The 65,246-nt window shown below is 46.0% G+C and overlaps 1 protein-coding gene across 2 annotated transcripts; it reads right to left on the bottom strand.

The window, feature by feature from the left end:
• Window positions 1–10,592: 10,592 nt before the first annotated feature.
• FOXK1 (forkhead box K1) lies at window positions 10,593–60,459 on the bottom strand. 2 transcript variants are annotated; one of them, XM_067306693.1, is made up of 9 exons: window positions 60,080–60,459; window positions 32,818–33,015; window positions 22,104–22,260; window positions 20,700–20,846; window positions 18,724–18,917; window positions 17,504–17,670; window positions 16,518–16,799; window positions 13,979–14,206; window positions 10,593–11,611 (listed from the first exon to the last, which is right to left on the bottom strand). In XM_067306693.1, the coding sequence occupies exons 1-9, from the start codon at window positions 60,457–60,459 to the stop codon at window positions 11,391–11,393; spliced, it is 1,974 nt and encodes a 657-aa protein (XP_067162794.1). In that variant the 3' UTR covers window positions 10,593–11,390. The 2 variants fall into 2 exon arrangements, with proteins under 2 accessions (XP_067162794.1, XP_067162795.1); XM_067306694.1 differs by having other exon boundaries at window positions 13,979–14,203.
• Window positions 60,460–65,246: the final 4,787 nt, after the last annotated feature.

Here is a 65,246-nt window from a genome sequence, read left to right as displayed (position 1 = left end):
CAGACTCAGAGACCAAGGTGCCCAAACGCACACTTCCCTTCTCCATGATTCAGTGAAGATAATGAAGGGGGAAAATCCTTAAACATGGTGTCTCCTCACCTGCTATCTGCATGTACGATAGGAAAACCCCGAGACCAGCCATGCTATGTCGCAGAAGACACTGCCCAGCGCAGCCATGCAGACCCGAGTCCTCCCTCGCCGCAGCACCGCTGGACCCACGGAGGGTCACCAGCCTCGTCACCGACACGGCGACGCAACTCCGGCCACCCTCCAAAAATCCGGGATTGCAAGAAAAACCTGCTCCCTTGCTGCGAGTGAAACAGTCAGCTCCGCGGTTATTGACTTTGCATCCCCATGAAGGGGCAGACCTCATCTGGCGCTGGCCAAAAGCCTCAAACGCGAGCAGTTCGCAACGAGAATGTGGCAGGCTCGACATCAGATGCAGAAATCTTAAACCCGCTGCAATACGATACGATAGTGGTGGTGTGCAGGTCAGCCACTCAAAAGGAGCAAGCAATTTCAGGGCATCTTCTCTTTCATATATAATTTTATTTCTGGTTATAGAAACAAATGCTAAGAGGAGAAGCAACACTCCCCAACCACATACATCAAATTAAGGTAACAGAACAGAACAGTTAAAATAAATGAAAAAAAAAAAGTAGAAATTTAAAACTTTGTTATAGCTTTAAAATATTAACGTTCTTGATACATTAGAAATCACATTCAGATCTCAAATTACTTAAAAAAAATGTATGGCTCCATATTTAAAAACAAAACAAAACAAAAAAACACTGTATCCCATTTGATACATGACAATGCAGGTCCTGCTCCGTGGACGCTGGTATCTCCCTTCTCCTCCGGTGAGCAGCAGCCTCCTCGGCACTACCAGGGCCCGTCCCACCCCGCTCGGGAGCCACACGTTCGGTGCGTGTCCTCAAGCATCTCACGGGGCAGCGCTGCGCCACGGCCAGAGAAAGAGGCCGAAATTCTCACCCATCGCCCCAGACGGAGCCTTCTCCCTTGGGATACACACCTGCTTTTTAAAAAGCACTGATTACGAACACAAGTCACAAAAAAATACTTTTGATATCAGCTGTAAAAAAAAAAAAAAAAAGGAAAGAAAAAAATCTGGCTGGAGGTGTCTTGTACAGGCAAAACCAGGAACTGAAATGCAAGCATGGCTTTAGGTCTCCCCCTCCCCTCCCTCCCCCCCATAAGATTCCTTAAATTAAGTGCCAAATCTATGTGAAAGGGGAAACGTTCCCCTCGAGATCTCTGTAGCAAAAACAGTCAAAGTTCTGTCAAACCATTGAGGTATTCCAGGGCCGCGTCGCACTGCTGCCTTCCCCGAAGGACCCGGCGGGAATGCGTCCACAGACAACCGGGGGGAGACACTTTTTTTTTTTTTTAAAGCAAATATTCCAAATCTGATCAGAACTTCCAGCTTTATCATCCATTGCTTGCATACGTGTTTTGAGTTATCTCTAAGCAGCCTTTAACAGTCCTTTGGAGAGCCGCAGGCATCAGTCAGCTGCTCCTCTCCGGCGCGCGGCGGCTGGCGAGCAGGCTGGGCGCTGCCGCTTTCATCACGGCGTGAACGGCATGCCCGGGTCCCAAGACGATACGCTGTCTCAGATGAATTCTGAATTTTAGAAATCATTCCATTTTTTAAACCATTCTGTTTTTCCATGGTTCACTGTTCTCCATACCAGTATATTTAAGTAAAACTTATACATTCTCTGTTTTTTTCATTAAAAGAAGATCTTACAAACAACGGTACTCTGGCTCCCTACACTTCAAGACCATTTGAGGGGGAAAGAGATATAGGGAGTTTAGGTTCACAGCAATTCACTTGCTACGGAGCCAGCTTGCCTACTTAGCAGCCTGTCCACATCCGAAGAGCGGCATATAAATCAGAACATCAGCATGTTCTGCACCAGACTTTTAGCAGCAAGGTAATGAAACAGAAGGAAACCTCATTTTTCCTGCTTGATTTAAATCTAATGGGTTTTTTTTTTCAGCTAACAGACATTTCTCCTCAACATTGCCCTTACCTCTAAGGAAGGGTCTGCTTTGGACTGCTTTAAACAGAACTGAGTGGGGCCGAAGTGAGACTGAACGGTCTAGATCACGAATAAGGTGCCAAGGTTAGGGCCAGGACGCTGGCTCCGAAGGGCGTTTGCTTAACTCGGTGGCAGACATGAAGCAGTAGTCAAATAGCAGGGGAAGTCTGGTTTTCACAAGGGCTTTTTTGTGCTGAGGAGGAAAGCTGTTTCCTTTCACCGGTCCTATTATGGTTACTGCCCTTATCACCAGCCTTGTCCTCCCTTAGGTATCAGACCCAACCACCAGATAGTCAGCAGAAACCTAGGAAAAGCATTCACTCCGGTCCTTACAGAGAAATACATTTCGACTTTTTTAAGAGAGCTTTTAGGATTAAGAAGCCAAGTATAATCTGCTTTTATGAATAAATCTCAGAAGGCCCAAGTGGGTCAAAATGCATGCTTATACAAATGCAGTAATCTGCATGGAGTTAAACCAGGCCTGAAATTTGACTGACTAGGTAAAATTTACTCTCTGTGAATGGGAACATTAGAAAAGCGCTTATATATTTGTTTTTAAAGGGATATCTACACCTCAGGCCCCATAAAGAGAGACAGAAGTATCATAAAAGGAACACAATCTCACCACAGAGGAAAAGACACTATTTCATAGCGCCCCAGCGTTCGCTTACCCACCTGACAGACAGACAGGGAGCAATTCCTCGGCCTTAGAGCATCCTCATGGACCCTCAATTAATTTGTGTTAGAAATAAGGTCCCATTACTTACAGAGCGGAATCTGTAAAGAGCTTCCAGATACTGCATCTAGAGATAATTTGAGACTAGCAAGGATTCCAGCTTTCGTTAGTGCCATTTTGGGGGTTTCCTTGCCAGCAGGACAGCACGGGTTGGGGCTGCTGAACGCACGGCACTGCCAGAAGCAGGGCTCCTACGCAAGGAGGATGCAAGCACCAAACGGGCTCTTGTGCTCTGAGAGAGGAATGAAAGCAATCGCTGAAGTAAAGCTGCTTCTGCAGGCTGCCCACATTTCTTACAAAAATAGGTACATCATTCTTTTAGATTCAGTGCCTGGTGTGGGAATTTACCAACATACTGTATAAAAAGTCTGTGTAAAGTACCATTTAAGAGAAAGAAATAGTCATGGACCATTTATATATCTATATTTACACACACTCACACACACGCACGCACACATTAATAAATATAAAATTTATGCTTACACAGATCTAATTTAATATTCTCTGAAAAAAATATTTAAAAGGTTTCTTCCTTAGCTGCCACCCATGAATCGTCAATGGTTTCTTCTACGTTGAGAGCGAAGGGGTAGGCTTGGCACAACTACCCCCAGGCTCTGAAACTAAAGTGACATATAAGGAGAGGACCAGCCATATATTCTGAAGGGTTTTAATTTAGGGTCGGTAAATTGAAAAGGTATCAAAAGAATTTTCAGAAGATTTCATAAATACAAAGGTTAAAAGTCAAGTTGATTAAAATTTTGGAATTTAAATATAGTGCTCCAAGAAAAGCTAGTATTTTTCAAAATGTCTTGCTCAGTCCAAAGTAAAATGTTCATTGCCGTATTACTGCTCCGTGAAAGACCGAATCTAAGAGAGAAAGCCCACCCTCGCAGCTAGATGTTTTCCACTTTTGATTACTACATATGTATATATACACATCTGCGTGAACAAGCTCATACTCTGTCCTGCGTATAATGCACCTAGCAAAGACAACGTCTGGTGATCTAACTAGTTACAGTCAAATTGCCACTAGACAGCTGCATATAGCGAGACGCTCCAACACCAAGTCACAGCTGCGTTTTCATCAGATACAGACCAAAATGCCAGAAAGCATCACGTCCCAATCTCATCAGTTCTAGCGCTCCAGATGACCTTGTAGTGTAACTATATTCTGCAGCATGACAACTGGCTCCACAGCAAGCTACACTTTACAGCAGTAGTGTATGCTATAGAAATAGCAGCTTTGAAATATTTTTTTCATCCAGAAGAAAACAAAAAGTTACAAAACTGAAAAATCTGTTCTTTACTTGCAACCTAACACAGCTTCTCACCAGATACAGACCTTCAAGCAATGGCATTAAGTTAGGACCTAGATTAAAAGGACTCTGGAATGGATAGAAACAACTACAAACAGAGGAAAGAAATTGTGAAAGGAGAGCAGGAACAAGAGCTATCTGAGAGGCTGGTTGACATAGAAAGACAGATTATTTGCTGCAGGGTGACATCTGCAAACGCAAAAGCTCAATGTACTGTAATGACAAAACTAGGAAGCTAGTCGTGTTCCTTTTAGAGGTTCATTCTTAATGCCCAAGTCCAGCTTACTAGCAGCAGGACTAAAAACAACCCATCAGATTTTGGATCAAGATAGAAGTTCAAAGTAAAGCCCCACATTGAATTGAAACTATCGTTTGCTAAGGTAAAGCACAAGACATTTATAGAAGTGATCAGCACCCCTCAAGCACTGCTTCCTGTTCAAAATGCTAGAAGACCCCATTTGGCACTCTTTCTTGGAAGAGAAGGACGAGCTGGTTGCATATGTACAAATGCAACACAGAATATTTACAGGTCATTTTGCTACTCCATTTCTCATACTATACTCAGAGCAGTTGAACATGAGTCAGCAGCGTGTCCTTGCAGCAAAGGAGACCAACCATGTACTGGGCTGTACTTTCAGAAGTGTAGCCAGCAGGTCAAGGAAAGTGATTTGTCTTCCACTCCATTCAGCATTTGTGAGACCATATCTGGAATGTGTGACCAGTTTTGGGTTCCCCAGTACAAGACATACACTGACATTCTGGAGCAACTCCAGCTGATGCCTTGGGGGCTTGAGCACACTGAATTCAAGGAGAGACAGAGAACCAGGTTGGTTTGGACTTGAGAAAAGAAGGCAAAGGTGGAAATCTTACTGGTGTCTTCAACTACCTAATAGGAGGGGGCAGAGAAGGCAGAGGTGCACAGTGACAGGACAAGAGGCAATGGACACGTGTTGCAGCACACAAAGTGCTTTTTAGATATACAGAAAGTGTTTTCACCATGTGGGTGGCCAAACACTGGAACTGGGACCAGAAGAGTTGTGGAACCTCCATCTTTGGAGATATTCAAAACTCAACTGGACAAGGCCATGGACAACCTGATCTGGTTGGATCTGCTTTGGGCAGGAGGCTGTAGCAGAGACTTCCAGAAGTCCCTTCCAACCTGAGTTATTCCATGATTCTAGACACCTACAACTGGCCAAAAGCAGAGGCACAACAGAGAGCTAGAAGATTTCATCTTACCTAGTATTGCAGTTTTATGTAATTTATGTTCATCACAGTGAAACTGTGATTTATGAGACATAGTTTAAACCTGAGAAACAAAGAGGGGAACAACCATCTAGTAAGGATTAAATCCTTAAATGCAATAATCTTGAAGAAATGCTTCCGATCCTCAAGTGAAAGGTACAGAAGTTTAACTATTGCTAGATTAGTTCCTTGTCATCCCAGACCCATACGCCTAGGTGCAGTAGGGAAACTCTTCTCCTTTCACTCTGCATTCTGACATTCATCCACACACTGACATGTGTTAAGGCAATACCAAATAGTTCATTGAGAAACCCCCTTGCTAATATGGAGGAAAAGCTCCAACTCCAATTTAATGCCTCCAGCAGGCAGTGAATAATGTTCCACATCACACTACACGAAAGCTCAGGTTAGCTGCTCTCACTTGCTTACGTATTGGTCCCCAGCCTTTTGTGCTTCAAATTTTATTTTACTGCCAGCTTTTCCCTACTGAAAAAGGGGAAAAAGCGTGGATGTTGACTCTGAATAGCAGTTGCAAGTCGGTAACAAGTGCTCTGACAAGGCAGATGTCTGAGGCACATGTGAAACCAAGTTAAAGAAACAAAACCCAAAAAACCTACTTGTGTACAGCCTACTACCTAATGCTAATTCAGCCATTAACATCTTTACTAATGATGCTTAATATCAACAAGCAAGAGGCCTGACAGACAAGAGTTTTCCCCCTCCCCAGGAAAAACAGAGGCAGATCATAGCATTGATTTTAGAAGCGCTGTAAAGGCCTCAGGTGTCGTTTAACTATTTCTTCCTTCCCATAAAGCTTTAACATGGCTCTGTGAAAGCACTTGCTTGAACAAGCTGTGCCCAACAGTTCAACATTTCTAAAACATATAACGAAAACTAAAAATAAGGTAGCCAAATTGACCCCTTTCAACCTGCTCTGGAGCCCCACATATCCCACACATTTTCATCCTTGAATCCTCTTTCAGCATAGCCGTGGGCAGGACTTAATGCAAGGTGCTGCTCCTGCCAGTGAATACAGATGACTGGATGTGCTACAAGGGACAGCATTAATGCTGGGGGGGGGGGGGGGAGTGAGGGAGAAAGGAAGAAAGAGAGGAGATGAAAAGAATATATGAGCTAATCATGAACTTCATTTCTGTGCTCAGTACTGTGCTGTGTTATCACTAAATCAGACCACACTGATCTCACTGTAAAAAGCTCCCTGTATCAAAAGAGTCAAGGTCAAGACAAAACAGTAACTAAGTAATTCTGGTAGAATAAAACCAAGAAAAACTGCATTCAGCTTTTGCAAATTGAGGCAACAGAAGTTGCTATAAACTGACTGCAATCAAAATGAAATTAATCTGCCATTGCCTAAGATGAGAAAAATAACAAAAAGAAACACACAAAAAAATTCAACTTGTTTTAAAAATCCAGTTTTTAAGTTTTCACAGGCCCAATTTATAGCAGATCAAATACTTGACATGCCATGACCTTTGTTATCCACAGAGCAGAAGATGATAGCGTAAGATGATCCCCCTCAAGCCTGCATCAATTAATATAACCGAGGACATGAGATGCAACTCTTTAGGCAAGAGAGTCTTAGATGACCAAATTTAGATTAAACCAAGTACTCCAAAGAACCATTAAGACAGCATTTTCTTTCTAGTTGAAAGCCTCATTCTACATACCATCACCTCCTGTGATGTTCCTCTCCTTTCACTGTTCTCTGTAGTGCTCAAAACTGAAAGCCTGGAGAATCAGGACTGATACCTGGTATGAGAAGAGTTGTGCCACTAGGAAGAAACAAAATGGAAACAGACTTCAAAAAGTTTCAAATTGGAGACTTCATTTAGGACTTTCAACTCAGCACAAAATTTAGTGGTTCCAATTTCCAGTTAGAAATGGAAACTGGAAAGACAGCTACAATTTATTTATTTATTTATTTATTTATTTTTTAAAAAAGTGATTCCAAGGGTTTCTCTGGGGAAAGACATTGTATTTCTTGCATGTAAAAACAGCTAACACAGAGTCACTATTCTGTGACTGGAACACTGATGAAGAGGGAAATCAGGTTAGAGTACGCTGGAATGAAGGAGCATTTGAAGGCAGCAAAGAAAGAAACAGCTACTTGTTTTTCAAAATGACCCTTGAGTTGCACTGGACTTAATCTGAGGAAATCAAGTCAAGTAACAGAAACGCATGAGTCATGGTCAGCTGAAATGATACAGCTTGGAAAAGCAAAAGCAGAAATCCAGAGTCTCCTGTTTGAATCCTGGACACAGACAGCAACCAGTCAAATACTTTCTTTTGATTAAAGAGGGCCTGCCTACTCTTTTGGGCATACTGACTGCAACCTTCAAGGAGAAAAGGATTAGTAAAATGACAGCCATTTCTAAATGAAGAGCCAATAAAATTCTGGAAACTTCTAGCCTCATCCTTCCACCCACAAAACTGCTATTTAAATTTGTCCGTACACTGAATTTCAACAAGTGTCTGATCCAACTAATATAGACTTGCTTTTTCTTTTTTCCTTTTTTTTTCCCCACCTCTCTTCATGGTAGTAAACTGATCAACTTCTTGAAAAATATCAAAAATACAGGAAACAGGACAGATTTTATTGGTGTATTTATATTCTCCTGTATTTTAAAGGTCTGAAAAAGCCTCTAAAAGAGGATTCTGAAAGGTATCTAAGCAAAATGATCTCCAGAGATCCTAAATTATTCCATGATACAAAAATAAGCGAGACAGCTCTAAGCTGTTCCTCTCATTTCTGTAACTTGCCGCTTTCTGAGCTGACGTTCTGCGGGAAGGCCATCACTAGCAGCTACGGGGGGTCCTTCTCCTTCTGCTTTCCGAAGCACGCTGCCTTCTGCACTGGGCGCTGTGTTAGAAGAATTAATCTGGAGGCCTGAAATGAGATGTACCAGATGAGGACCACATTTCTCCATAGCCCTCTAGAGGATTTTTAGCAAGAACCGTTACTTTGCCTAATATCAGGCAACGCTGTACCTAGATAAAAAATCTTTTCGAGTGGCATCGCGCTTCCTATCATAGAGGGAGAATGTGCCAGACTGACAGAGCAGAAGTCTAACAGGATGAACTGACAGCTCCAGGTACCCAAGCAGAATGGGTAAACGGGTTAAATATACTTGCTTATCGTTAACTCGCAATTTAAGCACCAGGCATTGTTAGCCACAAGAGGGAGACTGAAAAAGTATTATTCTGTTCTAAACGCTGAGGAGGCAAACGTATACACTCAAGCTGTGGATGGGCTTTTAGGAGGTATCTATAAAGCAGCAACTAGTTTCTGAAAACATCACGAGTCAGCTGATGTATTTCTACGGTGATGTATTAGTTTACAGAAGTTCAGGGCCTGCCTAATTATTTAGACTTTTTGAAAGAAAAAAAATGCAGGGGTGGGAGGGACCCCAAAAACCCCACTTTGGCAGCTTCACGTCCTGAACAGCATTCTGTTGGTTGCTCATCTTGCGCTGACTCACCTAACATACAGGAAAACCAAGTAATCTTCTCTTTCAGTAAAGCTCGATAACCTCAGGGTCGTTTCAGAGGCATCTAAAACAGCATTCACCCAAAATCACTGGTTCGTCATAGATAAACTATGCTGCACTCTCACTCACATATGTTTTCTTGAAGTCCGTTTTAATAGAATTCTGGTTTTGAAAAGGCTTCAGAAGAGGCAGAACTAATCCATGCGCTTTTTCACTCTGCCGCACCTAGACTTCCTAGGAGAAAAGGGAACCTGCAGGCTGGCCTGCTTCAATGATGCTGCGGTCGGTAACAATCCTCATTCACAAAATCATTTCAAAGTACTAAAATCCCATCTAATAACTTGTCACTAACGGCACACACCTAAATTACAAGGACTAGCTGTAGATAAATGAACCGTCCTGAATACTTTGTGTGCCTCTAACAGTGGAGTTTAACCGCAAATCACGAGCCCAAGAAATTCTTTCCTTCTTTCAGAAATATTTCTCACAAAACAGTTGACTTGAAAATAAAACATTCCTGGGTTTTATCCAAGTGGCGGGACTCGCCTATTCAATAGAATTTGGCAAAGAGAAAGGAAACATAGAACGGAACAAGTGATACCAGCTGTTACCTCTTGGATCTCCTTCCCTCTCCCCAAATTCTAGCAGGCATTAAACTGTTGTGCTTTACTCCCCGATTCCCATGGACGTGCTGTCAGCATCATTCACTGCAGTTTGGGGAAATCTTTTCACCACGGTTATACGGCAGGTTTGCTTCTCTCTGCTCTGGAATAGTACTGTCAGTCTGGACAACAAGACAATAACCCCACAATAAATCAGTACAGGCAGAGGGGGAACCTACAGAAGACATCTCCTCCATGCTAAGTCTCTTTTGCCATTACCAAAGCCATAAAGTTTTCCAAATTAAAAGATATCTGCTGTGTAGCCAGAAGACAAGTTAGCCAAAGGGATCAAACGTGTAAAACCGAATGGGTGACCTGGAGGCTAAGGAGAGGCTGATTTCTTTGCCAGTCACACGGCATGTCACGCACACCCACTGCTCCACATGCTTCAAGTGACTCAAATCTGCTCGACTTGTAAGAGGTACTGCACATACAGAGCCTGGAATATAGCTGAAGTAAAAGCCTCCTCCTACTGGCCAACCAAACATACGTTACCAGGAGTGAGGGGAGAGGGAGTCGGGGAATGAAAGAAAACCCCAAACAGGTTTTCCAAACTGAACTTGAAGATGCCCAAATGACTTTTCCCTCACAGAATATAAAAGGCCTCTTCATCCTCGGTTTCTACGTACTTACAAAATTTGTATTAAATACTGTCCGTGCACTCCGCTGCCTCTCACCCCAGCACTTAACCTCCCTCTCAGTAGCGTAACACTGGAGCCTGGCTGCTACCCCCGTGGCAGAGGGTCAGAGACAACCCTGGCCTTCTGACCACTGCCCAGACAGTTTTCAAGACAGGGGACCATGCTTCTAGCAGGGATGAAAGCAGACCACTTTAGTGCAGAAGACCGACTGGTATTTTCTTAGGTTCGCAGAGACAATGTCTTCAATCTCCAAAGCTAGTTTTGAACAAACCCTAGTTAGTGCTCCAGCACGGAACGTGAGCACAAAGAAAATCAAATGCACCCAGAACGTTTCAGAGACGCCCATCCCCACGTGACCCTCAGTCATCAAGATACTTTGGCTGTTGTCCAGAGCAAGTGATGAATAATGGTAAGAAAACATTGAAGGTACAAAACCCTTTGTTTTTAATTTCTTTTCAGGAACCAAACTAATACAGTTCCTCGGTTATCTTATTCTCCCTCAGAGGGAACGGAGAGAAATTGCATTCAGAAATCCAGGTGGTTGAGCTGTGCAACTCTTCCTCCTGAATCCCCACATAAATAAACATTCATTCATATTCAGAATTTTTCTATTAAAAAAAAAAATCATTCTGCCTTTTTCTTTAAGCTTGGTACCATGTTTCTTTAATGCTGTTGTTGTGAGATACTGCACCCATCTTTCAGCATTTGATTGCCTTAGGTGGCCCTTTTAAATGGTCCTATGTTTCAAAGCTCTGAGAAGCAGAGTATTAAGGCATAGAAAATGAGGAGTTTTCTTTCCAGGGAGCAGACTGTATCTGTGTTACATTCCTTTAGATGCTGAACTGCAAATCTCATCCCCTTGGAGCCAAAAGGGGAAAAGACAGTTTAAAAAAAAAAATCCCAGCAGTCATACAATCAGTTGTCTGTATATTTTTTTGAATCTTAAAAAAAAAAAAAAGGGAGGAAAAATATCCCATAGGTAAAGACAGAACAGAGTTCCAGGTATGGGTTCTTGGGAGGGTTTTTTCATTCTTTTTGGCACCTTGTGATTCTAACAGCTGTTGACCTCCCATTTAAAAAAATCTGACTTTAAAAAGAGCTTTTTATTCTCTATGTTTCAAGCTGTTACAGTTGTGGTTTGTTTTCTTGAAAGCTGCTTTAGGGGCTGCTGCCATCCCATGCCCACCCCGCACCATGCCAGCTCCTCCCACCGGTTCTTCATTCACTGGTTGCCTGTCCTTGTGGCATTGCAGATGTGATGACACCAGTTTGGGCTGGGACTGCTCCGCTGGGCTCTTCTATCCGGGGTCTTTTGACTTCGGGTTCACTGGAAGAGGCTGCTGCTGTCTCTTCGGTCCCCGTCTCGCATACCCGGCTGACTACAACAGGAGTGGACGAGCTGGCCTGTGCTGCAAGAAGCTGCAATGGATTTGTAAGAGCTGGGAAGTGGGACAAGAGAGAGAGTGAGAGAGAGAAAAGCGCATTAATGTGACAAAGTACCCCAAATGTTTGCCATTCCAGAAAACAAGAAAACAAAACCACAGGCAAATGTGATAACTGGCGCATATTCAAGGGTTGCTCTCAAATCCATTTTGTAAGGCTTGCTAGCCTTGTCTCTCTCTCCCCAGGTCATTTCAGCTTTGTACAAGTTTACCAAACTGGCAATACCCCTTTCATGGGAGAACCTTCTTTCCATCCGTTATCAAAGAAGGCATTGCCAGCTAAGCACTCATCGCCACATGGGGAGGATCAATCCTCTGCTAAAGTTACAGCACAACTTTTCTTCAGGAGGTAGTTCTCTGACCACCTAAAGTCAAAACCTCTTGCAAGCTACTACATCTGCCTGCTGCACCTTTGATTTAGAGGGACCACTTTAGCCTCTCCGAGGCTGCCAGTAAGAAAGCCAAGGGGGCAGAGCTTGCACAGTAAGAACACCAGCCTTCTGGGAAACTAGATTACAGTCCAAACACCAACTGTATTGACATCTCGCTTGTAAAAGGGCAGGAAGGTTTAACAACTTTTGATTTGTCTGGAGTAAGTGTTCCCATCAGAACTGGGATTAGAACTCAGGAATTTTTGGCTCCCAACCTTGTATTCCAGTACCGACAAAATCTCTCACCCTCCCATTAATAAAAGTGGTGAGAAAAGAAGTTAGTTTAAGTAGTGACCCTGTGTAAAAATGTCTACAATTCCTAGTTCCAGACGGAGAATGTGCTTACACACTGGCTTTGGCACACAGCGCTACTTGGAAAACAAAACACATGCAGTTTTTGGACTCCGCATCAGTAGGAGAGGCAGCCAAAGGGGACTCAGGAGACAGCACATCCTCTGCCCTCCAGACTGATTTGCAAGGGATGGAATGACAGAACATTGATGGTGTGTTCACTGTTAAGTGCATCAAAAAAAGGAGCCCTAGGATAAATAAACAAAGGAAACAGAACAAAGGCCTTCACAGCCCAGCAACTTCCACCAAGGCATGGGAAGGAGGCTGTACAGTATCAAGAGGATGAACGAAAAAAACCAAGGCACAGATGAGGGCAGTCACCAGTTACAATTCAGCAACCGACAGAGAACCTAAACCAAACAGTTGAAGAGACGTGAACTCCATACAGCCAAAAAGTCGAGAGACCCAGGCTTCATTTTGTCTACTAGAAAATTCACTACCACTTACTAAAAACTTAGATGTTAGCAAAATACTTCCAATTTGATGAAAGAGCGCTAAACAAATTTTAGTGATATTAGCATATCATAGCATGAATGTAAAATAAAAAAAAATCTTCTGATTTCAGATTAGACAAACAGTACTGTGAGGCAGCAGCAACTCCACCTATCTGATCTTATTTAATAGTATCTCAGTTGCACAAAAGCCTTATCACTATTATTTCTCCATTGCTTTAAGAAGATCCTTGCAATTCAAGAACAAAGCAGGCAAACCTAGGACTAGACCAGGAGGAAAATCCTGTAGAAGCACTCATATTCTGCCTTAAGAAAGCTGTCAAAAGCCCACTGAGGCCTTTCACTTCGAGCCTTCTGTAAGCACCAGCCTGGGACAGCAGAGGTGCTTACACTCTCATCAGAAAGAAGGGCAGTCAGAAGCCTGGATTTTACCATCCCCAGTCATCATCCTTAACTTGACAAAACCTAAGGTGCTGAGCAAGCATAAAAGAGACTGCCGAGAGATAGCTAGCATGGGATTTTAAGAAACAGACTTCACAAGTGACTACAATACATCCTTGTATATAAACAGTCCTATATTTGTTCACCTACCTGATGAACAAGGTCTTATTTGTCTCAAACTCTCAGCCCTTAAGATGGGAAAATACAAGTCATTTTCTTAATATTCTATGGAGTCAGATTTCATGATACTTAAAGAGCACCAAGGAAATTTTATTAGGCATACTGAAAGCAAAGGTTGTTTGTCAGAGGAAAACAAAAATAAGGCTCAATACAAGAATCACTAACACTTTCAACGAGTAAGTCTCAAAAGGTAGAGTATCAGAAGTAATACATGCATAGCCAAGGACACGGAAAGAGACTGGATGTTTCAGAAGCAATGTTGCAGATGGAAAACTTCTCCACTAAGGAAAATTGAGCAAACAAAGGTGGATGGGGTCAATGCTTAATTTGTTAGGGTATCTACCACTGACATTTACGGCCACAGAGGTTGCAGAGTGTACAACCTTGGAGTCAGACACACACATAGTGACTTGCATAGCTAAGAAGGGAAAACACTCACAAACTTTATACGTTAACTGCAGAGCTTGGAGAGCAATCGTAAACCAGAGAGCAATGGAAACATAGCATACCATAAGCACTGCCGGTGATGCTGTTGGTGGGGACAGCATGTTTCCCGTTCTGGGTGACTGCCCGCACAGGGAGCTGATGCTGTCCGATGGTCACTGGAGCTGCCTGCTGAAGGATCGTGACTGTCTGTCCTGGAACACCCTGTGCCATTTGACTGGCGACTGTCTGAATAACACGGCTGGCCGTAGGTATCGTGGCAAATGCAATTGTTGGTTTTTCATCCATGCCTACTTGAAGAGTAGAAAAAACATTCACCATTGGGCTGGCTTAGGAGCAGTCTTTCTTCTCATTAACATTTCAGCAGTAATACCTACCCCAAGCTCACAAATGTGAGAACCCCCCCAGCACTACAAAGTCACTTGCCTTTGACGTGTCCCATAGTTTATGCAGTGGGAATGGAAAGCATCGCTCCTCGGGGCAAGGCGGCTTAGTCGCAAGAGCAACACATTTGGGCTCCAAGGAGCTGAGGGTGTTCCTAGAGGCCTAATCCTGTGAGAGGTGCCCAGAACTCTTTAGGCAGGATCAGGCTCTGCACACACCTTTTCTGTGGGCTGATTCATACAGAGTGGTCAGCCCTGAGAAGGCAAAGGTTCATTCACCCTGCTCATTAGGGGAAGGACACTGCAATCAGGGACATAACAGGGAAGATCAGTCCCTCTGAAATGCTTGTTTTGAAGCATATCAGGTCAGGGATAGATAACTGAAAACACTAAACTCCTATCACACATGTACTCTATCAATATTAGCAACACATTTTCTTACAGCATAAGCCACCCAGACAAAGAAGACAGAGCAAAAAGAAGAAAAAAAAAGATCAAGGTTATAAACTTGACCCTTTGTCTTCAAAAGGCCTCTTCTCCCTTATTTGCACATTGTAACTGCGATACGGACAAGCAGTCACTGCAACATAAGCTATGAGATTTCCCCAATTACATGTCAATTGGCCTGATTCTCAATACCACACAGCAGGAGAAGCCATTCGGATCTCAAACAACTCCTGCAGGCAAAAGCCTGCATCAGCTTGCTGTCAGGCCCGCACATGGGTCGATTCACAAGGAGGCCTTCCCATGACTGCAAGCTTTTGCCAGCTATGGAGACACAGGAAGAAACCAGAGGGCCGGGGAAAGCCGAGTCCCTGGGCAGAGATCACTGAGAGCACTCAGAATCACATATTTCACTTCCCAGGGAAAGCAAGGGATCAGTTCAGCAGGTTGCAAGACAAGTAAGGGATCAATTCAGCAGCTACAAGACAGCCTCCTGCTGGGCACGCATGAGAAGAGACCCACTCCTCTCTTCCAGTGGCTCTGTAGGTCTCAAAGCAATGAAGGCAGATGGGAAGCACAAATTCATTAGGCCTGCAGAAAGGGAAGACTTGCTTTCCCATGTCAACATTAGAAGACCACAGGAGTGGTGTTAGATGGGACAGTAAGCACTGAGCTGGCACCTGCAGGCATGCTGATGGGAGGCAGGGAGAGAAAAGGCAAGGAAAACTGAGAGATTAGGAAAGAAAATGGAGCAACCAGGAAAAACACATGGAAGGTAGAGACTAAAAAAGGGGATGAGAGGGAACAGAAGATGTACAAGTAGGGAAAGAAAGAATTACAGCAAGAACTAGTGAGTGAAAGAGGGGAACAGGTGACGAATAGGCAGCTGCTGTTGATGCTTCAGGAACACGGATAAGATCAACACAGGAATTTCAGGAGAACGTGAGCGTAATTCAAGCAGGATAACCACTGCTGAACTAAAAATGCCAGTGACTGTGCTATTACTGTATGGAAAGGTCTTTATAATTTCTCCATTCCCTTAGAGAAGAACCATTGCCACTGCCCACATAAAAGCAATAACTAGTCTTGCGGCACTGCTGGTGCAACACATGCATCTGTCTTGTCGCACTATGCCATTCTGAAACACCCAGCAGACAAGGTGTTGTCTAGATGACAGGAAGAGAAATTATTTTTTATAGTTTAACTCAATAAATCCCCTGAGGCTGGAATTTCCAGCTTAGGAAAAAAGGGGCCTTTGTTGTTACTGGCTTTTGAAGATTACTCTAATGGGGCACAGCCTGCATTTTCAGCAGCACACCCTTTCCCCCTAGGAAACCAGGCCCACGGAAGAGAAAGGCAGCCATTTATTGCCAAGGTTATCCTGAAGCAGAGAGTTGCAGCCTTTCCCATGTCATCTCTTCTGGCCAGATAAGCATACGTTTTCACGGTGTACCCAACAGACCAAATCACAGGCATAATATGAGCATTGGGGCTAATACTTATATCTGAAGCACTACATGTTATTTCAGCCTCCAACAAGATCTTAGATTTGTGTGTCCCCCTTCATCTCCCATAGGGGACAAAGGAGCATATTTTTTCCTGCTTACTCGTGGAAAGATCAACTGGTTGAGCTCTTACTTGGTTTACTTTTTACCTGGAGACATCTTTTATCAAGGACTAACCACTCGGTGAATGAAACAGCTGTTTGACCTTCCCATCCTCCCCTAAGGCCCACTCAAACTACATTAGTCAAGTAGCAAGGGAGGTGAAAAGCTACCTCGGTGGTCACCAGCTAAGTCCAACACTGCTCCTGCAGCTTCATGAGCTCCTCCTGCTGTGCCCTGATTCGTGAGGATGTATCCGTTTGCAGAGTTTGCAGAGGAGGTCACAACTCGGACCATTGTAACAGTGGGAGCTTGTTGAACTACGTGAATTGCATGACATGAAGGCTGTTGAGAAGTCACTATTGATGCTGGCATGTAGGCGACTGGTTTGGCCACCAGAGTAGATGGCCGGGGAGGAACAGCCATAATCACTGGCTGGGCACTGACTGGAGATCCTAAAATGCAAGAAACATACATTAACAGGAGAGGGAAAAAGGCCTCCACTTCTTACCTATGCAGTTCTGATCTGTAATACTCAGTGCTGCAGCATTGGCAAGAGGTGCCAAAAATGCTACCTTCAATCTCACATTTCCTAATTTACCAAAAAAAATAAAAAAAATAAAAAACAACCCAAACCACTTGCAATCTGAGCACAGTTTGTAAACAAGAAACACAATATGCACAAAAATATGAGGTTTTACCTAATAAGCTTTGCCTTCCAATTGCAATGGAAGGATCCTATGCACAAGATCAGTTACAGGACAGCTGACAAGCTGACACAGTTACCAGGGCTTAACGAATTACCAAGGCCCTGACCACAGCACCATGGAGCTCTGGGCAGGCAAGCTGATTTTATGAAGAAGTCCAGCAAAGTAGTCCAAGTGAGCTATACTCTGCTGTGGCTAGTCTGCTGTCAATTCCCCAAATCCACTTAGTTTAAGGTGAACTTATGGGCTTCTACGCCTTCCTTTATCTCCTCCCCACCACCCAAAGACTAGCAAGAAAGAAACAGTCTGAAGCCATGTAAGCATCATCTGTCTCCAACAACAAAGCGGAAAGAGAGGAGACTGTTATCCTCCTATAACCGACTGGCCTGCAATGTGCCCAAAATTGCACCCAGTGGAATGAAACACATCTCTGTGAAATGAGAACTACTCACCAGGTGCACTTTGTGAATACCGATACTCTGGAACTGAGGCTAATTTTGACCCAAAGTCATGATCGTGTGGAATGGGTGAGCCCTCCCGCGACAGGCACTCTGGAGTCTGTAGGCCACTAGAGTGAGGGGACAGCAGGCCAGGGTGAGTAGGGGAGGCGGGAGCGCTCCTGCAACACCAGAACGTAGTGTTGGCAAGTGTAGATGCTTTTTGACCACAAGACAGCAGCAGAGAACAAGTTATCCCCGATACAGGATCCTCTAGGAGGAGGACAGCCATTTTTCCGCACTACCCACTACAGCCTTGTCAGGAGGAGTTGAAAGGTACAGAATAACCTTGCACACGCACTCTAGCACCAAATGCGGCTGCATTATTCGCTGCTGAAAGAAACTGGACCCTTCAGAGTGTGCTTAAGGTTGAGACTTCCACTATGGATAGAGAAGCTGAAAGTGCCTCATGTCTGGATTTTAAAATTTCAGGCCACTCTCAAAGAATCTTTGTAAGTATTGAGTGAGATAGGGAGAGAAAGAGGAAGAAAGATGCAAAGTAGGTGTAAGCGTCTGGCCCCACATATGGGGGAGACAGATCTCCCGTTGTCTGCCCCTGTTTTCAAGGAGACGGAAGGGAAGCAAGGTGTGGGAGGAGCGTTACATGAAACGGCTCCAGCCCGGGTTCGATTGCAAGTCTCAACCCCGCAGCTCCAGGGCGCAGAGAAAGTTGCTGCATGCTGCTCCTCTTTCATAGTTACACCACCAACGGGAGGAGGAGCTGCACAGAACCCCCCCGCTTCACCGCGCACAGCCACAACGAACACGATGCTCCCTACAGGAGAGAGTCTCAAACACCACCACCACCAAAAAATAAATAAATAAATAAATAAAATTTCCACATCTAAACCCAGCTTTCCTGAAATGAAAGACTGGCATCCCAAAACATTTACTCTAGTGGTAACTGTTCTGAACTTCTTTGAAATTGTGCCAAAACAGATATACTGTTTGGTGCATTTTTGTTGTTTGGTTCTGTGGTGTATTTTTTTTTTTAATCTTTTTTTAAAGCTTAAGAAGTCAGAACGCTTTTTCGATTATGCCTCAGGACTATCTAACTATATCACCACTCAAAACTATAAACAGAAGTAAAGTTTGCTCACTGTACTTCAGGAGAGGTTTTTGTTCGTTTTCTTTGCAATGAATTTGGCAGCGAGATTAGAAGAAGCTGAAGTTACCTGGAGGAGAGAGGCCCAAAAGGTGTTCGGAAGCAGGACACTCCTCTTTGCCTTCGTTTTCTAAATGCCTGCTCCACTAGCTTGGCTTCAGAGGCAGGGTCAATTCGCCAAAAGGAGCCCTTTCCCGGCTCCTCCTGAGAGCGTGGGACTTTAATAAAGTAACGGTTCAAGGAGAGGTTGTGCCGAATGGAATTCTGCAGGAAGCAGAGGAATGAAGTGATTATTTTGCCACGAGAAAGCACATAACGAAGACAAACAGGCTTCACCACACAGCCTGGAAGAATAAAACATCCCCTGTCAGAATCTGTGTTAAAGACAGAAGCAAGTCACTCACACAGCTCCAAAGTCACAGGGGAACTGCAAGAGAAAACCTAGAGAAATAAGTCAAGCACAGAGTTTCTACTAACCATGCAGGAAGACGGATTTGCTTGGTACCTGTACGATCACTTAGACATACCTCCAGAGCCAGGGAGTGCAGCAGCTACGCTGTGGAAAGAAACGGAGGAAGATCTTTTGCTGAAGCAGGGGGAAAGAACTGGAAACCATGTCAGAACTCACTCAAAAGGCAGATTTTATGCTGGGCTAACTGCTTACCCGCCAAACGATCGCCGGGGTGCCTGAACATGCCCTGAAGGACACCGCATCTCGTGGTAATCATAATGCAGGCCAGCCTACATGCCTTCAGCTAGCTATCTCCGAGGGGAATCCATTATTTACGTGGCACCAACCTAGCACTGTATGGCTCTGCAGATGTTCACAGGACTAATTATCCTTTTCAGTGCAAAAGCCCGCCTCTGACTGGGTGTAGCGCTGTCTGCTGGGCTAGGGGAGAGGCCCAGGTGGGCATAAACTCGTTATGTCTTCCACTTTCAAAAGAAAACAAGAGCTTTTGTAGCAGCTTTAGACAACAGAAGCTCTTCACAAGTAAAGCCTCGCAATGCTACTAGTAGGGGAAAAAAAGGCAACTTCTCCCTCCGCTGAAACGCGGCAGGCTTTGAAGCAGGATGCAGCGACTGGTTCGCAAAGCGCGGTGGCTCTGCCGAGCAGGTTAACGCAGGAAGTGAATTCCACAACTAATTAGAACTGCAGGGAAAAGCCATGGAGGCAGCACGTATTTATTCCAACTGCACTCAAAATGCACCAAGCCATACTGCTCCTGCCAGTCGTACACAACAAACCCAGCAGCTGCAAGTGGCTTTCCAGCTGCATTGGTGTATTATATCCAAATGACAACACCCATTTCAGAGGTGCAATGCTGGGGTGGGGGGAGCAGGTGGAGCTGAGGTTTCTGAGACTTTGAAAGCAGCCCTCAAGTGAGCGCTTAAGCCTGATACAGCATGTGTTAACTACCTCCGAGCTCTCCTATGAAAATGGTCAGATTTCCTTTAATACCGCAAGGAAGGCACAGACTTGAGGTTCCCCAGGTTCCTGTTTTGAGACGCTAACATTGCAAGCTGTTACTTAGGCAACACAGTTGATATGCTGGGGAAAGAAAACACCTGTGATGATTTAAGGAGTTATGATTAAAAACTGGGACATCAACTTTGGGCTGGATATCTTCTGTTTGGACAGATCTCTCCAAAGAGAGACACAAAGTATGAAGGATTAAGCAAGATTCAGGTAACAGTCTCCGAGCAGGGGAGTGACTGCTGATAGCAAGGACATGAAGGAATAAGAAACAAACAAAAATCGAAGAGGGATGACTGCAGACTTAACAGAAGACAGGCCAGGGAGATAACAAGGTTTCAAAAACAACCAGAAGGCCCAATCGTAACACTCAACACGGCCCGAGAAAAATCTTCCAAAAACTAATCACCCACAAGCAAACTACTGTAGTTAGCTTATGTTAAACAAATTCATCCCGGGAATAGTCAAAGCAGTTCTACTCCCAGTGCCCCAAATCTTTATTAAATACGTTTCACAGAAGATAAGCCCTGTCAGAGTAGTTTAAAAGCTTGTCAGTCTCGAGAACTCACCTGCCAGCCTTTGTCAGCAGTCCTGTAATATGGATAATGCTTGGTAATGTGGGCATAGATCCCACTTAGTGTTAACTGTCTGTCCTGCGCTGAAGATATAGCCTGCACAATTAGCTGAGCGTAAGAGTACGGTGGCTTGGACTCATCCTAGAAGAACACAGACACAAAAACGTAGTTACCAAATCAGAATTCCTATGCTGGAGTTTACCGCCAACCTGATTAAGAAAGCACATTCGGCTGTATTTCACAAGCACTAAGAGAGCATGAGGATGGCAGCTAAAAGCAATACCATCCTCTTCCCTTTCCCTCCTGCTCTGCACTGTCATCTCCCAACTCAGCATAAACACTTGCATGCAAACAGGACTAGAGCCAAGTAAGAGTGTCTCTCTCCACCTCCCGCCCCCAAAACACAAAAAGGCTAACTTTACTCCGGTTCCATTCCCTGCTGAGTTTGCCACACATGCTCATACCAGCAAGAGGGGCAGAATCAGGACAACTGGAAGAAAGGCAGAGCTAGAAGCTGCAGGGTACGTCCACTGTTGTCAGCCTTCATGAAACTAAAGCCTTAAAATCTACCCAGGTACAACTAAACTTTGTTAGAAAGGCCTCAAGAAGTATGCTACCAGCTCTCCTCCCAGCAACAAGCCCAATATGAAACTTGATCCTGTCCCTACCCTCTCCGGCAGGATTTGTTTCATTCTAGGAACTTTAACTCATGTGCCAGATCTCTCATTCCCAGCTCTTCATATTACTCCATCAAGAAGAGCCCTTCTTGTCTCAAGGGAGAATTCAACCTACAAAAAGGCCATCTAGTACTGTGCTCCTCCACCCCATCCCAAATCAGGTGGTTTTGGATCTAGACCTTCAACTTTGATCTGAAGATCAGCTCACCAAAATTAAGTTTTATCATTATAGCTCAGTTATTTTTTAATCTAAATTCTACTTGCTACTCTCCTCATTTAACGCTTGCTTGACAGGCCTTTGTTTTAAAGTCAGACTACAGATTTCTCATGGCGAGGATCCTGTTTCTTCCCCTGCTTCCCCTTTCCCCAACTGCCTTTTGCAAAATAACATTAATTAAAAGGAGAAAACAAGACCCTGAATTTTAATGCTCTTCTTTATAGCTTCTGATTTATCAAACAAGCAAGACAAATTCCTCTAGTGTAACCCTTTTAGCGAATGACTTAAATACATTTCAGCAGCTAAGCAAGCAGATTCATCACCAGCCACCAGAGATGTTCATTTGAAGGCACTGTCGCGAAACCCTGGATGATATTAAATACAGCACCCCTATAGCCAGGGTACTCTTAGACCCATTTAACTATATCCAGCACTGACAATAAACTACAAGGTCTTAATAAGTCTCCCAGTGAACACTGCTGGGTAAGTAATGTTTCTCCGAACCTTTGGGCTGTCCCCGCCAGATGCATCTGCCTGCTGTTCTGATGCTGCTTTTGCGGCATATTCTGCTGCCAGCTGCAGATCCGAGGTAATGTTGTGAACAAAACGATATCCTGAGGATCCAGCACCACGTGGACTGGCCGGGCAAGAATTGGGAACACTACAGAGGAAAAAAGGAATTATAGTTATTCATTACTTTATTTATTAACAAGGCACACTTAATTCTTACGTGTAAGATACAATAAAGCTTCCAGGTCACTGAGAAGCAGGTAAGGACTGGACCTTTTTTTGCCCCTGTGGCTTATCCAAAGCACAGAAAGACTGAAAAGAGGGAAAAAAAACCAACCCCCCCCCCCAAACAGTGACAAAAGCAGAATTTCTACAAATTCTGACCCCCAGTCACCTTCTGCAATCACAATACAACACAATCCCAAAGCACAATCCAAACAGCTTCTCTATACATGGGACTTCACCGAAAACACATACGCCGTATTGGGGATGAATACTTAACTAAATAAAAAAAACAACTTGCGGTTCCAAAGCTGACAAAACACCACCCTCTTTATGATACCGATAATGTTTATTCAATTTTTCTAACAGATAGGGGCTACCTACAGCATCAGAGTTAAAACACCCACTGCAGTCATCCACCACGAGGGTTCCTGTCTAATAGGAGACCTGGGCTTCAGAAGCCCAAGCACCATACCAAAACTAATGCCACATCGCTAGAGCCAGGCGGGAGCCCCCATCACTGCGATACATGCAGGAGGCGGCTCATCTCACCAGTCCTGGTTAGCGTGGGGAAAAGACACATTCAGAGCTCTAGGACGACCACACGATGGCATTACAGGAACACCTACAGAGCAGGAAAGCCACGCTAACGCCGATGAAAAGCTACAAACAAATAAAAGGTCGCTGTAATTTGCAGCACCGCTCAGGCACACACAAGCGAGTGCTACAAGATGAGAACTAATCAGCAAGACTTGTCTAGGGATCACACATCCTTGATTTGCGGGGTAGGAAGGACAGGGGCAGAGGGACAAGCCTGGGAATCTGAAGTTCCCCGTTTTGGTCTTTCCTCCTGTCTGTGCTGCTCTGTGCCGAGGGGTGCAGAGCCGGGGCGATAAGACGCAGAGTCAGTCCCAGGATCACGTACATCCTCTACATGAGAGGAGGAAGCAATGAACAAGAAAGCAAAACAACACACCGAAGATTTACATAGCAACACCAGCGGTTCAAACTGTATGAAAAGATGCAAACTGAAGCCTGCAGCTGGGAACGAGAATTCAGTAAAACTGGCAGAAACAACCCTCTTCCCAGTAAGACACTCAACAGCAGCGCTAACCCTGATACAGATAAAGGCAATAACTGACACTCATCAAGGCATTGTGCTCAATGCCGTGGCAATAATAATAATAATAATAATAAAAATCAGAGAACAAAAGACACAGTCCCTTCCTCAAAAGCTAACTGTCCAAACAGCTCCCTCCCCACACCCCGGCACGCGCGGGCAGAAAGGAAGGAGTGAGCCCGCCCTGCTCTGCCCAGTGGCAATCCCTTGGGCGCCCAAGCAGATTAACAGGGCAAAGAATGACCGTGTCCTGCTGCAGTCCACCCCGTAAACCGAGAAGTGCTGCTTCTCCTGCGGCTCCTCTGCAAACGGCTGTAGGGCTGAGCTCAGCAGAGCTGAGACTGGTTTCTTTGAAAAGTGAATTACGGGATGGGGGTTTGGACATGGGGGAGAGGGAGAGGGCAACGAAAAACCCCGCCACAACACACCCTTCCAGTAGGGAGGCCAAACTCACCCAACTCTCGTACGCGGACGAGCGCGTGTGCAGAGCCACGCCAAACGCTGCACGGCCCTAGGCAACCCTTGCAGCACCCTCCGATAATCCTATACCCACCAACAGTCCTATACACTAATGGGGGATGCAGCTCAGAAGCACGGCAGGAGGTGAAGCTTTCAGGAGGTCGAAGTATGTAATGTTGATGAGTCCAAACATACAGGCCTCCCCTTGTTAGAGATAAAGGCATTTCTCACCTAGTCTTTCAAAACATGGAGACCTGTTTGTGCAGGAAAACGAATCAAAGTTTGCTATTCCATGCTTTGGGCCCACTTTGGGAGCAGATAATGCCAAAGCTCAGAAGACACTCTTGCTGTCTCAGTATTCACACGGGGAGGTGGCGGGAATTTAATTATGCATCCGTCATTTTTCAATAGCTCCTCCATATACACACTTCCTATAACGTGTGGATAATTACCAATGAAAATCATTTTCATACATGAAACAATGACAAACCAAAATCATGGCAATTCCTTTTATCTTTGGATTTGGCAGCCGAGCAATTACTGTAACACATGGCCGGGGAGCGGAATAGGACGAAACAGAATTTGCCAGTTTTGTTCTTCATCATTTGCAGAAATACATGGACAGCAAGCCACAAACACAGTGGCCAAGACTCAGGTCAAGGATATGGAAAATAAAAATTCTCCAGTACCTTCAGTCACTTCACCAGGCTGTATTTCTTTGCAATTTTTAAAACTAGGCTGGCTTCAAAGATTGTCCCAACACAGCTCAGACACAAATGTTGAGCTGATTCTTCAAGATCAGCAGAGGAAGCAACCCAGCTTTTACTGTTCAAATCTGAGCTTCTGAAGCTGATAATGTTTTAAGGATGATCTCTTGTTTAAAAAAAAAAGGAAAGGAAAAACAGCAACACCCTGCAGGGCTGTGATGCTATTAGAGTGCCAACAAACCTCCTCAACCTGAAGTTTTGCTAACTTTTAGCAAACAAGCTGGTCTCTCCCAGTGGAACATCACTGAAGAACCTGATCCTCTCCTAATGAAGCAACAGTCCCGCAGCAGTATGTGAAGATTTGGGAGTGGTATCTTGCTTTTACCAGAATGGAGCACTTCCATCCAGGGAATCCTGCCACCTTTCAGCCTGGATTAATGATCAAATCAAGAGCCATGGACACAAAACAAACAAGAGGAACTTTTAGCTGCTCCATGCAGAGCTCTCAGTCCATCACCGGAGAGCTCTTAGGAAGGACAGGAGAAAGATTGCTGACCACTGGAAAAAAAACAAGGAGACAGAATCTGTTGCCCCCCTCCCACCCTTACCCCCCCCAAAAAAAATTGTGGGACAGAAGGAGTAAAGAAACAGTTTTACTAAAAATACCCTTCTGAGGGTTAAGTTAAAATTAAACATTGGTGCAGTTTAAAGAAAACAAGCAAACACAATGCAGTGACATCAATTTCCTGGAGTTCCTGGAATTCTCCTCGCTGCCCAGCGCAGGGGCTGGTCAGGGAAGCTTGCATGTATTCACACCCCCTTTAAAAATATTACGGAACAAAGACTTTTTCCCTACAAACACCTGTTTGTGCCATAAAACAAATGCAGTGAATGTGAGGACAATGATTACAATGTGTTGGATATAACTATTACATCAACAGTTGAAGAGATAGCTTGATCCATTTTAATACTATAAGCTTTTCCTAATAAAAGCTATAGATAGCTATGCAATTTTACCCAGCTCTCAGACACCCAAACAACTTACTGCTCTGATCCATGCTCACTGTCCAGGCAAGCACTCTTAGCTTACAAGAAAGGCAAGCTAGTCTGGGTGAAATTTGTTCATTACAGAAGAAGGCATTTTAGAGAGGAAGCTAATGTTTTCTCCCATTGAAAAAAAAACACAGAGCACATAGGCAAACCAGCTGCAGTTACCCACAATCTTAACCCCAGAATTTGGCTGTGACACCGCAGCTAATGCCTCAAGTCTTGCAGTGATCTTTGATAGCCACTAAGGATTCAGAGCCACAGTTCCCCAAATGTCACCCTGAGACTCAGACTTTAGAATCAGACTGCAATCATGTGCTGAATCACATCAGTCCTTTGCAATACATTTTCCATTTAATACTTAACCCTTCTAGAGTTGTAAGGCCAGAAAGGAGAGGACTGAACGTGGCATCTGCAATATATTCATCCTTGCAGTGGGCAGAAGGCATTTTAAACACAGAGCTTATTTTTGGCTGTTGAAGAGTTTAACAAGTCCTGCAGCACCATAATTCACTTTCAACTCCTGCCAACATGAATCTAGCTTCTTAAGGTCACAGCACTTTCTAGCAACTAATAAGTCTTTAAATATCAGCTATTGGAGAAGATTTACAACTTACTGCATTTCTGCTGTAATGTCAAAAATTGGTTTACTTTAGCTAAAACAGGATGTGTCACTGTATGTATGGAGTGTCTGTATCTAGAATGTGGTGTGCTGTTCTGTTTCCTCTCATCTCAAAAAAAGGATACAGCAGAGCCAGAGAAGGTACAGATTAGGGTAACTGGGATGACCAAAGATACGGAACGGATTCCCTATGTGAAACAGATAAGTTTAAGGCAGAAAACTGAGGTGCAATGTGACAAAACTTATAAAAACACAAGCAACAGAGGTGTTTAGCTCCTGATCTCTTCCAATACAAGCACTATTGAACACAGAATGAAACTTAAGGGGTAGGTCCAAAACAAAAGCGCTTCTACTGAATGCGTAACTACATGCTGTAAGACAGGGCTGATGCTAAAAGTCTATGCGAATGCAAAAAGCTATTATACAAATTCATGGAGAAAGGAGGACAGGGAATCTATCAGGGGCTTTATTTGACAGGAGGTCAGGAAGACCCTGAGCCAAGAAATCAGTGGAGACAGACAGAATAAAAATTAGCATTATTATATATTTCCCCTGTTCTTATACCATCCCAAAGATGCCTATATTGACCACTGTCTGGGACAGAATGCTGGGCTAGATGGATCCGTTGCCTGAGCTCATACAGCAACTCTTACATGTAAAATCTCCTCACAAGCTCTCTCAATACTAGCCACATTTCACAGGGGGGTGAGGGGGGATGTGAAACAACAAGTGTTTAAATGATTTATGGTCGTAATACAAGTCTATGAACAAGCTGAGAACAGAACACACTCCCAAATTCCACTGCCAGTTTCCCCAGAAGGAGCGGCAGTAAGAGAATGCAGGAAATGTGCCCTATTACTTAATTCCATTCTTTTCCACCAGAAAGATATCTGGTGGAAGGGCTCAAGCTATAGAGGTGTAATTTAAGCCAGGTATATGGATAAAGTACCTATCTTCCCTGTGACAAAGAGGAAAGATACCTCGGATCCCACAAAAAAGCTGTCTGCCTGACTTGGAACCTGAACTGATAAAGAGGAGGAAGAAAGCCCTCCCTGATTTTGTGGTTCAGGATATGGTATGCATACGGACAGTGTTTTCGAAAAAGGCCTAAATGCTCATTTGCAAAGCAAGCACAGAAGACAGAGCAGTGATAAGAGTTACCACCTTGGCAATACTGCCAATATGCAGATTCCCGTCTTTTTTTTTTTTTTTTTTAAACCCAATTCTGTTCAAAGGGAGAATCCACATTTCTTAACAAAATCTTCCGCAGTCTCCCCCCCAAACGCAAATTGGGAGGTTGGTCTTTCCTACACACCAGGACCACGTCAGAGAAATACTACAAGTCTCAGACTATTCCCATATTCCATTTCAGGAGCCTGCACAAGGGGCACCAAAAGACATATAGGGACCTTTTTCATGTGCAATACGCATGAATCAGGTCAAAGCACTTCAGCTTGTGAACCAAGCATTTCCACGATACACCAGTCAGAAATAATGGGCGAGAATCCTCTGCCACTCTCTCCTTCCTCAGCCTAGCCCCAAAAACTGCAACTCAAAGGCAGGCAAGTCCCTGCATGTTGCATGTTTCAGAAACAATCGCAGGCGGTGAGACTGCCAAACTGAGCCGGATTTTGATGTGAAAGGAGAAATATGAGAGCTACTCTGCCTGCTTAATGCTGAAGAAAAACCAAGCTGTCGAACAAGCCACGGCGAGAGAAAGTTAACTATCCACAAAAGTTCAAATTCTTGTTACTTGTCTCTGCTCCAGTGGTTCCCGCCGTAGAAGGGAAGTGATTTCACCCCGTGGATTCAGCGAGCACCTCACACCAGCCCGCGGCGGGGGAAGTGAAGGGAAGAGGAAGTGCTCGTGTAGCTGGTGACATCTGCAAGCTTTCCTCCAGCACATGGCTTGGCACGTCTCCTCCAGCACATGGTCCGTCATCTGAAACGAATGTGCGTAGGAATTCCCAAGCCTGGTATAGATTGCTGCTTTTCTTACATGATGTATATGCATTACACCCGTTGGCTTGTGGTTTGGAGACAAGGGTGATTAAAAATAATCACCGTTCTGTCCAGCTGTGGGAGCTACCAGCGCAGTATACTCTGCCTGACTCCAGGAAGTAATGGATAACTGAGACAATGCAAAAGAGCCTGCAAAAAGCCTGCCTTGGAGCTCTTCGCTGGCTTTTCAGTCAAATGGCTAATAGGTGCTGAACGAAGAAGAAAAGCCTGAACGAGATGGAAGAGGTGGTATTTATGCATCTCCTTCCAGCGAAGGACTGCAGCAGTTGAACTCAGGGTTCCTTCAGCTTCTCACTTCGACACCTTCAGAAGAAACATGCAAGTTCAGGTAAAATCCCAAGCGGTCTGAAACCACGTTGTAAAGCTGTCCTAGAGCCCAACAAAAAGCACTCCGTCTTCACCAAGCCAAGTCTGAAGAAAGGCATACCCAGCAATTGCACACACGTAATATAACATGGCTCACAGAAATATATATACACACTTCCTTAATGCTTTAGAGAATCCAAGCACAATACATAATTTACCTACTACGCGCTCTTAGAAAGCAGTTATTACTGCACATACCATACATGCATAAAAACAGACAACAAATTTAAAGGACTTGTCAAAGGCCACAAAACAAGCTGCTGGCTGAGCCAAGATAGTGTCAGCTCCTGAAGCGCTGGCCTCTGAGCAATCCGCTATCAGAGCACGGAGCATGTTACAAAAGTAACTTTGCCCTGTGAAAATACATGGAAAAAAGAGCAAAGGCGGTTAAAAACCTTTATAACTTCTGAAAATATGGCAATTCAGCTCACATGTTCCATTTTACTAACAAACCTATAAAGTCAAAAACATGTAGGGATACTAGCTGATCTTTAATTTTTCATATCATTAATTTCACTGTACACTAGGAACTGACCATTCTAGCAACAGCCAAACACGGGCAGGCACACTAAGCACTAACAGTTGTTTAAAAAATAAATTTGGGGCCGCACAAAAATATGTATCGGTTTAAACTAGCACAGAACCTCACCAGACACTTCTCAAACAGTGGTTCTCAGAGGGCTTGAAGGGCTCTTCCTCCTACATGTCAAAGACATTTTTCTTACTGATAAAGACTGTAAATATGAGCTAGCTATCCATGCCCTTTCAGCAGCAAAAACAAACAAGCACAAGACAAAGTGTTCAAGCCTACAGTCATTCCGGTGCAAAGATAAGCCAGAAGTAGCAGCTGTAAAATGTGAATGATGATACTGACCTCCACAGTGCAGCATTTGATATTTCTTTACTATGGTATTTTTATCAGTGAGAACATTACTACTATTATTTAGAACAAGGAAGCATACATGGAGAAATAGTTTCATTTTCAGCAACATTAAAAAAAAAAAAAAAAAAAAGCAACCCTGAGGGGCATTATTGGAGAAAGATATTATTTGGAAACCAGTTGAGTTACTACTACAGGGTCATTAACAGCGAATACAAGATAAAACAGAAAAACTAAACACTGTAAATCTAAACTGCAACTCAGCATAACTTGGAGACCGGGAGCGAGCTCCCTGACTCCGTGGCTCTGTTTATGCTCCAAACACAACCCATTCGTGGGACAGGATTACAACACACGCATCGAGTTGCGCTCACATAGACGGGATGGACTTACAGCAAAACCAGGCAAAGTTCAGAGCAGCCCAGGCGAGGAAACTGAGGTCACCAGTGAGGGTGGCAGCAAAAGAAGATGCGCCCAGCGCAAGCTGCGAACCTGACAGCCACCCGCTGAAAAGACAGTGCCCCTTGGCTCCTGGAATTTATTGTGAGCATCAGGTGTATTTCTCAACGGACAGAACTGAATTTAGCCTAACTACACACGGTTTTGAGTCAGCTTTTCAATGCCTTGAAGAGAGAGACGTGTTTGAATCCAGGTGCTTTCTGCCCTTCTGACGATGTGCAAAACGGACAGGCTGCTCCTGCAGTTTTCTTGCAACTACAGTGGCCTCTTCCTTTCAAAACACACAAATTCAACTTTTTTTTTTTTTTCAGGAATTTTGAACTCAACGCAGGAAGAAATAGGCCGTGCCTGCACGCGAGCCTCTCACGAGCCCGCCGCCAGCGAACCTTTCTCCTTAAAGCCGCACGCAACAGCGCTCAAAACACACATCCACCAAGGGCCGCTCCTGCAGATACAACACCCAGCCAGGAAAACAGTGCCAACATTTCTCCCGAGGAGCAGGCGGGATTCCTGCTCCGCCAAGCTGCCGAGGGCTGCGGGTTTGGTTTTGTTTAGGTAACGCTCGTTCCCCTCTCTAGGCAGGGCACTTCTCAGAGGGGAAAATAAATAGGCTGGGGGGGGGAAAGAAAAAAAAAAGGAAGAAAAAACACTGAAAAACCCAGAAGCTTGCAGGGGGGAAGGGGCAGGGAAGCAAGCTACAGCGCAAACAGGGCGGCGGAGCAGGATCAGGGGGCAGGTCCGGCCCCCCCGCACCCCACCCTGGGGCGGAGGCAGGAAAAAGGGGGGGGGGTTGGGGGCAGGAGGCACTTTCCAAAAAGGAAATTTTAACCCGGCCCAGGATTTCCAAACTGCAATAATTTTCCATGGGCCAATCAGGGAGGAGCGAGGCAAACGCACCAAATTAGGAAAGTAAATACTGGAAGGGGGAGAGGGAGGAGGAGGAGGAGGAGGAGGAGAGCTGAGCTCACCAAAGCGCCTCCCCGGGGCTCGGGGAGGCGATGGGGGCGCGGGGTCCCGCACCGAGCCCCCTCGCTGGCCCGGGCCTGCCCCGGGGGAGCGGGAGAGGCCGCCGGGCGCCAGCCTCGCTCGCCCCTGCAAAGCGACCGAGCTGTCCCGCAAGCCAGGTGGCCATAGGGCGGGCACGTTCCCGGGCACGTTCCCGTTCCCATTCCCGGGCAGAAACGCCCAAATGGCTTCCTGCGGCGCGCAGGGCCGGGTCCGAGGGCCGAGACCCCGCGGCGGGCGAGGGGAAGGGATGTTTACAAACGCGCCGGCCCCTCCTCTGCGAGGGCAGCTCGGAAACGAAAGGGATGGGGCAGGCGAAACCTCGCAAGGCTTTTGAGGTTTTCTGAAGGCTCCGCTGGATTTGCTTCTGCTCAAGGCAAACGGATGCGACCATGAATCACCTCTGGTAAACACTCCGTTAGGGGCCGAGCGCGACGCCGCGCTGCTGTTTCCACTTTCGCCGTATGCAAAAGAAACGTTCTCGGGGAGTCAAATGACAGTCGCAGGCATATGCCCGAGTCAGAGACGCGGCCTCTGCTAGGAACATAAACCACACGGCTGCTTTGCACAAGATGACTGAATGGAAACTAGCTACCATATGTTGGCAAAGAAACCATCCCCCTCCCCTCCCAGCAACAGGCTTCATCTAAAAAGAGAAGGTTAAATATAAACTAAAAGCAGTGCCTGAACAGAGGACTAAAACCACAGCTACCACCAGCCCCCTCTTTCTAGAATATCCGCACCGAACATCTGCGCGGCTCTGCAAGAGCAGGGGGAAAACCCAAACAAGCAAGTGCTTCTCCGTCTATGCAAAACCAAACTGCCTTCATGGTCACACTGAAGTCATTCTCGGCCATATAAATTTCAGAATTACTCGTTAAATTACCGCTGACAACCAGGAGGTGCTTGTGTATTATACCATTTTACAAATCTGTGGATAGGAAAACAAAACAAAGGCTGTTACTAAGCACGCTGGCGCTTCAGTTTTCAAACTGTAACACCCAAATCACATTGTCCTATACCCGTGAACGAACTTCGCTATATTTTGCAAGTAAAGCGTACTATGCTGCAAGCAATATCTTCAATGTTAAATGAGATCACTGTAACTCCGTAGCATAAACTCTTTGCTGAGAAAGAGGGAAAGAAAATATTCGAGACAGTCACTTGACGTTCAGGTTATTTCTACTGCACATTCATGAATCAGCTAATTTACAAAACAGGATATTCGCACAGATACACATTCAAATTGCTACAGTCCCTCAGTATACGGTCAGCATCCGACCCCCATTTCCTTCTATTCCCAGAAAACCACATGCCAACGGCTACCCTTGGCCCTAACTGCAGTTAGTAACAGCACCATCCAGCACCAACAGAATATTACTGAGATAAAAATAAAACAGGCAGTCCTAACATAAGAAAGCAGGCTAATATTTTCTTTCTCTATACATATAAGTAGTGCTTGATAGATATTTCTAATTAACTGCCAAAAATGGTTTCATACTATGGAGCTATTCTGTAATTTTTAAGGCTCATGGCTTTTTTTTCTCCTTGTCATTGGAGCTCTTAAACGAAACCCCAGCTCCCTACTTCTGGCCACCATTAACAAAGTTCTTTCAACTGTCTTCCATCTTTCTGAACATCAAGTATTTAACAAGCTATTTTTTTAATAGGGCATTTCATGCACCTAGCATACTGGGTAAACGACACGGGGCTGATGAAGACTGGTGCCGGGGAGCACCGAGAAAGAAGAGAGACAACGCGATTCCCAAGAACACGGTCCTGGGTGGTCACCACCTTACCTGATAGTGCCTGTGGGGGACGGGAGGGGACTGACCACGCTCCGGAGATCCGGCTCCGGAATGTGGATCTTCAGAGGTGATATTTGAGGGTAAAGTGGCCGAAGCGGAGGCGACGAAGCTTCCTCTTTTGCTTCCTCTTTATGGTATAAAGATGTGAACTGGATTTTTATAACCGTGCTAGGGAATCGAAAAGTGCACCTGCACAGGAAAGAAAAGGAAAATTCAGTTTCACACAGGATATATACAAAAACATGTAAAAAATGTATTTTGCAATAGGTGCAGCATTCATTCATTCAGAGCACAAGAGTCTACCTTTCTGCCCAGAGTCCCGCATTGCCGAACATTCACACATCTCTGCACACGTATCGCAGTGATTTGAGATGCGAGGTTCGGGCAGGCTAAGTGGTTTCCCCATGGCCACATATTCCACCAACAACTACGCAAGTTGCAGAACTACAGCGACAAGCTCTGGGGTTCCCGCTATTGCAAAGACTAGAATTTATCTTTTATTAGCACATTGCAAATAACTCGCTCAGGAAGGTGCAAGTTTCTAGAAAGTATCAACCCACAAGCAGCATGGATCAAAAGAAATATAAAGGCCAGGCAGAGCAACAAACAGCCTCCAGGTAGACCAGACAGACCGGCACGAACGTACTGTATAACTAATACCCATTTATATCTCTGCACGTGATGCTGAAGGATCATCTAGCAGGTTTCAGATTAAAATACATTTATTGAGAAGTGCCTCCCTTTAGACAGCACGGGTTACAGCTAGCAGAGTCAGAACAGGGCCCGACAAGCCTTCAGGACCTGAGTACATTTCTTTCCAACTGTTATTTTAAAAAAATGTTAATCACAGATCTAAGTGTAGCCTTCCAGAGATGCTGGAAAATTCAGAAGGAAGTAAGCACTGACATTTTCTATATTTGAACAGAGCGCTTTCTAATTTATAGTGTCTACAGTAAGAATAGGGCTGTAAAAGTGAGTGTTCTACAACTCCACCTTATTGCACTCTAATTACACAATAATGTGCAATCAATACAAGCTTTCCAGGGATCATTTTGCTGTTACTAAGGTTAAAGAAGCAGGAAATAAAAACCAGGTTTCACCGTGGGAAAGGCCATCAGAGCACAGTAATTATGCTGGTTTCCACAAGCTTGCCTATAGAAGGAAATTAAGGGAATCAAGCAGTGTTGTTCTAGCGCTGTGAAAGCCAACACAGTCAGGACACAATGCTTTTAACCAGTGTGTTATTGAATCCAGCCAGGTAACAGAATAAGGGGACAGGTTCGTAAATTGGTATTCGTGACTAACTTATCCCAATGATTTCTATTGATAGAAACGGAGGGAAACAAGCCATTGCTGCTCTAAGAACATAGGCGCTTGCTCTTGGTGTGGCACGACCTAGTTCTGCAGGAAGGTAATGCTCAGAAACCTGCCATGAAGAGTGCAAAATTATCATTCAGGCATGGGGAGCTCATTCCCATCTCATCTCCCGAATGAGCTTGCTCAGCATTCAGCGGCTTGGAATCACAACGGCTCTGCTCTGTGCAGCAGGAGTTTGCATTGCATTTAATTCACTTCAGAGGTCCTGCCACCTGCACTCATTAATGCATTAAATAAGAACATCATTGCTGGCAATGCAGCCTAATCATGTTTACCTAACCCTTCGAAACATGGTTCCCTGCAGACTCGATACAAGAGCGCAATTCAAAACGGTGGAGCGCCCGCATCTTGCAACATCTCTTAGCAGCAGGCACAAAACTTAGATGAACCTGGAACAAGATTGTTGAAACATGACTCTGGGATTTCAGCTTTTGTACTGCTGCATGGATTTGCTGATAGAAAAAACAGAGACCACATACATTTGCACTTGAGCATTACATGGACTAAGGCTCAATACAGTAAGAGCAAAGCTTAGTCATTTTTCAACCCCTTAACTGGGGAAAAGCTAAGCTTTCTTTCACGGAGTGATGGAATTCTCTACTGTAATGCCAGGTGCCCAGCATTTTTCAATATCTGAGTCAAGGACAAATTAGTCCTTGCTGAACACCATGCCGAATGCTGAATACCACCCTGCTGGCGATCTCACCAGGTCTGACTGCAGAGCCCTGCGGCGGTTCTGCAGCAGTGTCCCGGCCAGGAGATTCCCCCTGCGGCTCCCTGCCAGTAAGGATCCCCACCCCACTGTCATTTAAGGCTTCCTTTTGAGAAGGACCTAGTGATGCAAGACCAACATTTCCTACATGTTACCGTTCCCAAGCGACGGCGCAGCTAGCTCCTTACACGCAGCCATTCCCTCCTGCTCACTAGATTCTCCATCCTACTATACCTTCGGATGCTGCAACATCAGCTAAAAATGCGACAGCTGCACCCAAAACAGTGCTACACCGCCCCATCAGTCTGTGAGCACGGGCAATCTTTACAAAAGCTAACTTTTACTTTTCCAAAATCATGAGTCAATCTGCAATGCGAAGTCCAGCCTAACCCTGTAAACACGCGTGCGGAAAAGGCCCGTGCGTAACGCTGCTTTTCCTTGAGAGCCCTCCCCAAAGCTACCCGACCCGGCCACGTGACCTACCCACAGCCTCAGACGAGAGCAAGGCAAGGGGAGCGGAGAGGCCGGCCCGGGCGCGCTGCGCAAGCAAACAGTTTGTTGGCTGCCGTGATTTCACTTTCGGAAAGACGGGCTCCTCAGTCCGCCGAAGCAGAACCCAGGACGCGCTGCCAGTTTTAACGTGTTGCGCTAGCGAGCGCGTAGATGGCCATTTTGTAAAGAACCGGTCCCACAAAAACCACAGAATAGACAGATGCAAGTGTGTTTTACAGCTTTACAAGCCTGCTCCATGCTGGTGCTTCTCCCGTTAATGCTGCCTGTGGAGCCACAGTGGGACAATTTATCACAAGAGTTGGCCTAAATTAAGACTTTTTTTTTTCTTTTTTTAAACTGCCATACCTTCTAAACCCTTGCTCATAACAGACAGGGTGCAGCTGCTTATCTAAACAAAAACTATACACTTACTATTGTAAAAAAAACCCTGGGATGCACGAAGTTACCCTGATGCCAAATACCGAGTGCAAACTCCTCCAGAGCCCCTCCGCTCTCGCAGGGGCCGGGGGGGCCTGGGATTTACTTTGGTGTTTGAGCCCCTATCACAGCTACGATAACGCAGACACGGTGACAACACTCAGCGCAGCCCACGACACTGCTTCGAATCAGCATGCTTTCGCTAATACAGGGAGACCGTGTCAGCGAGAAATCAGAAAAAACAGAGGTTTTCCCCGAAGTTGCCAGAGAAAGCTCCATTATCAGCTACACTGAAACCAAATGCAGTTTTAATGAGCTTTTCTAATTGTTCCCTTAATTAGCTTCTTTGCTACCAAAGAGGATAAATGTAAATTATACCAGGTAGTCCCATTTAGGAATGGGGCACAAAGAGTGAAAGGGAAATCCACCTTAGTGCAGGATTTAAATGTAGGAGAATTACAGTTCTACAAAAGATAAGCAGGACAAGACAGACAGCCCTAGCAGAGCTGTGCAGGCATTCCTTCAGATTACTGTATATATTTGAAGTGATTTAAACTAAGTTATACTATTTGATCCATGTCGTATGATTCCTATCAAAGATGCCTAGCAATTACTACTGCTCCATAATACTTCCATCATGAGAAAAAGATCAATCTGCAAGCACGCATTAGGCTCTACGCAGTAAGCATAATGAAGATAACTGGTATTTTCAAATGTGCCTAACAGGCAACTCTTAAGCACCTCTGAAATTCACAGCTGATTAAAGAGGGATTAATTTATGGTCTGCAAAACTCCTGGTTGGTTACAGGCAGGAAGCAACCTGCTTTAATGCTGGAACTGCTGCGTTTTACTCAATTCCTGCTACAGGCAAGTACATCCCACAGTCACTGGCCATATAAGCCAAGCAGTGTATTCATACACAGTTACAACGTGTTATAGCATACATCTCAGTTCCCTGTGGGAAAGGGATTCCTGTTTCTCCGGGATGCTTTGCAAGGCAGTGCGAACACTTGTGTTAAAATAACCCACATCACCATATCCATAAACTGCATCTCTATAAAGTGCATAAAAACAATTTATGCCTTGCAAGATTGCAGGCAGAAGGAAGCCTGAGAAAACGGGTTGCTGGCTGGCTGCCGCATGCACGAGTCACAGACTCCACAGCACCAGCTGCATGCATGCTGTGCACAGGAGACCAAGGGAAGGAGAAAGGCTGAACATGCCACACATGGCTACAGGGACGTACAAGAGATGTTGCTGGTGTATTATGAAAAAAAGAAAGATTTTTTTCCAAAAAGTTTCCTGGACAAGCTCCTCACACTGACAACACCACCCATGCTATTAAACATCCTTCATGTGGTGAACCAGTGACAGTGACCACAAGCATTTCATCTACGTAAGGTCTGAAAATAAAACGCTAGGAAACACTAGACTTTACATAAACATTCACCCCAAAAGCAGACTTCAGGGAAAATGGTTAGGGAAAAAAAAAAAAACACAGCAAGAAGATTCCATACACTGCATGATTCTCTATCAAAAGCAGAACTATTCTCCCCCTCCTCAAAGCGTCTTTTAGTCACACATGCAAAAGAAACTGAGATTCATTAGCCAAAACACAGGACCAGACTGAACAGAAACAGAAGCTATTACAGTCACTGGTTTCTTTGTTAGAGCACCCCATGGGCTGTTCAGCGCCACATGGCTTCTGCAGAGATCTGCTGCACAGGAGCGAGAGAAGAGATTTCAAAAAGAGGCAGGAAATAGGGCTAGACTTGCACTTTTGTATTTACACCGTGGAAAAGCACAGCGACAAAATGGAGAAGACACAAAAAGCAAGAAAAACCCAAGGTAAAGAAAAAAAAATATATATATAACATCATTCCAGTTTATTATGCAAAAGAGAATAACCAGAAAAGTAAGCTGTAAGACTGTTACACATGAAGTGTGATCAGCAAGTTGGTACCATCTTTGTCTACTCGGTCTTGCCATAATTTCTGGAATCTCGTTATTCCTAAATGTTGTGAGTACAAACGCACTAGTGGCATACGTGTTACGAAGGGTGCCGAGATGCAGGCTGAGCGAGGAATGACGTTTTATGCATCGCGGCATTAAAAATAACCCTTTCGGCAAATTGAATCAGAACAGTAACACAGGGCTGGGATTTCATTCAGAAGAAATAGCCGGGGTGATGGTCTCCCTCGGTTGGAACTGCCACTTTTTCTTTTTAAGCTTACAGAAAGATACTGCTACCACGCTATTGACTCTGAACATCTAAGTCTTCCCCGCAGCCACATCATGGGAACGGACAGTAGCCCAACTCTAAGAGTGAATCAGATAATCTCTAGAATCAGCAAATTCCTTGGATCCAGCAGACATTGACAGCCAGAGCTTTAATTATAGCAGCAAATGTAGCAATGAAACAGGACTGTCATTAGTAGCTAAAATTTGATCAAGGATCTCCATAAAAGCCCTCTTAAAAGTCATATTAAAAAAACATAAACACACACACACCCAACAGCCCAAATTCTGTCCCTTATATCTTCTCTGAAACCAATCTCTTCATGGTATCAATTAAGTGTAATTAGTCCCAAAGAACATGGTATTATTTCTATGCACAAAGTTCCAGAAACATCTAGACTTTCTCAGCTCAAGCGAGAATTTGCTTTCAGTCACCTTTTTCAAGCTAGCTATTTCCATTACCAGTTATTTCAAGGTACCTGGCGTGATTTTATTTATTTATTTAAAAAAACAGAGGGCAAGATAGAACCGTCTGACCCTTTAGGGCAATCTGTAAGGTAAATACGAACATTTCAGGCCAGGATCAATGTGCAGGTGCTGTACATGGCAGCCTGTACAGAGGAGTGCTCTGATTTCCTCCTGCAACCGGTTTTGTCGTCTTCTGCAGTCGGCAAAGGGAAGAACAACATGCTCATGTCTATGAAAATCAAGGTACCATTAAGCCAGAAATCCACTCCCTATTCCAATAATACTTTGAAGCAGTCGAAAAGGAGGTGCCTTGGACCACATAAAAGAACTACTGCAGAAATTTAAGCACCAGTGTGCCCAGTATCAAACTAAATTTGGTTACAAAAAGATAAGTCTGCTTCACTCAAACATTTATCTAAGCCCTGAAGGTCTGTCCTCAGACAGAGGAGCAAACTATCAGAGTCAGAACTATTACCTTATATTCACATTTCTTCAAAAACAATGCTTTAATAATAGCGGTGACCGCTGGAGAAAAGCTGAGCTGCGAACATCTAACAACCAAGGTTTGTTTCTCTGTGACGTTTTGCCTATGGAAAGTCTGATCACAGATAAATAACACATTTCAAGACTTCAGCTTTTCTAAAACAGGCCTCATTGTGTTACCCAGCACAAAACAAAAAGCTTGAAATGCAAAGCGTTTAGAAGGGTTTCCCTCATTTCAGTAACTGACATAACAAAATCCGTTTTCTCTACCCTTGCAAAAATAAACTAGTCCTTGGCCTAGGAATAGTCATCAGATTGTGCTCAAAATGATTCTTTTTGCATGAACTACAGCTGTCTGAAAGAACAAGCTGGGGACAGCATGGGTAGCAAAACCACTTTTCAATCTTGAGTGAATTATAATTAACTGTTAGTTTGAATGAATGTTGTGAAGCCATGCGACAAGCTCTGAAAGCGGTCTTAGTCATCACAGGAGATTATGCACCCCTTATCCCTCCTTTATAACAAAATAATAATAAAATAACTTGCAGCGTTTCCTGTTCCCCTTCCCCTCCCTACCCCAGAGTGCTTTCCTGAGCAATGCTTTGTAAGCAACGCCTGCAAGAAACCAGTTCTCTCATCTACTTGCCTGGCTCTACCTATAGTCCAAATAAAAGAGTTCACCGCACAGAGACTACGCAACGAGTTCTGCAGAAACAAATGCATTTTGTTCTCTTCAGTGTAAATACGCTTCACCAAACAGGCTGTACGTATCACCGGGGCAATGCACGAGCCATTACATTTGCTTTCCTTACGCATCTCTTTAGCCTAGGGGACGTGGGCAGCATCATTGCCTGGTTTTTAAGAGTGCTTGGTCCACTTTGGAGGTTACCAGTCTTAAAGCAGTGAGATTTTCTAGCGTTTGCCATTTCCTTTCCAACTGCTCTACTAATCTGACCAGGTTTAACATAGAAATCCTACTGAAGGCCTACTTAAAGTCCTGTCAAACACATGCCAGACAAACATCTGTAAGATGATGGGCAGAAAATAATTTGTTGCTTCTATGAAGAGATGAGCAAAGAGTCGGCAATCGAACGCCGAAGCCCAGGATCCGTCGCCCCTCGGTAAAGCCACGCGGCCGCCTCGGCGCACAGGTCCTTCCTGGAATGCATCAACGCAATGCAAAGACGAGGCAAGACAAGCGCGTTGCCAGACAGCAGCAGGACAAAGAAATGAGCCGCAGCGGTCCCTAAAACAGGCCTCCGGTGTTATCCCCCGCTGTTTAATTAGAAAAGCTATAAATGCCACCATTAAGGTTCTTAACATAACCAAAGGAAAACTAGAATCAGAGATTATCTGCAAATAAAGGAGTACAGTGATCTCCATCGACAGTGAAAAAAGACAGAACTAGCCATTGAAATGTTTGGTCATAACTACTCTGTAAATCACAGTACGAGTTTAGATATAGGAAGACTGGCTTCTAACTGTACGCTTATCCTGAGCTTACAAATCATTTGCCTTTGCATGCTTTGTAGCGCAGTCACTTTATATCACATAAGCTGTCATGCTTAACATTGCAGAGACACAAAGAAGTAGATATATCAGCTGGGACTGAACTAAAACTGTCTGTGTGCATAAGTGAGTGAGTTCAGGCTTGAAATAATTAGTTGAATTCAAGAGAGAGTGATCTTACTTCATGAATTTCAATTTTCTGGTGTTGGGAACTTTTTCCAGAAGGAAGTACCAGCAACTATTTTCATCGCCCTGTTGTGCCAGACACAAATAACTCAACTTCTCTGTACAGTACAGCCTGGGACCCTAGCACCTGCACGAAGCACCCCTTGGCCATTGCTCCTGTACCAGAGCTAACGCAATTCTGGTTTTAGTAAAGGCAAACTCATCCTGAAGTAATCAAGCATTCCTCATACCCAATCCAGTGGAATTAACATTGGCTAACCTACAATTCTGGATTACTAGAAGGATTTTAGGCTGTCCCCTGCACCCCTGATACTGAAGTGCTGTCCGACTTGGCTGGAAACGCTCTTCTTCCCACGTTGACCCCAGGCTCAACGGGACAAACAGCTAGACAGCTGAGTAAAGTTCTCGGGATGGCCTGCTGGTTCCTTCTTCCATAAACGTTATCTCCTCCCAAAAGACATCAGTTATGCCACTCAGTCTCAGGCAGATTTATTTTAACACAATCTAAATCTGTTCCTCTCCTTTAAGAGGCATTTCCTTCCCCCCCACCATTCCTTCCCCACAGCCGTTTCCTCCTAACATCCCCCTTGCGCCAACAGTAACATCCAAGTAACTGCACAACAAGTCAAATCAGGTAGCTGAACAAATAACTCATTTATTTTTTTACATTGCGGTAAATTGTCAGCCAGATCAGTTCCCTGCTCTTGCCTGCCACAAGGCAGCACACGTACCAACGCTGACACAGAGGACACGGAGGGGACAAGAGTCGTGGGGAGGAAGGGAAGCGCGAGGTACCAACATTTCAGCAGCAGAAGTTTTGCAGATTTTTGGCAAGTTATAAAAAACAAAACACAGAGCTTGTAACCACAGACTCTGATTTAAGCAGTCACATGATCCAAACACCACCTTCTCCCTTCAGATGCATCCAGAAAACAAAATGCAATTCATTAATTTGAGAAAAGGCTCTGTTCTTGATCAAGTAAGTCACATCAGCTACCATGCTGATGCCGTAAGGCTGGAAGCGTCAAAAAGTTCTTGAAATAGAAAAGTCACAATTTTTTTGATTCGGCTAATTATTTCAAACCTGAACTCACTCAGATGCATACGAGAGGAATGAACAAAGACGGAAAATGGTTTCTGCATTCCAACAAGTGCTTCCCAGTTGTCCCGTACCCATGGTAATCCTACCATGGCAACCAGCAGGTCACGTCTGCAAGGAGCGTAAGGAGGTTCATGCCATCTCAAATGGGATGCACGGGCTCCACGCGCTGCAAAGTAAGTGCTTTATAGCGCCTTTCTGCTCCCAAAGTTTATTCACCGATTGTCCTTGAGAAAAGCAAGGAAAGTATGCAGGCTGAACAAGGACAAAGCTTCAGAAAAAAATTAAAATAGCCATTTCTCATTTTCACAGGCAAAATCTTCCTTATGCTCCTTGCTACTGTTTAGCTGGAACTGTACGTACAGTACAGGATTTTTTTTCCTTAATGAGAAGGCACCACAGGTTACACCGGGATTTGCCTAACGCTGCATATTACCGTGTTTAAAATGAGATTTCCAACATAGCCAGACAGGCTTTCTAATGGGCAACGAGCGTGTGCAGGCAAGTGTATCTATTTAAAACAAACACTACCAGCAGCATCAGGCGAAACCACAACTTATGAATAGTTAGGTCTCTTAAAAGCACCAAGTAAATTAGCTGCAATGAATGTTTCTATTGAGCTCCGTCGCACAGGGCTTCCCTTTATGCCATTTCATCGAGGCTCACAAACGCACCGAGAAACCCTTCCACACGCAGGCGCGTTTCCAAACGGGTGTTTTAGCAAACTCCTTTGAAGAGAGTCACGCTCACAGGACAGTTTGGGCAAACTCTGGAGTCCCGCTCCCTGCCAGCACCGCGCGCACACAGACGCACACACAAAAACTGTTTTTCTTCCTCCAGTCCTCCCCCGGTCTCTGCGAGGCGTCCCACCTCGCTGTGCCAAGGAAAAGCAAGGTCTCGGCCACCGGCCGCCTGGGGAGGAGCCGGCAAGAGAAACGGGGCCAAGCAGGTGGTGCAGGGGGGAGAGCAGACACCCCCGGGCTGCTCGGGAAGGACGGCAAAACAGATACCAGAAGCCCGGCCCTGCGTACATCAAAACGCCGTTTTAGCGCACGTGCACTTCCTTTAAGAGCTCAAGAGAAGACAGGGACTTTTATTTTTTTTTTCTTTGAGGCTCCAATTACTACACATTGAAAGCAAAACCTTCCAGAGAGCTTGCACTGAAATACCGTGCTGTGCAACTCGAAAACAACTATTTTATTCTGCACATCCTCCCTAAAACTTATTAGCTCCCTAGCAAACTGCTTTTAACTGCTGCCACAGAGCAAACTGATAAATCTAGCAACAACCCCGATATAAACAGCGGCAGTTAACATTTCACATGAGAGCGTTCCAGTTTGCTTCTCCCAGAAAGTTTGTTTCACCCCGGAGAATTCAGTAATGAAGAATTGAGAGTGGGATTTCTATTTTCACAGCCTTTACGACCCTTTAATTGTGTTCCGATTTTTCTCTTCTAACATTATCCGAGATGTCAGACACAGCTTCACTTCAGGATTATTCCCTTTGAGAAGTAAAACACAGTGCAGAAGAGGGGAAAAAACAGTTAAGATATTGCAGTTGCTTTTTTTTTTTTTTTTCCCCTCCTCTCAGTGTAGTGGAATACCACAACAAGGTCATGGAATAAATTCACAAAGTATCAAAATAGAATCTCATAGAAGAGAGGGAAAGAAGATCTTACACTGCTGGGAAAGAGGGCTGTTTCAATCAGCTTGTAGGAAACCAGCAGAAACGGTGGGAGGTTCCTTCTGGCACCACCACCACCCCTTGAAGCTCACATTGGAGACGGCCCTTTTTCAGATCCTTGCACCCCCAGCACTACAGGGGAGGACCTACAGCAACACTGCTCAGGCCAATACCGAGAAACCTACCTGAAGCCGTCCCAAACCCCTCCAGAAAGCTGTTGGAGTGCAAAGGGCCAAGGATCTGCAGCTCCAAAAACAACTTTTCTGAAACCTCTCCAACAGAAACCAGGCTAAGCAGCTAACAGTGCATCTGTGTTCACTCTCCTGCTACAAAAAAGCCGAGGATGTTCTTGACATACCACCACTTTCACCACCCAGTCACAAACTCAGCGAAACACCAGACAACCTGCACCTGACGAGGGATGAATTCACCTATATATTTAAAAAGCACAAACGGCAAGTATAAACACCGGTGTTAAAATTAATTCTGACACGGGCCTAACAAATATTTCCAGACTGATTACAGATATGAAAGATGATCTCAGAAACTAAGCCTGGGAGAAATCAAAAGAGTATCACTGATGGACTTTTATAATGCACACGACTAAGGCAGATGCTGGGCACTCGGGTCAGGGACCCAGTTAAAGCCCACCTCAAAGACCATCCTGTTAAACGCGTAGGTCAGTGCGACACGGTGGCTACCCGGTGCCCATCCATCAGGAACGGAGAAACAAAGAGGTGGTGCTGTAATTGCACCTCGCCGAGTTTCACGTTTCAAAACACTGGTGTCAGCTTCCAAATATGCCATTCACTGCGAAGCCGGAGCGCCGGGCGCCGGGCTCGCTCGCAGGAGGTGGCCTCCTCTCCCTCGGCGAGCGCTCCTGCTCCTGCTCCTTTAAACGCGCGCAGGACGCAATGCGGCGGCGGGCAGGAAAGATCACCTGGAGTACCGCCAGCCGGGAGCAGCGGAAGATCTCATTCAAGTCTGCCAACGTACTGAACGGACGAGGCCAGAAGGTCGTTCCTACGCCCGCAAAAATCAGATGGGATTTTATGTCCGTATAAATTCATACGCAGCTTCCGTGGTGACAGCTACCATTTCATCAGTCCTGGCTCAGTTTTTGTTTGCTTCTTGAAGTCTCCTGAAGGTGAACCCTGGCCCCACTTCTACCACGGTTAGAGAAGCTGTTCTGTTCCCCCTCGCACTCCTTGTCCATAAACAACGACGTGTCTCTGAGCAAACTGTTAAAACACAGTGAACTTTTGCATGTGCGTGTGTCATATGGTAAGCCACATCTTAACCCAACACCACGCCGCTAGTCAATTAAAACGCCTCTAGTTTATTGTCCCTCTCGGCACAAGACGGTGGAGAAACTCTGCAGTCGTGCAGGCGGGGATGTCGACAGCTATAGCTACCTGGGGAGAGCACCTAGTGCACTGTCTTCAGGGTTTAAAATTAACCGTAAAGCTGCTATTTATTTTGAAGTTTGGAAATAGGAAGCTCTTTTAAGTGTCAGAATGAGTGGCTGGATAAAACACCAAAACCTGATATGAAAGTTTGCCACCGAAGAAGTGGGCTGGCCCGAAGAGCAGACAGTGCTCCTATTTGAATGAGGTTGGCTGCCAGCACCAGAGAGTTTCGCTATCAGCGCGGCAGGCAACTGATACGATCTGCAACACGCAGCAAGCCTATTATGTTATTTTGTTGTGTGTGTTTGTGTACATAAAATAACCATCGTTCAGAGGCTCTATCTAACACACTAATGCTTCTGTGTACCACCACTGCCGTAATCAAGCACTCTAGCCTGTAAGGTCTAGACCCTATCTTAAGGATTTCTCTACCAACCAATAAATATTTGAACTTCAGAGAAAATGTAAATTACATTATGTAAATTACTTCAAACATGCTTCTTTTGGGTGGTGGGGGGGGGTAATCTTGCTTTCATCATCGAGTCTCATGACTGCAAAAATCACTTTCCATACTAGGCTGATCAATCTACTGATTTTCCTAGTGTTCTACCAGTACTACATTTTTACTTAAAAAAGCCCTAAAAAGAATCAATATCTGTGATTTAAAAAAAAAATAATCTACATACAGACTCCTTTGAAAGCTAAATAGATATTTAACACCACTTGTTCGCATGTAGCTATGAGGGCCTGAGAAATAAACTGCCTTAGCTTCAGAAAAGATGGTGGCTCTTCATGAACTGACTTCTAACTCTGATATTTCTTTCCTTTCATCTGAATTTATTTTCCTAAAGAGAGTGCTCACCCACTCACCTTTCGTTTTGAACCTCCTTACCTTCCATGTAACAGCCTTCTTTTTTTTTTTTTTTTTTTTGCAGGGTATGTACCCAAGATCCCCACTTAAAGCTACGGTAGGTCATAACATATATTTTAAAGCCTACTACCTCTCCTCAGAGGCATGCAAGCCTCTCCCACCTACAGAAACATCGTGGTCCCCAGCTCAAGAGCCATGGGATGTTCTCAGAACTGCCAGCACACCCTGCCTTGAGCTTTTAATACATGATACAAAGGGAAAAAAAAGCCAACGCAGACACGTGTACAGTTTCAGTAACATCGCTCTAGTCAGCTGGAAAGAGACACCGATGACCGGCCAACCACTCCCTCTTCCCAGCCTCCTTTATGTCAATAAATCTTAACCTGGCTGTTTGAGCAATGTTTAATCATAAACAGATGTGGACATGCTCAGGAATATAAACAAAGGTGAGTGGGAGAAAAACTGAGAGCCCGGTACCAAGAAGCACTCGCCGCTTGCTGCAGGACCAGGGAGCACAGAGCAAAGAAGCAGCAAACCAACGAGGAATGGGCTACGGGCCCCTGGTGTGCCCTGGAAACCACCACCATACGCCAACACTGAAGCATTCAGAGTTACGATCACAAAAAGATTTCAGGGACTAAGCGCATTAACAGTCTTGGTTCGCCTCAAAAGAGACAAAAAAAAGAAAAAAAAAGAAATTGCTTAGAACACCCACTTAGAGGTATGGAAATAAACTGCCCTCCTCGATCTCATCCGGGTGCCATTTACAATGCAGTCATCTGTACTCCCTTCTGGGTTGCTAATCAAGCTAAAATTAACTCCTCTCCTCCTGCTCACTGCACGTGATAGCACCAGGCAGATCAGCGCCGGAGCAGGATCAATCGTCTCCGCACAAGCGCCGCTCACCTCGTCCAAGAGGGAAAGGTGTATTTAGGGTTGACAGGACCTCTCACGGGATTGCAACCGCGTTACACTGCGGGGCTGGGTAGCTGCGCGCGACAGAGTCGGCAGCCCCTCCGAGCCCTGCTCGCAGATTTCTGAACACCTTCCAGGCCACACTGGTCTGCACCGACAGCTATAAAACGGCCCACGTGGAAGCGGTGGTTTCAATCCTGTTAAGCCGGGGTCCATCTCAGAATCAACATCACACTTGTCACCCTGCTTTGACGTCGAAGTATAGATACGTCTTAGGCCAATTTTTTCACAAAGCCTTAGAGAGGACTTTTCACTGGCACGGCACTCAGCTAAGCTTCGGGCATGTTCTGAGGACACAAATGCATTTGATAGGGCTGCCAATCTGACAACACTGGCAAAAATATATATACCTTGTTCTCATGTTCAGTTTTAAAGCTGATCAATTTAAATTCCAATTTGATGTTTCAAAAGCAAAACCAAAAACAAAAAAAACCAACCCAACCCTATCAGATGACATCCATTAAGCAAAGCTAAAGCACAGATCAAATTGGGAGAACTACGGAGCAGAACAGAAACTGAAAAGAAACATTAAGGAGACAAATACTCTTCAAACGTGTGCCTGACAGCAGCTAAGGTTTTATGCTATTAAAAAAATACAATGCACATCACAGCGGCAAGCAAGGTTATTCCCCCCACCCCCGAGCTCTAACTTGCTGTCCTGCTAAGTTAATGCAATTGCACAAGGCAATGCAACATGCTGGAAACAGAGCAGAATAACGCCCGTTCCTCTGTTCCGCTTATCGCCGTTCTTGTCCTACACCTACTTCTCATGAGGTGCTGGCAAACTCTCCGCAGCAAGACTTAAATGGCAGACACTGCAGTACGTCTTGGATCACGAGGAGATTCTGCTCAGACCTTGCCAAGGTCTCCGAGATGTGATGTATCCCACATTCCTGTAGGAATTCTCGTATTTCTTACTGCTCTCCCCAGCCCTTTGGGAGGGATGCCAGACCATGCATCCAGCTCCAGCCATGACAGCAACACGCAGCGCCGGGCTGGTTCCAGCGCGCGGGAACGTTACTACCGCCCTGGCAGCGCAGGCCCACGAGTAGTCGCGCTGACATTCAGCTTGTTTTTCAGAGATGTCAAATAAACGGCAAATACGAGTCCTGTAACGTACACATTTGCCCACGGAGTGTTCCTGCACAGAAGGGGCTGCCTATCCCCCATGCGTCAAGCACTGGGTTTTTCCCCCCCTCCAAGATAAATCTTAAGATAAGAAGGTTAGTTGGGCTTCAATTGTACCACAGCAGATACCACAAGCAGTGACTCAGCAGAGCACGGCCACTACCAGTATCTCTCACTTCTTCCCTGCTTCTGCGAAATTTGAGAGTCGCTCTGACTGGCTTTCCAAGCCACCGCTGCTCACGCTGATCTTTGTTAAAATGAAAAAGGTCAATATTAACTATTTTCCTTCTTTGCTCATCTTGGCAGAAACACCCAACCGAATACGTTTCTCCCTCAATCATGAGCCACAATCAACACCTACCTCAGTGCCCCAAAAAAAAGCCCCACCTGCGCCCACGCTTTGGGGAACTTCCCTATAACAGCTTCTACAAAGACTTCTGTTTTCAATAAGAAATCATGCAGTACCCTGAGAATTAAAAATGTAGTGACAGCATGGAACTAACTTCAGTGCCAAAGTTGGACTCTACCAGAAGTTCTGGTTATTCATTTCCATACCTAACTCAAGCAAAGTTTTAAAATGCTTGGTGTTAACAGCCAGGGAATTTCCAGCTTGCCACAGATTCTGCCCCTTCCCTCCCACCACAGAGATCTGGTTGTGGCTGCCACAGAGAACATGGCACTTGGGCTCTACCTCCATTTGTGCCCCCTCTAACTTCTTGGGGAGACCCTTTCCTTTATTATCACAAACGTGCAAGTCCTCAGGAAATTTTTATTCTGTGGAAAAGGAAGAGAAACTACCCATTTGAAAAGATGAGTTCATAAAATGGCTTAATAACCCTCACTGAGAGCGAGGCACTGTTTCAGCATCTTGGCTGGATACAGGAGAGCAGTTTGATTGTTATGTAAATCACATTTGCAATGCCATCAACTCTGTTCTAACGGGTCATTCGTCAGTGTAGAGTTTTCTTTGAAGGAGCCAGATGATCTCCTTGAAAGGTCTCACAACCCATCTAGAAGACTTACGGTTCCAAAGCTAAGAAACGACCATATAAATACATTATCAAAGGCTGCGCAAAACAAAATAACCTAGTAGAGCTCAGCAAGAGATCCCAATTCCCCCATACATTCAGCAGAAGACACTTACACATGGGATGTTAGTAACCTTTGAGTTCAACCAGCCTCACTAAGAGGGTTCTAACGCATAGAGCATAACTATGTTATATTTTCCTTTGAGCCTCGTTCAGTTCATTTAGAAAGCAATTTGGAAAGAGCTAACGTGCTATTTATGTACATTATAAGAAACGAACCATATGGATTCAGACTTCGCAAAATGTTCACTCAAGTCCGTTCTGCTCCCTCTGAAGACATTTCACAATCCATTCAATATCCAGCAGAGGAAGCCAGGAGCACTGTTTAAAAAGCTGCTCTGAAGGTATGCTGAATATTTTAAAAGCTGGCATCTTCTGGACGCAGAGCCAAATAAGTGTTTGGGGCAACACAGATCATCTCTCACAAATACGTCTTCAAAGTGACACCCACCTGCAGGCTGCAAAATATTGAAATTGAAAATAAAGGTTGAAAGAGAACCCCCAGACACCAAACTTGGTAAAATAAAATGTTTTTATTACAGGAGAGGGAAAAAATTTCATTTCAGTGTTATTCAATTCTAAGGAGGAGATTCACTGGATTGGCTTCTGAAAGACCACCTAGCAGGACACAGCTAAGATGGCAAACAACATAAATTATCTTGGGACTGTTTTAAGTGTTTTAGACCCTGCCAGCGTATACTACTGTGCTGAGGGCTCTCCTCCTGCAAAAGGATTTAACAAACTAAAATGACAATGACACATGTAAGTTGCTGCCATAATAGTTCATTACCTTAAAATTGGGAAGCTTTACAAAATTAACTTGTCTAATTACTGGCATATTCTAATGTTCCTCTCCTTTGCTTCACTATAGTATTCAGAATTCGAGAAACATTTTCCTTTGAAAAGGATGCATCTTATCTGGAAGCGTCATGCCAACTTAAGAATTAGTGGTATCAGCTCTTCTGGGAACACGATTATAACCTTTCTGTGCCATAGTTTGTTTTGTTTATAAGAATTCTCACACTCGCAATACCTCCTGGTGGAGCACAAAGCAGGATGTAAATCAGAAAAAATAGCAAATCACTTGGAGAAAAGAGGATGCACCCATTTGTCACCAAGAGACCCGGGATTTGGGATCACTGCACGTGAAAATGAGCATTTCCCAAGCTCAGTTGACAGTGAAGCAGACCTGGGACGCTTAATTGTAAACAGATTACGTGCAAGTCTAAACTACTTGATTGCGCCTATTTCTAACAGCCGGTTTGCGTATGCCTTGTTTACATAAAATACAGAAAAAAGCCAGAAACTTTTACTGAACTGCTGGATGTTAAGAGTATTTTCTTAAGAACTCCTAAGCCTGAAGAAAAGGTCAGTGCTTGCCTTAATATTCCATGAAGATATTGGCAACAAAGCATGTGCCAGCCTTTGACTTCCTTTGCAGGCCTTGCCACCGCAAGAGCGGTTGCGTTCTGGCTTGTCTCATTATACCGTGTCTAAGGGAGAAATGGTAGAGGAACAGAGAGAATTTTCCAGCCGAATGGTCAAGACAGAAGGAGGCAAAGCCACCCAATTGCCAGGCTTGTTGACAGTCAACACCCCTTTACACATGGTGGGCTGGCAGCCAATACAAGGTACACCAAGTTATGCAAACCACGCAACAAAAGGGGGGAAAAATAAATCAATAAATAAATAGCAGTTGGCACAACATTTTCCACACCCAGAGCCTATTCTTACTAGTTTGGACTATGCCTCAGACTGATTATGAAAAACAAAAACATTTCTGGTCTACCCATCAGGCGGAAACCAAATCTGCCTTCTATGCCTAGTCCTCTTCTCCTCCCACGCAATCGGGACTTTGAGTGTTTAAGAGCCCATAGTTCTTATGCCCTCGAGAGAGGAAAGGCCTTAAGTTGCTCAAGAACAATCCCTTTAACAAGTGCACAAACTGGCTCTGCAGGGAGTCCAGTCTTGCTTAGTCAAAATGTTGGTGGCTTCAGCATGTGGCCTTAAGGGAGGCAGAAGATTAAAACAGTTTGTGTGGGAAGACTTCCCAAGGCTCCCTTCAAAGCGGCATGATGCGGAACAAGGGGCATAGCTGTAATGGTGTTATACCCCAGCGGGAAGGGGAGGCAGGCTTTTTCCACTGTACTTGGACCACCTCTGCTCGGCTTTTCGTCTCCTCGTTCCGTTCCAAAAGATGGAGTGGATTGTACTTGCACATGAAAAGATACAGATTTTTTACACTGCAAGATTATGGAAACAGGATAATAAGTGATAACGCACTTAAAATTCTCCTCCGCTTACTCTCCTATCCTAATCAAACAATATATATTAACAGAACCAAAGACTGCACATCTTCGCCCCTCAGCTAAGGCAGCAGAACGCCCAATTCATTTCTACATTATTTCTCCAAAACAGTCAAGGTGTCCTCAAACAGTGTTAAAATTACATACCGCTATGTTTAAAGGGGGGAGAGAAACACCAGAACACGAGAGCACGCACAAACCCAACGAATGACAGCCCAAGAAATTAAACTCCCTTTCAAATTACTAAAAACAGATTGGGCAGGGAGGGAAGGGAATATCAATCAAATCTTACATTAAAGTTGCTGAATATTCAAAGTACAGGCTTCTAATAGAGCGCTCTCTCAAGACTGCTTGAAATTTTCATGATAAAAATGCATGAAGACAAGAAAAAAGGAACAGTAATGTAACAAAGAGCAAAACACACAAGACAAGTGTATACAGAGTATTAATTAGGCCATTAAGAGCTTTAAATGTTTTACTGTCCAATAAAGTATGTATTTCATAAAAATTAATTGCCATGCAGAAGGAATGCACACACGCGTTTTATTGAGCTGTTCTGAAGCAACGGAAGACAATGACTAAAATGTTCGTGGACAAGAGTGAACAGACATTAATAAAATTGTATCTATACTATAAAAACAAAGAACGTGCTATCGGAAAGAATTTTTCCGTCATACACATACCTAAGTGAGAGATTAGTGCTACATGAATCTGATTTTAAAAGCAGTCTACAATCAGCTGAAATAGGAAATGTATAAATACTTGAAAAAAGCGCTCAGTGTGTAATACTGAATTATTCACTGAAGCGAACAAACACATTACGACTATACAATAATTTGTATTCACGGTTAGTCAATTAACCAAGTAGCCTGAAAGTACGTTAAGATGTCTTCTCCTAACCAACACCCATGAGACGGAAAAACCGCTTCAACCTCTCCATCTTACAGATTTGATCGAAGCATCACCCCGGCATGACACCTGCTTTCCCAGACCTCTGGCTCCCCGTATTTCTCAGACTGATGCCATCCTGCCGTCCCCAGCTGCCCACCAACCACTTCTGATCCCTAAACCAAAGTCTAAGCTACTGCAATAAGCCCGTCAGCAAGCACAGCAGAAGCTAAGCCGTCACCTTCCTGAATTCACCGCGGGTCTTAGAAATGTAAACCTGCAAAAAAACAAAGCGAAAAGCCTAACTGCCCCGCACGCTTTGGACTCCAAGCCCTACGACATATTTAGCTTTAATGTTGTTTAAAAAAAAAAAGAAAAGTAGGGCTCCTGAAGTGGATATCGCAGCCATGAGCCTGCAACCTAAGGAAACTCTGAGGGAACCACTAGAGGCATGGGGACCGAACCAAAGAAATATAAAAGAGTGTTAAGTATGGTTAGGTGTGATCCTCTGTGCCCTGGAATGCTATTCAGAAAAAGAAAAGGAAAGAATCTGTATTAAAAGCAAAGAAGATAATAATTCTCCCTTTTCATTAACATTGCCTGCTCAAAAGCACAGATTTTTTTCTTCTTTTTTTAAACCACATTTCCACTTGGCTGGGGATGGGAAAGCTGGCGCATCGACGCAGCAGTAAGACGAGGCTGGGGCTGCTGTGCGTTGCAGAACACCCAGGCGCTGCTGGCTCCGACGTTCATCGGAGCTGGGAGCAGCTCAGAGTAAACGAGCGCGCGTCAGAAGAACCGAGATGGAGCCGAGTGCTCGCAGCGAGCCAGCCCAGTGCAAGTAAAGCCAGCTGGAGGTAACTGTCAAATCTCAAGCAGCGGCTTAACAAGCTCCCAACCAGCCTCTGCTCCTTTTGTCACCCCGCGGGACCGGAGCGCAACTCCCCAAAGCGCGCGCTTTAACGCTCTCAACGCCAAGCTCCGCGGCCTTCAGGAGCTGCGGAAACGTCAGGCAACGGCAGACACTAATTACTACGTACGGGCCAGTAATAAGGTTTTATTTGCATGGCATAAGTAGTAAATTCAAATAGTTTCCTGTTCTTTACCAACATCCTGTTGCCACATCTACTCCTCCAGGAAACTGCAACACCGCGCGAGAGAATTTGGCATCCCACAGAAGAGCTCTGACGCCAAATGGCTATCGGAGCGCAGTTACTAAGAGCTTGCTTACAAAGAAAACAATCACATTAATCCGGCTGTCATTTATACTTTCAGCTATTTGGTGCAAGACTGCATGTCCCACTTTCTGCAAAACGAAGAAAAAAAAAAAGCCATTGTTTTGATTTCTTACCAGAAGTCAAAACAGATGCTCTGAGGTGAGGATGCTCACACAGCTTGCACAAAAACAAGGTGAGATGTGAGTTATTATGCATTTCATCATTTTTATTCCTGTTTTCATACAAGCAAGAACTCTCATGCTCATTCATCCCATAGAGATATATACATAAACATGCAACAGTACCAACCGGAAAAATTCAACAGTCAGCTACGAATACGTGTCACGATTGAGAGTTTGTTAACATAAAGAAGTTACACCAGCACAACTGGAATCTACATTTAAGCCTTCATAGCTGAGACTGTGCAAAAGAATGTACAAGACAAGTGCAGCATGTTCTGCTTAGATTAATCTTTTCATAATCAACACATCAGCTAAGCTGAACCTAACTTGGTTTAAAAGAATGCATAAGAGAACATACAGCGAGTTTTGCATAAGTTTAGTTTATATTCACAACTTGACTTACAGCACAGCTATTTTTGAAGCAACAAATTCAATGTTAGTTTCATACAGTAGCAGAAACTCTCCTTAAATCCTTAATATAACTCACGACAGATTGAAGAGCTGCTCACCCAAAAAATATTACTTGATACAAACTCTGCAACTGAAATCAAGTTATCCTTTATCACAGTCTCACTATGGAACAACAACAGAAAAAAACCTGTTCTCAAAGACAGTCTTTGAAACCAAAAAAGAGCATGAAAAAGACAGGATGAAGCACCAAGACAGCAAACTTTTAAACACTATCTAACAAAGTTAAAGCACCATCCACTCGTTGCAGCAAAGCAAAGGAAAAGATGTGTTTCAAACACAGAACGAAATTATTTCTGTGGAAAACGGAGATTACGCAACAGCTAAGAAACAAAACTACACACAGGGAGCTATCAGAGGCGACCTACACATGCAGCATTTCAGAAACAGCTCGAGTTTTGCAGTCGTGGTTATGTGGTCAAAGCACTTCCTTAGCATGTGTACACGGGGCTTGCAGTTCCTTCTGAGATGCAAGGATCTCCACGCTCGCGCACACCATGATGGCATCACGCTAACCACAAGAATGGAGGCTGCGTGGTTAGTGAGGTCATCAAAACACTGCGAGGTGCTGTGCTCCGTTCCTCGGGGTTGTGCCATTTTTACTTTCATCGGTGCCTCCAGCCCCCTGGCGAACAGCCTGCACGAGCTCCCTCGGAAAGGGAAACAGACTGTTGAATGTAACAGGCAATTTTCTACTTGGTTACGGAACTGTTTTTTTCATGCTTCGGGCCCCAACTGCAGAGACATCCCCGCGGCCCAAATGCTGCAGCAAACTGGATTACTTGCAATGCGCAAAGTTTAATATACGCACAAAATTTTGCAGGATCAGCACCATGATAAGTGCTCAGAGCACTGGACTATTTTTTGTTGTCAGGTTTATTAAGTATCTAGGAAAATCCCATTATACATAAAGCAGCACACGCTTAATAAAAGTTCGGAGGCACAGGAAGTTTTTGATTTATAACAGGGCTTACACATATAATAGATTTTTAAAAATTTTAACTCCATAGGTTAATTTCATACTTCCATATATTTACGTCCCCCATATTTTACACTGAACTAAAAAGCTACTCCATTCATTTCTTCAGTTTTCTACATAATAAAAGAACTTCGGGTTTAAAAAACTTACTTTTGTCAGCTAAAAAAAATCTCACACTGAAAATGCCTACTTACAGTGAAAAACGCAAACTTCAGGCCCCATTAATACCATTACTGCAAAAACACAAAACAGAGGCACAGAAGCAATAAGCAAATGCCCCGTGAAATATTCACAGTCAAGCACCATTTTCCAAACTCTTGAACTCCCACAAGTTCAGAAAGCCGAAGTGCTATTATCAGGCTACGCTCGATCAACATTTGCAGTTTTTAGTCAATAGGACTTTTGTACTTAGGAGCATTTGAAAACCTGACCCACAGCTTCTTAAAATTCGGGTTAGCAAGCATAAGTTTCAACTTCTGTTTCAGTTTGTTCAGTCATTTAGGAAGAAACGTGCTTCTTTTAGTTATCAGAAGTCTCTGTAACTGGTCATTGTCACTTCTTTAAAAAAAAAAAACAAATTAATTTTTAAGATTACAAAGAGAAAGTTAATAATTCAATGTTAACCTGATCCTGTAAACACTTGATTACACGGCATATGCGAAACAGTTATTGTCGTCAGCAGGAAAAAAGGACTCCTGTTAAAGATTCCTGCTGGATCTTAGTTTTTCCTTGTATCAATAGTTTAAAAATCTGGTTTCCATCCTACCAACAGTCTTGATTTCCCTCTTTCTCCTTAAAAGAACAAAAACAAAAAACACAAAAAACCCCACTCAGATATTTAACCACAGATTTCCAGCTTCCACCAGCACAGATAAAAAGTTTCTAGCAATCCTTAACTTTAAATAAAGCATTTATTTTTAATACCAAGCATTTCCATAATTTCATCTTGATCTATATTTACCATAATGGCTGTAGTGGGACTCTCATGTTAATTAAACAGAGTAAGGGGTCTTCAGCTGTACCGCAGGCCCTCCTCCACTCTTCCACGCACTTTGTTTCTAACTGTCATATTAACCTCTAGGAAATGCCCTCCTTGTTGGTCATTACTGTTTAATTATACTTCACAGTTATGTCATCACATCTGTGAAATATAATCTTCCATAACAACACAGCTGTGAAATACGATACTCCTGCCCAGCAGTGAAATTCTGGTTACAGCAGATTATACATACACATGATGTAGATGGAGGAAGTGATACGAAACCTCTCAAAGGCCCTTAATTTTGAAAGGGTCTATTGTTTTAGAAGGTACTTACAGTCTTCAAAAAGAAACGTCCCACAGAAACACCTCCTCTTTTCTCCCCCCAAATCTCTGGCAAATTTTAGGAATATAATTACTTCTGAACTCCAAAAATGGCTTGTAATAAGTAGAGGATATTTTACACAGGAAAACGTGAAATAACAAGAAACCTCAGAAATAGAATTTATGAGTCAAGGATTTATTTTTTAACTAAGAGTATAAATTACACCTTAAAGACACTGCTCTTGTCTGGGAGCAAACCTCTGCTCCCATTCATGATTCTGCACAAGCATCTGCTTTGCCTGTAATATAACAGCAGCAGTGGCTGCATTAATACAAAAGAATTAGGACTTTACATACTTTTAGCCACCATTTACAGGTGAAAATAAGACAGAGGGGAGAACTATTCAAACAGCCAGTTCTTAGAAGACTATCAGCAAGTGCTCCCCACATCACAAGGGCTTCCCATCTAAATCATTGACTAGAACAGCCATCAGTTCCTGAAATTTAATATAAACTGCACATGCTGCTGGCACATGGAGAAGCTGTAGTTGTACCAAACAGCACAGTAATATTACCATAAAATAATATTTAAAAGAAAATCTAAACTAAACTTTAACATCTGTGTACTACATTCACTTTTTTTTTCCCCATTTTGACTACATTAGTCATCTAGCAATGAGCATACACAGTTTTCTGCAGAAAAGAAATGGCACCAACCATGGTTTGTTTGGGTTTTGGGGGGGACATGGGGCAGGGAGAGATTGCCTGATCTTTCAAGAGCGGAGATAAAAGTGGGCAGAAGATCAGTGTTAAGCCTCAATCAAGACTGTGCATACCAAGCTTCAGGAAGTTTTTTTTTTCCTGGTCTGGGTTACAAACCCTTAACCGCCCCGCAGAAGGCACGGAGTTGTTTACCTGGAAGAAGCAAGGGGGCAAATTCCTTCAGATTGATGCAAAACATTTTTCTACTCTAGAACTCAGAAAGGGAGGAGCACTAAGTTTATTTACGTAGCTTATAAACAGTGGCCAAGCGAAGAGGATGCCTTACCGTGCAGAGTTCATAACTGTACATCGTAATCGCCTTCCTTTAAAGTGATGAAGAAGGAAAATTGCCATTCCCACTCCAGAAGTCATGAGCAAACGGAGTGGGGGGAAAATAAACAACCAATTCTCTGCTCGAGAGAGCTGTCGAGCCCAATGCTTATGATTAACTAAATGAAGAAGCAGAATGGCAAAGAGGCGAGAGCTCACACGAGCAAATCCAGAACCAGAGGGAGCAGCATGACGCGAATGCCCAGGGCTTTGGGTGGGCTTGTTTTACAAAGAAAGATTAATTAAACAGACACTAAAGGACAACGCTTTAGAAAATGAAACACGTTACAAACCAGAACACCTCAGAGAGCAAGCGGCTAGGGAGTTATAACTAAATTACCAAGTACAAAATGAAGCAGCCTGCAGAGGAAATGAGTAATTAAAAAACCCTCCCCTGAGCAACAGGCTGGTGAGGGAGGGATAAGTGTAGGACCCTCACGCTGGAGGTAGCGGTGCCAAAGCCCAAAACTGCCAGACAAAACCAGATGCTTTACACAATGACAAGTACAAAGGAAAATAATAAAATATGAGTCTCCTGCATTTATAGTGTTTTCACTTAGAGATCGCATGAGATACAGCCTGTCTAGTCCCACCTGAAGTCCACAGAGGACATCCCCCACCACTGCCGTGCTGCCCCTCCGGGGTGAAGCATTGCAATAGCTGGACAGTGCTCGGCGACCATAAACAGTATCTTCAGAGGAGGAAATACACTAACATTGACCTCATTCCTCATTTCTACACTCGCCCCAAACAAGAAAGTTTGTCTAAAATGTCACAAAACCCACTTCTGCAGCTCTCTGCCCTTCCAGAACGAAGCGAAGGTACATTGAGCGAGTGCTCTCCAAGGGTCTCGGGGGGGGGGGGGGGGACATCGCCCCTCCTTTGGCCTCTCCCACGGGCCAGGCTGCTCCCTGTTGCTTTCTGTTGCCCCAGAGAGACACGAGGAACAACACGCAACTTGCCAACCCTAAAATAAGCTCTCAAGCACAGTGGCTTTCGAATTTTTTCCACTAAAACTTTTCCAGTGAAGAGAAACCCTGGGTGTAGCAAGTGTCAGCCCACTGACAAGCATCTTCCTTCCCTTATTTATCTTTTGGAAGACCCTCAAGGGTCATCAATTGAATCCGAGCACGGTGACAGGCAAACATGGAGGAGAAGGACCATGGTGGGCATCCCACTGGAGGAGCACCCTGGGGCCAGGGCTCACACTTTCTCCCCAGCCATGGTTCTCCTAGAGGGAACCACTCTGTATTTGCCCCAGCCCTGACAACTGACACCTCTTTCTTTGTTGGGGCCAGCAGCATGGCTGGGAAGGAGAGGACATCCCCCTGCCCACGCTGAAGCAGACCTGCTGTCATGTCACCAGGCCCTTCACCAGATAGGCACTTCTCAGCACCACCTCAGGCCCTCCACCAGATGGGGGTCCCTCACCCACCACCCCCTACTTCACGCAGGGGGTCCCTCACCATCCCCTCAGGCCCTTCATTGGGCAAGAGGAGTCCCTCACTGTCCCCTATTGTCAGGCAAGGGGGTCCTCCACCATCCCCTTTGGAGGGGGAGGTCCCTCGCCATCCCCTACATCAGGCATGGGGGTCCCTCACCATCCCCTTTCGAGGGGGAGGTCCCTCGCCATGCCCTACATCTGTCAGGGGGTCTCTCACTGTCCCCTTTGGAGGAGAAGGTCCCTCACCGTCCCCTACGTTGGGCAGGAGGATCCCTCACCGTCCCCTTGGGACCCTTCTCAGGCAGGGGATCCCTCACTGTCCCCTACATCAGGCAGGGCAGTCCCTCACTGTCCCCTTTGGAGAAGGAGGTCCCTCACTGTCCCCTGTGTCAGGCAGGGGGTCCCCCACTACCCCCTTTGGAGGAGGAGGTCCCTCACCATCCTGTGTCAGGCAGGGGGGTTCCCTGCCATCCCCTTTGGAAGAGAAGGTCTCTCACTGTCCCCTGTGTTGGGCAGGAGGGTCTCCCACCACCCTCTTTGTAGGAGGAGGACCCTCACTGTCCCTTGTGTCAGGCTGGGAGTCCTCCGCCACCCCCTTTGGAAGAGAAGGCCCCTCACCGTCCCCTCAGATCCTCCTCCGGGCCGGCCCTCTGTCCCCCTCTGCGGGGCGGGGGGTCCCTCACCATCCCCTCAGACCCTCCACGGGGCAGGGGGTCCCTCACCATCCCCTGTGTCAGGCAGGGGGTCCCCACCACCCCCTTCAGAGGAGCAGGCCCCTCACCGTCCCCTCAGACCCTCCTCCGGGCTGACCCGCCGTCTCCCTCTGCGGGACGGGGGGTCCCTCACTGTCCCCTGTGTCAGGCAGGGGGTCCCCACCACCCCCTTCAGAGGAGCAGGCCCCTCACCGTCCCCTCAGACCCTCCTCCGGGCTGACCCGCCGTCTCCCTCCCCGGGGCGGGGGGTCCCTCACTGTCCCCTGTGTCAGGCAGGGGGTCCCCACCACCCCCTTTGGAGGAGCAGGCCCCTCACCGTCCCCTCAGACCCTCCTCCGGGCCGGCCCGCCGGCCCCCTCCGCGGGGCGGGGCGGGGCGTGGCGGGGGGTCCCTCTCCGCCCCCCCCCCACACCCCGGGGTCTCCCCGCGCGGGGGCGGAGGGGGCGCCGCCTCCGCCCGCCCCCCCCCCCCCCGCGCCCCCCGCGCCCGCCGCGGCCGCACTCACTGCGGCGGGAGCTGCAGGGCCGGGCCGCCGCGGCGCTGGAAGGCGCCGTCCACGAAGACGCCGTTCTTGCCGAGGCAGCGCAGGTAGAAGTGCGGCTCCTGGAAGCTGAGCTGCAGGTGCCGCCGCGAGATGAAGCTGGAGTGGCCCATGTTGACGTCCACGGAGCCCTGCGAGGAGTTGCGGCCTATGGTGACGGCCGGCTGCCGCATGAGGAACTCGAACTCGCGGCCCTGCAGCCGCGCCAGCACCGGGCCGGCGGCGGCGGGCGGCGCGGCCGGGGGCGGCGGCGCGGCCGGGGGCGCCGCGGCGGGGCTGCAGGGCGCCGAGCGCAGCGCCAGCAGAGCCCGCGCCCCGCTGCTGTCCTCCCCCACTTCGGCCATGTTCCCCGGCGGCAGCGAGCGAGCGAGCGAGCCAGCGTGCCGGCCTCCGGGGCGGGGCGGCGCCGGGGCGGGACGGGACGCGACGGGACGGGACGCGCTCCGCTCCCCTCCGCCGCGCCGGGGCGGGACCGGGCGGGACCCGCCGCCGCCGCCCGCGCTCCGCCGCGCAGCGCCGAGCACCGAGCGCGCAGCGCCGCGCCGGGGCCGCTTCCCTCGGCAACGAGGGAGGGGGCAGTGATGGCGCGGTTCCTCCTCCTCCTCCATCTCATCTCGGCGCCCTGAGCCGCCTCAATTTGCTAACACGGCAAAAACTAAAATAAAACGTAAAAAAACCCTCACCCCCCACCCCCCACCCCCATTTTCTGCTGGGTCAGTGAGCAAAACCAGCTCGCGCAGAGGCCGGCAACGAAGGGGCAGCGCGGCGGCCTCGCACCCGAGCCGCCTGCCCGTCCCTTCTGACACTTCCCCTTCTGCTTGCATGGCTTTATCTCTTACCTTAAATTATTTCTAATTCTTTTAAAAAGTTGTTCATGTTATTTGAGTGATAACGGTCATGCTTTTCCTGCAATGGCAGTGTGCGAGTGGATCAGGCCCGTTCTCTGCTGGTTAGATGGTCCAGATTAAACGGGTAAAACTTTTCCGTATAGGCAATACTGGCGATACTTCGTACACTCCCAAATTGTAAAAATAACCAGAAAATACAATGAATTTGAAAACCTTGGGACCAGCCACAATCACTTCTGCTTCACGTGGGGAATATAGCAGCTCGTAGCAAGGCTGCTCAACAGTTTGGAGAAAATGGGGAAAAAAAGAACATCCCATAATCGGTCAAAAGTGCAGAGCAAATTCAGATATGACGACTGTAATTAAACGAGCTGGAATCGGTCCAGGACCACAGGGTTAACATCCCTGTTCCTGGAACGTCTTCTGTGCGATGTTTAATGACGGCTGGGCAGCCCGGGCCTGAGCGGTACATCTCGCCCGCGACACCGTCTTCAGTAGCAGAGCGCTCTTTGCCGCTTCACTTCGACACCAGCTCAGGGGAAGAATGAAAATCGCCATTGCACGAAACGCCGGCACCGATTCCTACGCAGCCGTGGCGTTTGCTCTGCAGCACGGTGTCGCGGTTCCCAGGGCAGAAGAGGGAGCACAGGCACGCCGGGAGGAAGGACACGAGAAGCGGCCGTGCTAGCGCCAACCTACCTGCAATTAAATTAATGCAAAAACAGTGCTCTCCGGCGCTGGGGAGCAAAACACGACACGCAGCAGTGGGACTAAGCGCTTTCTCTTTGTGGCCCCTCGGTTTCTTTTTGCACCGATACAGCCGCTGTGTGACCTTCTTGGCTCTGGGTGGGAGCTGCTTCTTTTGCACCCGTGTGCCCGAGATCCTCATCCTGCCCCCAAATTGTTCAGAATCAGCAAATGCTCGTGGCCAGAAAGCAAGAGGTGGCCGTGCGGTCAGTCAGCCCCGGCATCGCGAGCCGCCCGAGCGGCAGAGCTGTCCCGTGCCTGTCGGCCTGTCGCACCAGGGGTGAGAGAAGGCAAGGCGAAACCACGTGCTCAGTGTTTGGCTTGCCCAAAGAAAGAGAAAAAGTGGCACTAGAAACGTGGATTTTAGCTCAGTCTAAGGCTTTTCTGAAGCCCAGGACTGGCCCATTCAACCAGAACGGCCCGGAAAGGATCCGAAACAGGGTGAGGCAGCTACCAGACATGGTCAATAAGTTTTTCCAAGGCTGCACAGGAAAATGCGTTGCGGGCCGGCTGGCTGGCGAGGGCGCCGAGCCCCGCGTGGGCAGGAGCGGGGAGGTGCTGGTACGTACAGGCGTTAAAGGCAGCGCTGTGGCCTCGCGCAGCCACCCCGCGCAGGGCCAGGAGCCGTGCTGCCGCCGGCCGGTCCCCTTGCCTGGCCCGCGCTGGACACGGGCTGTCCTGCCAGCAAATCTTTTCTGCGTGGAAATCGCTGCCAAGATAAATCACAGCTTCGCACAAAATGGCATCGAGCGGCATAAAGAAACGGGATTCCTCCGAGCTGCCGGATGGTTTGTGCTCAGCGTGGTGTCCTTGCCAGCTCGCGGCAGATATTCCCTAAGCTGCTTGCGCGGTGAGTAACCGAGAACCACGCTCTGCAGCCCTGCAACACCCTGCCGCGGCGCTAATCCACCCTGCAACAGCATCAAACCGGAGGCCCTTCAGACAAGGAAACGCTTCCGCGCTCCTTCAGTCAACTAATCCCGCTTAAAGCCAAGCTGGCTACCCCAGTGTAAATACCCGATGTAAATGCACTCAGACTGTTTGAATTAAATTACGCTCGTTGCCTATGGCTGGACTGACTTTAAAGTGGCTCATTTTCCTCAGCGACTTTTAGACGGATACGTCTGCAGGTGTGGCCAAACTTCCCGACTCTACAAGTTGCATACCAAAACATCCAGGCGGCCGGGAGGCACCAGGCGGTACCGCGAACGGCGGCGAGCCGCGGGAGCCGGCGGCGATGCCGGCGCTGGGGCCGGCGGGGGGTGGCCCAGTCCCTCCGCCACGACTGCGATGGACCCCAGAGCCGCGCGGTGGCCGCGCACGGGCACGAGGCCGACGCAAACGAGTCCCGCCGAGACCCTGCCTGCGCAAACAGGTGGTTGACGACGTTGCATTAACGCGGCTCCTAGGTTTGTAGGGCAGAGCTGCCTAATAGCTGGGTGATTTACCGAGGGAAGGGTAGCCATCTGCCTGCTTACACGTTAAAATAATCCAAAACCCTCATGTGACTTTGTAGCGACGCCTTTAGCCATTTCGAGACGTTGGCCGGCTCCACCACATCTGTGCAATAGGATGACCTGAGCAGGGAGGAGGGATTAAACGAACCAAAAGCGGGGAGCAGCTGGGAAGGGTCGGGCTAGAAAGGAGAGTAGCCAGGAGTAGACTCAGCATTACTCAAAGCGCTGCAAAACCCGACTTTCCTTGTCAAATATTTGTTTGGCAGGGTGTCATCGCCGACTGTCTTAATATACAGCAGGAATCCGCTTTGTGCTATCAGCTGTGGGCAAATGAATGTGATGGGTTGTTATGGTCACCCAGATACCGCTGCATTGGGCAAACACAAGTCCGGCAAAAAACAGTGATAAAAGGGTACATTTCTGCGTTTATCTGCTGGAAGGTGCCTACTTAAAAAAGCCTGATCTGTGCAAGTTAAATACAGCATTTCTGTAGCACTTCAGATGGCCGTTTCTTGCTATTCTGATGGATGAGGCTGAATACATATTTATCGCGTCCCAGCTCAGCAAAGACTCTGCCTGGCTGCGGGCGCCGCGGGAAGTCTCTGCCCGCGGACCAAAGCGTAGTTGAAAAGCAGCCTGGGCAGAAGGGACAGACGTGACCCGCACGCGGGGCGCTCGCCGCGTTCACCCGGCAGCCAGACAACGCGCGGGCGCTGCCGGCGAAGGGCAGCCCTGGCCTGGGCCAGGAGGAGGAGAGCGGGAAAGCAACTGCTCCAACTTCAGCGCTTGTACGGCACAAACGCTTGGAAGAAACGTGAAAGCGGAGGGCGGCGTGCCCTCCGACTCGGCTGCTTCTGCACAGCTCCCTGGAAACCTCTTCCCTTTCCTGTCTCTCCACCGTTGTCGTGCAGGTTTTGAGCACTTCTGGCCAAACCGATTTGAAGCAGGTACGAGAGAGGCACGATGTGCCCTGGCTCGGCGGGGTTGCTCTGCCAAACGCACCCGCGCGCGGGAGCAGCTCGACTCCTTTCCCCAGGTGCGTGCATCTTAATTCCGCTTTCTGCCTGGGTGAAAATCGCAGAGCTGCGACGCAGGAGCAAAAAGGGGGTTGATCTCATAAGCTGTTAGTATTTTCTTCTTAACCAAGCAGTTGCAAGAAGATAAATAAAATTCAGGTTGCCTTTTTTCTTTTTGTTGTTGAAACATATTCAGCTGGATGATAGCATCTCTCCGGCACTGCCCCGCAGCCCCGACCTGGAGCAGCTGGCATAAATACCCTTGCCTGCAGGGAGACTCCTTCGGCTGCGACGGCCCCGCGAGCGGCGCAGAGGCATCAGGGTCCCGCCGGGCTCCGAGGGTCGGGGCAGCCCCAAAATACCCGTCCTCAACCCAAACAAACAGCTTTACAAATCCTTCCCAGCGGCTCTGGGCAAGGTTTTAATCCAGATGGCCTGATAAGAAAGGGGCCGCTCGTGAAAGAGGTGATACATCGATATGGGAATTAATTCATTTTCTGCACAGCTTTTAATCAGCAGAAGGTGGAAGGAAACAGTGCCAGTGATTCAGAAACGTACTGCAAGCACCCACATTGCCCAAAGCTTACAGAAGATGCAAAAAACCCATTTTTCCTAGCACCGATGAGCTGCTGTACTGTCGGGAGCAGTGTTAGAGACGGCGAGACCCAGCACGGGCGAGGGACCGCTGGAAGAGCAGCGATGGCCGGGGCCGGGGCTCCCTCCCGCGGGGGCCGGGCGGGTGCCAGCCGCCGTCTCGCGGCCCGCGCTGACCCAAACACTTCCTCGTCGGCCCCCTCCCAGGGCTGCGCAGCCCGGAGAGGTCGGTCTTTCCGCAGCGATGGATTTTTTTCATTTTTAAATCAGCTGCGATCTTGTTTACTGTAAACTCCAGTATGCTGGAAATGTTTCTATCACAGTTTATTTAGGTTTCACAGAGGGATTTTTTTTTTTTTTTCCTTCCAGATCACACTTATCAAGAATGTATTTTCGCAGTAAGTTCTCCGAAATATGATAAAGACCTAGGAACATCTGATGCCCAGACTTTGCCGTTCCTATGATATTA

This window comes from Apteryx mantelli, chromosome 16, assembly GCF_036417845.1.
Source record: "Apteryx mantelli isolate bAptMan1 chromosome 16, bAptMan1.hap1, whole genome shotgun sequence".
Classification (NCBI taxonomy): domain Eukaryota; kingdom Metazoa; phylum Chordata; class Aves; order Apterygiformes; family Apterygidae; genus Apteryx; species Apteryx mantelli.
Note: the sequence above shows the minus strand (reverse complement) of the source record. Positions and strands in the feature narration are given on the sequence as shown.

What these genes read in the sequence shown, in the direction of transcription:
- FOXK1 (XM_067306693.1), bottom strand. Translation starts at nt 60,459, where the DNA reads ATGGCCGAAGTGGGGGAGGACAGCAGCGGGGCGCGGGCTCTGCTGGCG. An exon ending in CTGGCGGGGACAGCCCAAAG is followed by an intron (nt 20,847 to 22,103) that starts GTTCGGAGAAAC and finishes GTGTTCTTCTAG; the next exon opens with GATGAGTCCAAGCCACCGTA. An exon ending in CTGCTGACAAAGGCTGGCAG is followed by an intron (nt 18,918 to 20,699) that starts GTGAGTTCTCGA and finishes TGCTTCCTGCAG; the next exon opens with AATTCCATTCGGCACAACCT.